The sequence below is a fragment of the Cannabis sativa genome, chromosome 6 (assembly GCF_029168945.1).
Source record: "Cannabis sativa cultivar Pink pepper isolate KNU-18-1 chromosome 6, ASM2916894v1, whole genome shotgun sequence".
Lineage (NCBI taxonomy): Eukaryota > Viridiplantae > Streptophyta > Magnoliopsida > Rosales > Cannabaceae > Cannabis > Cannabis sativa.
Genome location: NC_083606.1, coordinates 43,441,037 through 43,513,125, shown reverse-complemented (window position 1 = coordinate 43,513,125; position 72,089 = coordinate 43,441,037). Strand labels below are relative to the sequence as shown.

Here is a 72,089-nt window from a genome sequence, read left to right as displayed (position 1 = left end):
GGAGAAATAGTTAGTAGATATGCAGTTCAAAGATCATTAATTTGATTTTTGAATTATATCCAAACTTACCTCCCCAGAAATTTCGATTTGCATATTGATGATTAGTTACTAGTCGTTGCCTAATTCCTTCTATGGTAATACAATTTCATAATGATGTAATGGTTGTATACTTAATGTAAATCATTACTAGATTCATGGATGACCTAATCAAAATCTTAAGAAAAGCTAGAACTGTTAACCATGGTTTGTTAGCTGTTCTAAGTGATTAGGGGTGGACCATCCCATAGTCAATAGATAAGAAAGTGTTTGTTCAAACAAATACTACTTTTCTAAGATAATGACTAAGTCTGAAAACAAGTAGCAAATAATGGAGATATTTTTCTTGATTCCAAAAGTGTTCTATCATCTTATATAACATATGATGATCCCACTGCCTCTGTTGTCTTGTCACAACCGAAGAGATCAATACCATTTAGTTTTCTTCGACATAATTCACGGTACCTTATCGTAGTGGGAGAGTTTCTAGGAACTCACCTTCTTATGACTTGGGAGACACTAGTGATTAAAATCCATTCTGAGTTTAAACAAGTAAAGGATTGTCAAGATAAGAAACTAAGAAGAAAGCCAATAGATCTATGGTTTAATCCATTCACATGGAATAACCTAAATCTTTCTATTACAAGGACATAAAAGGAAATTTCGTGTATGTCTATTCAATGGACTTAACAAAACTTCCTGTACCTAGTATTATAGGTTTGAGTTTATCTAAACCTATGGCTTGTGGTATACCTGGTAATTACTTACTCTAATGCAAGCAACTTACTTTAGTAGGATGCTGAAGCATTTTTCTTTCTAACGGCAATCTATAGAAGCTTCACAACTTCTTAGACATAGATTTTATTTATCTAAGGAAAAGTCTCAACTATTCCAGAAAAGATAAAGCCATGAAAGAATTTCTTAAATCAGCAGTGAGAGGTCTTAGATATGCTTTTGTATGCCTTAGACCAGACACCTGCTGTTGAGTGGGAGTAATGAGTAGGTATCAGATTAATCCAGGAGAAGAACATTGGAAGACAATCAAGTAAATCCTAAGATTAAGAAGAGGAACTATATGTTAGTCTATAAGGGTGTGTTTAAAACTCTTAGACTACACCATATCAGATTTCGAAATTTGCCTTTGTGCTAGTAAATCTTTCTGATAAGATGGTGGTTACTCTGGGGGTGGAATAGTGATTTTGGAGAAGTGTAAAAACCTATCTGAAGTCTCTAGGTCTACCAGAAAGGGACTGAATGTTAAAGCTGCAGGAAAGGTACTTATTCAGTCTAAGGAAAGTTCTATACATCTTTGGCACCATTCCAAATTGCATTAAACTACTAGTGTTAATTTCCTGATTAACCAAAAGTAGTTGCCAAAGGTATAGAATCCAGTATCCCAAGAGAGTAGACATATAGAGAGGAATTTTACATTATCAATAATTTTGTGATTAAGGAAGAGTAATGGTGGAGAGAAGGTTGTGGTTAATTCAACCTTTCAGATCCTATTACGAGGAGTTTACTACTACTACACTTGATTTGTATATCCAGGTGTTGAGATTATTTGAAACGCACTTTTTGTTTTATATTAGTGCAAGTGGGAGTTTGTTGGGTTTTATGCCCTAAATAAAACTCATTTCAATATAATCAGATTTACTTATTAATATAGATCAGAAATAACATTTAATGTTGCATGGTTCACATGATTTATTTCATGATTATATGTACATAATGTATAAATTCATCTGAAACCCTTTTCACATACTTGATCCTATTTATTGTGCCGTCAACACATTGGAAAGTAAACATGACTATGTGAATAAAGTTTCCTAGATTTATCAGGCATAGGGTTTTACTGATATGATAATCTACAACAGAGTTTACTTGCATTTGGAGAAGTGCTATGTTCTTTCCAGAGCATTGGTTAAAGTAAAGCTCAGGTTGGATGCATGGAGTATGCATCGGAAGGGACCGATATTGAACTTTGACTTAGATTTATTAAACTTACCGTAATATCTACTCAAGTCAATATCGCCTAGTTGATCCTAGATCAAATGTTCTTAATCCTTTTATGATTAGGCTCAATCTTGAAAGGCTATTCGTGTTCTTTGATTTGTTAGTTAAGCCTACTTTTAGGTCAAGGTGATACGTACATTTTGGGAACACGGTAGTGCAATTGAGTGGGAGCGCTATCATAAACATGGAATCTATAGCTGCTATCTGGCAAATAGTAAGCAAAGGATGATCTCCTTCGAGCTTGACCAAACGAACATAAATGGTGGAGTACTCATTTCACATAAGCTGAAATATCATTTATACGGGGTCAAGTGTTTTAAGGAATAAATACATTGTAGGGTGTAACGGTATTTTAATCCCTTTACAGTGTAGATCATTCATACAGAGGATCATTGATCACATTAGGATTATAACAATGGATAACTAATGATGTGTCTATATGGTGGAACATATAGAGCATTCTATATACTGAGAGTGCAATTCTAAGTTCTATGTGTGGATTCAACGAAGAATTAATAAGTCAGTGAATTTTAGTGCTAAATTCTTGATCTACTTATTGGATGCTCGGTTATATAGACCCATGGTCCCCCCACTAGTTGAGATAATATTGCTTGTAAGACTCATGTAATTGGTTTTGGTTAATCAATTATAATTCTCAAATTAGACTATGTCTATTTGTGAATTTTTCACTAAGTAAGGGCGAAATTGTAAAGAAAGAGTTTATAGGGGCATATTTGTTAATTATGATACTTTGTATGGTTCAATTAATAAATATGATAAATGACAATATTATTTAATAATTATTTATAGTTATTAAATAGTTAGAATTGGCATTTAAATGGTTGAATTAGAAAATTGGCGTTTTGGAGAAAATCAGATGCAGAAAAGATAAAACTGCAAAATTGCAAAAAGTGAGGCCCAAATCCACCTTCCATGGCCGGCCACTTTTGTAGGGTTTTTCCCTCTGATATTTTCATTATTTTAATGCCAAATAATTCAAACCATACCCTAGTGGAATGCTATAAATAGATAGTGAAGGCTTCAGAAAAATTACACTTAAATTTTCTATTTTTCCTTCAGAGAAAAACTTGAGCCTTTCTCTCTCCCTATCTTTAGCTGCCACTTCTTCTTTCTCTTCCCTCTTGAATTTCAAAATTCTTAGTGTAAGAGTAGTGCCCACACACAGCAAGTGATACCTCAATCATAGTGAGGAAGATCGTGAAGAAATACTTTCAGCAAGAAGGAGGTTTCAACATCAAAGATTCAGAGAAAGAGATCCAGGTTCAGATATTGATAATGCTCTGCTACAGAAAAGAATCAAGGGCTAGATATCTGAACGGAAGGAGTCATTTAATTCCGCTGCACCCAATGTAAGGTTTCTTAAACTTTATATGTGTTTAATTTATCGTTTTAGAAAGTTCTTATTTAGGATGTTAATAAACATACTTGTGAGTAGATATAAGATCCTGGTAAAATAAATTCCAACAGAGACTATGACCACTTAAGTCTAATGACGGCTACTCTATGAAGAATCACATCAGTCAAAAGACAATAAGGACAATCCACATAAAATCCCTACGGCACCTAGGGATTTGACCATGCCTTACCCAAGGCATATTCATTGGAAATACACCACTTTACTGGTAGTTACAGAAATACATGTACTATAATTCTGGGAATCACCCCACAAAAGCACTATAAATACCCCCTCAAAGCTCATTAATGGGGGTCGAGAATTTTGGGTTGCATAAGTGCAAGAAGAGTAAATACTCACCAAGAACATTCTCTGTGTTAAATACACTCACAAATATACAGACTCGTGGACTAAGGCTCATTAACGCCCCAACCACGTAAAAATCCCTCTCTTAATTTCTTACAACTCTTTAAACTCTTATTATTTTATTGGTTGCCGAAAACCTCGGTCAACAATACCAAACTAGTGTAGAATGTAGAGTTGTTGGTTTAATCAGAGTAGTTAGTAATGACCAAAATACCCCAAAATTTAATTAGCCTAAGTGATTAATGGAGCGTAAAATTGTCTTTTTTAGCTTATAAGATTTATTTTTTTAATTTATTTGAAGACCTAGATTCACTAGACTGAATATTGGATTTAATATAAGTTTTATTTAATTTTTTTAGTTAGATAATTAAGAATCAAAACTTAAGTAAATCAAGAAGCCACATAACTCTCATCTATCTCTTCAAAACATTAGGAACCAGCTAAAAACCAGAGTAATTTCTACTCAATTCAACATTTTCCTAACAGAATAAATTAATTCTAGGGGGTGTGCAACTTGGAGGTAAGTTCTTCATCTTCTCTCTTTGATTTTTAGCATTTTTAGGTTGAGTTTACTTAGGTTTTTATATGAATTTGAGGCTGTGGTTTTATTGGAATTCACAGCATGAGATTTTAAGTTTAATTCAAGATTGTTTGAGTTTGAAATTTATGTTTCAGGGCTGTTAAGTTTGATTAGAGTGAATTCAGTTCAAGAACTCAAAAATTCACTCAACTATGGTGAATTTGTAATTTTGAGATAATTCTGAGTTTTGAATATTGAGATAAGTTGTATTTGTGGTATTGAACTATTCTGAAAAGTTTTATTAGGTTTGGAGAAGTTTTGAAGTGCTTTTGAAGTGAAAAACCCGAGTTTGGGTTGTTCTGCAGGAAAAATGGCCTACCGTGTAACACCCTAACTACCTTAGGCGTATTACGTGATTTTTAAACGTACTGTGCAGCTCGTTGCTAATCAATGAGGTTTATGGAAAAACGTGATTAATTAAAATTTTGCTTTTTAATTAAACTTATAAAACAGTATTACAAAAGACTCGGGATCCCGATTATAAAAATATTTACAAAAAAGTTTAACTGATTAACTGTTACATAAAATAAAGGTCGACTAATGACCGGTTACAAAAATTCAGCCTTGCTGTCCCGAGGATCGTACGCTCCAGGCCTAACCGCCCCGACATGTACAATCTCATAAGCTCGCTCACGGTCCATCAGCTATAGCCTTGCCTTTACCTACACATAAACGTAAACTGTGAGTCGACAGACTCAGTAAGAAAAGCATAATAATATCATACATAATTCTAACTGCCGTGTCCAACACGATACTGAGTCCCGCTACTGCCATGTCCAACATGGTACTGAGCCACTACTGCCATGTCCAACATGTAACTGAGTTATGAACGTTCACAGGGACGGTACTATTGACAAGTATCCTCCTGATCGGTCGAACCGGTCATACTCCGCCGCCGGGTCATACTCCGGCTGTCGTGCCGACGGGATAGGTCAATAGCACGGAACCACCAACCAAATGTCGGCTGATCGGTCGAACCTGGTCATACTCCGCCGCTGGTCATACTCCACTGTACGTACCGACGTGACAGGGTTGGATGGTTCGAAGCCTATATACATAACTAATGTAATCTAGCAGGCTTCCTACATGCACGCTAAACATGTAATCTACATATGCATACTGTTATACTAATCTTACCTGGATTCTGATTTCAGGTGTGCCGGTCAACCTGACTGGAACTGAAGCTGAGCGGCGGACATCGGCTCCTAAACCATAAAAATCACAACGCTATAAGTGACACGCTAAATCACTTCCCGGGGACTAAAACTTGGAACTAAAAGTTTCCCTATCGATAAAAAGCATGGCAATACCCCCTAAAACATAAAAACGAGAAAAACACGGGTTCTGAAAAATTCCCCAACCGGAAGACCGGTTGCCCAACCGGAATTCCGGTTCAGGAAAATTCAGGACCCTCATCCGGAATTCCGGATGCACAACCGGAATTCCGGTTCCTCGCAGGCAGCAACATCAAATTTTCATAACTTGCACAATTCAACCCCAAATCATCTCAAACTTTCCAGACCTGTTCTATACCTTCCCTAGAACATTTCTAAGGCCTCAAAGTAACCCAGAAATCACAGAAGCAAAAATCACCATTGGAGCTCAAGCTTTGAGTTCTAAACTCAAACTTGAGCAAATCCACCTAAACAAGCATTCCACTAGCTTAATTCTACTTAAACTAGCCTAAAATCACCTCTGGAAACTAATAGAAACTACAACAACAACACAGAAACAGATTCACTATATTTTCCTCCAAAAATCACATTTTTGTAAAGAAAACTCAAACTTTAAACAATCTATCCAACATGCTTTCAGCACAGCTCAATTAACATCAATTAACATGCTTTAAACCACATAAATTAACAACAAAATCACAGCAGCAACAGCAACTAAAAATCATGCAAGAATCATCATATTTTCATCAAAATTCAAGAGAAAACTAAAGAAGCTAACCTAGCTTGAAGATTGCTTAGCTTTGGATGAGAATCCACTAGAAAATCAAAGCAAAAATCCACCCTTTTTCACCCACATGCACAGCCGAGAGAGAGAGGAAAAGAGAGAGAGCTTTGAGTGAAATTTTGGAAATTTTCTTTCTTTTTTCTAAACTTAGTGATTTTTTGATAAGAAGAGAAATGAAATAAACTACATGCAATATTCATTTCAGCCAAGATAATTATTTAAAATAAACATTTAATCCATTTAATAAATCACAGAAGACAAAACACTAATGGGGCAAAAAGACTATTTTGCCCCTCCACCATAAAATCACATAAAAATCACTAAAGGGGTATTTTTGGGAAATTCTAAATTCCCGGCCATTCCCGACATTCCCAATGTCTAAAACCCGTCCCCAAACTACTAACATACTAAGTTGTGATTTCTATTGAGCCAAACGCCGAGTTCCAAAATACCGGACACCGGAAATGCAAAATGTGCAAGCTACTGAATAACATAAATAACAGTATAATAAATTATTTAAATAGCTATAAATAATTTCATAATTAGCCATAAACAACTGCTAATTTCCAAATTAACTAAGCGGGCTTTACAACTATCCCCCCCTTAAAAGGATTTCGTCCCCGAAATCTAACCTGAATAACTCTGGATATTGAGCTCTCATATCTGACTCTAGCTCCCAGGTGGCTTCCTCCACCTTGCTGTTTCTCCAGAGAACTTTGACCAATGCTATGGTCTTATTCCGAAGGACTTTATCCTTTCTATCCAGGATCTGCACTGGCTGTTCCTCATAAGTCATGTCTGGCTGAAGCTGAAGACTCTCATAACTGAGTATATGAGAGGGGTCTGAAACGTATTTTCTCAACATTGAGACATGGAATACGTTGTGCACTGCTGACAAGGTTGGAGGCAATGCTAACCGATATGCCACTTGACCTATCTTCTCGAGAATCTCGAAAGGTCCTGTAAATCTAGGGCATAACTTGCCTCTTTTCCCGAAACGTTTAATCCCCTTCATCGGAGATACCCGTAAAAACACATGTTCCCCTACTTGGAACTCAACATCTCTGCGTTTCGGATCTGCGTAACTCTTCCGTCCGCTTCCGTGAGGCAAGCATTCTAGCTTTTATCTTCTCTATCGCCTCATTGGTCCGCTGAACTGACTCTGGACCTAGGTATTTCCTCTCCCCTATCTCATCCCAGTGGATAGGGGATCTACATTTCCTACCGTACAACAGTTCATAGGGAGCCATAGCTATCGTACTCTGATAACTGTTGTTGTAAGAGAATTCTATCAACGGTAGATACTTACTCCATGAGCCTTCAAAGTCCATAACACAGGCTCTCAACATGTCCTCCAATATCTGAATTGTCCTTTCGGACTGACCATCTGTCTGAGGATGGAATGCTGTACTGAATTTTAGCTTTGTTCCCATTGCCCGTTGCAAACTTTGCCAAAATTTGGAGGTGAATTTCGGATCCCTGTCCGAAACTATAGACTTCGGTACCCCGTGAAGTCTCACTATCTCTCTGACGTACAGTTCTGCCAACTGATCCACTGAAAATGTTGTTCTGACCGGCAGAAAATGAGCAGATTTCGTAAATCGATCCACCACTACCCAGATGGAATCAAATAAACCCGTGGTCCTAGGTAACCCGACCACAAAATCCATCGTAATATCCTCCCATTTCCATTCTGGTAGGGTTAGAGGCTGCAACAACCCTGCTGGTCTCTGATGTTCGGCCTTAATCTGCTAACACGTGAGGCATCTCGATACGAATTCTACTAAATTCTTCTTCATACCGCTCCACCAGAAGTACGGTTTCAAATCTTGGTACATCTTGGTGGTGCCGGGATGTAGAGAATATGGGGTAGAATGAGCCTCTTCAAAGATCTCATTTCTAAGTTCCACACTGTTCGGAACACAAACTCTGGCTTTATACAAAAGCATTCCACTATCTGACACTGAAAAGTCCTTGGCTTGACCAGCCAATACCTCATCTCGGATTTTCACTAACTCCAGACCTGTCATCTGAGCGACTTTTATTCTTTCCAACAGATCAGATTGCAGCGTCAAGTTGTGAAGCTGACCTACCACAAACTCAATGCTGGGGCAAAAAGACCATTTTGCCCCTCCACCATAAAATCACATAAAAATCACTAAAGGGGTATTTTTGGGAAATTCTAAATTCCCGGCCATTCCCGACATTCCCAATGTCTAAAACCCGTCCCCAAACTACTAACATACTAAGTTGTGATTTCTATTGAGCCAAACGCCGAGTTCCAAAATACCGGACACCGGAAATGCAAAATGTGCAAGCTACTGAATAACATAAATAACAGTATAATAAATTATTTAAATAGCTATAAATAATTTCATAATTAGCCATAAACAACTGCTAATTTCCAAATTAACTAAGCGGGCTTTACATACCGTTTTAATAGGGCAGAACCCAGAGAAACGGTAGGGCGTTTTTGAAAAATGGCTGGTCGTTTTAGGGTGTTCCAACAACTAGGTTTTGTGTTCAATCGATAGGGGTTCTGTTAAATGCAAAAATATTACATATTTTATAGTATAAAAATACAAAATAAAATTAATTTTTTATAATGTTTTCATGAAATTAATGCAATATATTTTTATATTGAAAATAATTTATTAAAGATTAATTTTATCTTTGTTTATAAATAATAATTAATATTTATGGCATAATAGAGAAAAAGAAATAAAAGGTTAAGAAAATGCATTGTTTTGATTTAAAGAAATACAAATTAATTGGATTTTAAATAAATATTTTCATTAAAATTATTATGATATATTTCATGTTGAAAATATTTTGTTTGGATTTAATTTTGTTTGTGTTTGATTGAGAAAATAACATTTGTGAAAAGAGTGGAACAGAAATAAAAAAAAATAATAGAAATGAGGTCCAAAGTATTGAAAAATAGTATTTTTGAAGCTGAAACAACCCAAGAAAAAGGCCCAATTTCGGCCCAAATTCCCTATCCAGCAAACAGCCCCACCACGTGGTGGGCTGTCATTTGCTCCGCAGGCCCACGACAGGCACACCAGGGGGACTGTCCCCCTATTCTTCCTCACGTGCGCGTGGAGCGCACGACCCCTCCTGGGCCTTTCGTTTGCTCCACTCGCCAGCCACGCGGCTGGCTCTCCTTCGGTCCGACACCCCAACAACACACCAAAAGTCAAACTTGCTCCACTTTCAGCCAATAAAAGCGAGACACGTGTCCAATGACACAACAAATTAAGCCAACACCACCTTTCTCCACTTGCCACGTGTCCACATGCAACCAATCTGACAATGACACGTGGTAGCTCCGAATTAGTTCATTTTATTTGCAAAAATACCCACATGCAATTTGTAATAAGTTTGATTGCGCATTAGTCCTTTTACCCTTCTATAAATTGAAGCTTAGGTTTTTATAATTCAGTTATAGTTTCAGTTTCAGACAGAAAAATCCAGAGAAAACGCTCATAGCACAGTGTTAGTTTATCGCTTTCAGTTCATTTTCTTATGGGTTTCTAAGTTCCCTTATTATTAAGCAGACGATGAAACCTAGTATATTTAATTAAGTATTTATTTTTATTTTGATTCTCAATACAATATATGCTTATGATTTTTTCTTCTTAAAATAATTTCTTTCATCTTTAATATCATGCATTTTTATAGTTAAAAATTATTTATGCTTAGTTCCACATTTTATAAAAAATAATATTCTTTGATTTTTTGTATTTACATTAAATTGATCCACATTTAATGCTTAGAAGTTATAATTTTAAAGCGAAGGAAAATCTATTTTTTGTTAAAAAATAATTAGTTTGTTACTGATTAAATTATGAGAATCAATATAAACATAAATATTTTTATATACACTTAAGTGGATTCTGAACCCTTAATAATATCCCCAAATATCACTGAAAATATTTGTTACTGTCATTTTTATCGTTTAAGCACTTCATTTTATTTTGTTACCAAAAACCTTATCATTTTCGGGATTAGGTTAGAGTTTTATTAGCTTAGATTAAATAAGTATTTTCTTTGATTTCACGCAATTCCCATGGGTTCGACCTCGTTCTTCACAATCTCCATACTATAATAAAGATCCGTGCGCTTGCGAGTTGATAAATGTAAAACGTACTATTTTGGTACACAACAGGTTCATTCAGTTTTGAGTGTAGGGCCTTTATAAGTTTGATTAAGTTATTTATCAAGTGTCGTTGTCGTGACATAGGGCTGAGATCGTCGAGCATCATTCCACTCAGGTCGGTCTGCACACTTGACTTTAGACTTGAGGTAAAAAAAAAAGTCAATTCTACTACTTAGCATGTCAACATAAGATACGGTAATTACCGTTGTTACGAAAGAGTTCTTACTCTCTTTTGAAACCACTGTTAGGTTTTTTACTTATCGGTTGCTTAATTGAGCAACGATAGTTACATAAGATTCTCATTGGTAACAAGGGTTAAGGATGCTTTATTACGTATCGATTTTGGTTTGTCTTATCAACAAAATAATTGATTATTATCGCTTAATTATGCTTTGAATAATTGCTTATTCTGTATGTTGTAATCTATGTTGTGAATTGTTAAAATGTTATGCTTTATGTTATATTTGTGTTTTACCTGTTTTTCTTGCTGAGTCTTTGTGATTCATGGGTGCTCTGTGATGCAGGTAAGGGAAAGAAGAAACTGGATCAGCTATGAGTCAGAGGTCTCCTGGAAATGTACATACTAACCCGCCATGCTTTAGTTTTCAGTGGACAAGGTCTTCTTTTTGTTAGGGGTGTTCATATAATCCGTAATTCGTGGTTCCAAACTCCAACTAATTCGGACCAAATCATTTAAGATCGGACCAAACGAATCTTGTGTGAATGATTTGACTATCTAGACTGTTTTTAAATTCTCTAGTTTTGTCACAGTTTTAGAAATCTCGGTAGCGGTTCAAACCAAACCAATACGTATAATTATTATATATATACTTAATATATTTTTTTTGAATAAAATGTTAATATTTGGGAACAACTTTAAGTTGAATATTGATATTGAGCTTAATTATATTATTACCATAATAATTTTTTTATTATTACTTATATATTATAAACTTATTAAAAATAACAAAAATACTGAAAAAATAAACAATTATTGTAAAAAAAAAAAATATTAGAACAACTACGAAATACAAACCACGGTTCGAACCAAACTAATCCGTTTTTGAGTGGTTTGGTTTGATCATTTCATTGGTCTGGTTTGGTTTTAAATTTTTAAAAAAACCATAATAGTGGTTTGGTTTGAAAAAATTGAAAATTCAGACCAAACTAATATGTGAACACTCCTACTTTTTGTTATGTTTTGAACATGTATCAACAATTTGTAACCAATTGATTTTGTAGTACATAGTAAAAGGTTGTAACTGAGGGGATCCCCGAACCTACTGGTATTTTGAATGAAAAGTTTAAGTTATAATTTATATAATTTTACTAAAAGTTTTAATTAAACCATGTTTTTCTTAAACTGTTAGTTTATTATTATAAACTAATTAATAAAAAGCACACATATGGCGGCTCGTTAGGGCATTACAATGTCAATTTGTATTTTTCATGTAAAAATTTTATATTTATATATATAACATAATGTCATTGTAGACATTAATAATCTTAGTTATGAGAGTCCTTAAACAAAAAGCATGTATCTTTATAGTTAAAAATGGTTATTTAATACCAATTTTTAGTTTAATGATGCTCTTTTTATTCTGCTTCTGTTGATATTAACAGAGAAACTAACAGATATCTTAATCTATTCAATTAATATTATTTTATTAAATATTTTAATTAATCGGATAATTTAAACATTATAATAATATTAAATAATACTAGTAATAGTAGATATTTTGCTATAACCATATGCACCAATTTTTTTTTTTTTTTTGAAAGACATGCACCAATTTAAGTTGACTATTTTCAACTTTTTTTTAGGAGACTTCACCTCTCGCCACAAATTGATTTCTTAAACATAACTATAACATTTGACTGATAACATAATTCAAAAAATGGCGAGAAATGCATTTAATAATAAGAGAATTTCTGTGAACGAATTGATTGAATTTACTGATAAGAATTTGAATGAAGGAAGTTCCATTCACTACTGCCAGAACTTCATTAATGAGGTTATGGATGCAGTAAGTGAAGGGGTTCCTTCGGTTAGCCATTCAGTGGAGAATTCCTCACACAAATTACAAAATGGCAATGGTTATGTATTTGAAGCAGATGTAAAAGAAGGTGAATCTGGAGAGATCGAATTAAATGAGGAAACTGAATCATGTGAAAGTAAGATTAGGGATGATGGTTTTCTCCTATACAAGAATTTATGCAAGTTGTCAATGAGATTCTCATCGCCTGAACATCTAGATGATTGAATTTTCTTAAGGGAGAAGATATTATATTTGGAGCTGCTAAAGGTAGTCATGGGCAATTGGGTATTGATTTGGTGCACCAACAAGAGGCAAAGTGATCTATCTTGTTTCTTATGCTTATGCATAATTCAAATTGATTTGATGTGCATATTTTTTTGTTTTAGATTTTTTATATTAAAAATTTAAAATAAATTATTTATTAATATTTTTCAGGCACCACCACCATCGTCACCAACTACAGATCACTTTTCCGTCCTCTTTCATTCGACTAGCTAAGAAAGAATTTTCATTATTTTTGAGAAATTGAGTGCTCTCAAAATCACTAAAGAAAGGGCGAGATATCCATTGTATTATTTAGAATGTCAACTGATGGAGTTTGAGTTCTCTCTCGTAATATATTTTTTTTCCAATCATTCTTTTAACAAAATAAAAAAATTATCTTTATTGTTGGGATGTTAGTTAATTTAGATAATTCTTTTTATTCCGTTCTTATATTTTTGTATAAATTTCAATCAATCGTTAAAGGTTGAGAGTATAAAAAAAAAAAAAAAAAAAAAAAACTTATTTTCATGGAAAGAGAAACATTTACATAATTTCTAATCTTAATTTATACAGGATATACGTGAAATCCTATCTCGTTGATAAAATGTCAGAACCCTTAGAAGTGTCAAAGACACCAAATTTATTCACAGCAAGGTAATTATTCAATTTTTTTTTTTTTTTTGAAAAGGAACCATTTATAAAAAGCTATTGAATACATCTCAAACTCAACAAGCCAAAATCGATTATAGTGCTAAGATTTTGGTTAATTCTTTCTAGATACAGTTTTATTGAACAAAACTATCATTTTTAGTAAATTAATGGTATAAATATCTACAGGTCACATTGATGACAATAGTGACATTTCAATAAAAAAAATCATGATAACATTTGAACTTGTTCCTTTGGGCTCTTGTTTCTTTGGCCCCATTAATTTATTTATCTAATGAGGAGAAATAAATTGGTGTATAAGTTTACTAATTTTAATTTTGACTTATCATGTTGACTTATCCAAGGACATTAAAGAAGTATTTTATTTTTGTGTGTGCACAACTTGCCAAACTGACCTTGACGATGTCAACACACATGGGACTAACTTTGATGGTTTTGTTGCTGAGCTTGAAGAATTTGTATGGAAACTAAGACTTATTACAAGAAAAGTGTTGTGTGCTCTTTTTTTTTATTAACTAAAAGGGAATCACGTGGTGCAGATCCTTTCCCCACTTCTTCAGTTATTTTGATAATTTTGGGAACCACATGTCAACTATATGATTGTGCATTTGTGCTCTCTTTCTCTTTGTCTTTTGTCTTTTATCTTTTACAAACACAGTCTGTTTAATATTCAAAATAGTCATAACCCATGTCTTTTACAAACATGTTTTCATTTAATTTTCTTGTTATATGTTTCCTTATTATATTTTACAATAAGCATTTTTTTTTAAATAACATTATTCATTGATTAAATTATATATAAATGTTATATATAATTAAAATCAAAATATATTGTCTAACAAAAATAATTGAACAACTAAATATACGTGAAACTTCAACATATTATAATGAATAAATGAATAAAATAATAATAATAAAAAAAAAATTGGCATAGTATTAAAAAAAATTGTAAGAGTGCAAAGAGAGTTATTTTTTTCGAAGGCGGTTATTTTCTTTTTCCTCAATTTTTTCTTGTTTACATCTCTGACCACCTTCTTTTCAAGTTCTCCATTGATGTGTCCTTCCTCTTCTCTAATATGATAAAAATATCAATTTGGATTCAAGTTGAGGTAAATATTTTACAATATTGTTGCCTCTTGCATTTATGACAATAAACTCAAAGGTGTTGTTTCCTTCCTCAAGATTGTTGTATCCAATTTGCTTTCAACATTTTAGTTAACTTATTCAATCATGCCAAGTATTGGTTTGAGTAACTGCTCTTGAGGTTTCCCGTTATGATCTTACAAGGTAAATCTCAATGGTAATAATATGAAACGCCTAATATGATAAAGATCTCACATTTCTCCTTAAATTCTTTCTCCATTATCCAAGTTTGGACTTAAAATTTTTATAATTTTATGATTCAGTTTACACAATTTTGGATTTTTTGGCAGTGCGAGAATTTTTATTTTCCAAAACATATACTATATATGTAGGTTTATTTTTTATAATAACGATAGATGTGAAAACTCTTGCTTTTCTCGTTCTCTTTTTTCTTTCTAACGTATTATTTTCAAGAGTTTTTTCAATTTTAGAATATTTGTTGTTTCCTTAAATTCTATTCAACTATTCATGCACTAGAGTTTTGTATTTTTCACACGTTATACTGATTACCGAGATTATTTTTTAATTTTTGTTTTATATTCAATAGGTTAATTGATATGATAGGTTATTTCCTTTCTTTTTTTCTTTATTTTTGGATTTCTATTTTTCCATATTTAAGGCTACTGCATATAATGATTCCTAACTGCTAGATGGTTCCAAAACACTTAAATTTGAATTATTTCTAAACTGTACAATTTCCATTATTTATTAAATTAGAATTTTTGTATGTGCTTTTCTAGTTGTTGAGCTTAAATTTGATCAACTAATAGCAGAACCTTATTTATCACTGACAATCTGTAAAGACCGCTTAGCTTTAATTTGGAAATTATCAGATAATTAGGGCTTAATTATGAAAATTATTTATTAGTATTGAATTATTTATTTATGATGATTTATTTGAATTTAGAATGCATTTTTATGTCATGTATAGAATTTTCATAATTTTGCATGTTTTGTGTCCAGAAACATTAGAACGCGGTATTTGGCTATTAGAAACACATCCTAGTAGTTTTAGTATAGCAGGACAATAAAGTAGACATTAGAAATGTCGGGAGTAGTCGGAATTTTAGAATTTTCCAAAATACTCCTAAGTGCCATTATATGAATTTTAGTGTGGGAAGGGCAAAATGGTCTTTTTGCCATTTGTATTTTGTCCTTTAGTGGACTTGGTTTTATTTAGTAATCTAATTATTTATATGGATATTAGACTGATATTATCTTTTGATAAAAAAAAATTCATCTACTCATTATTCAAAATAAGAAAAGCATTTCTCTTTTCTCTCAAGCCTCTCTCTCCTTCGCACCCTATACAACCGGCTAGGGTTCATTGTTTTTCTTCAAATTGCTGTGTTTTCCAGCAGCTTTAGGTATTTTCCAAGCCAAGGTAAGCCTCTTGTAACTTTCTTTTTAGTTTCTTGAATTGTAAGAAAGTGAAATTTTGCATGATTTGAGATTTCAATTGTTGTTCCTGCTGTGGTTGTTTGTTATTGATTTCAGAAGTTAAAATATGTTTATATGTGTTGATTTGAAGTGGTTTTAGGGGCTATAGTGTTGATTGAGCAAGCTTTGAGTTTTAGAACTCAAGCTTGGCTCATTAATGGTGATTTTGGATAATAAGCTTGGGTTATTGTTTTATTGCTTGGAAATGGTTTATTGGGCTGTAATATGCAGGTCTGAAGAGTTTGGTTAAGTTTGGAATCGATTTGGTTAGGGTTTCGATTATTTTAGGTTTTCTGGGTAAAATCGGTTACCCAAATTTTGCAGCAGGGTATTCCAAAAATTTAACTTGTCGATTCTTGCTAGTTTCAGGTTGCTGGTTGGTTAACTCCCTACTAGTTTAGGGTATTGCCATATTAAGTTGTTGTAGATAGGGTTTTGGTTTAAAACCTAAGTCCCAGCTGTGATTTAGCGAGTCACTTATTCATGTTGTTATCGATGTGATTTAAGAGCCTATAATTCGTCGAGCAGTTGTTCCACTCAGGTTGACCGGCACACCTGAATTTGGAATCGAGGTAAGATTAGTATAATGGCATCCATATGTTATTACATGTTTAGCGTACATGTTGTTTATTCCTGTTAGATTACATTGATAGTAGTAATAGTATACATGGAGTTGTACTGATTATTGATAAATGTATGTTGGCTGAAATACTGATCGATGTTGTCACATCAATATGGCTAGAGTATGACTAGCATATTGAGTATAGGCTGACATTATGGTCGATAGTATTGGTTTATGAACATTCTAGACTCAATACTGTGTGGGACACGGGGATTAGGGTTATGATCGGGTGTATGGGGGCTAGGTTATAACCGAGGATATTAATATGCTATATGTTATGCTTTTCTTACTGAGTCTGTCGACTCACAATGTTATTTCCATGTGTAGGTAAGGGCAAGGCTAAAGCTGAGGAGCCGTGAGAACGAGCAGGTAAAGATTGTACATGTCGGGGCGGTTAGGCCTGGAGTGTACGATCTTAGGGGACATCAAGGCTTTTGTTGACAGTCGCTAGGCGACAAAAATTTTGTATTGAGCTAGAAAACGTTTATAAATATATTTTGTAACGGGATCCCAAAATTTTATGGATGTATTACTTTATATTTTTTAATTTAATAAGAAAATTTTAATTATTCACGATTTCCAATAACCTCGTTGATTAGCAACGAGCTACACAGTACGTTAAAAATTACGCTAACACGCCTATAATAGTTAGGGTGTTACAATTTGGTATCAGAGCCGCCAAGTTGTCTTCTGAAGATCGTCACGACATGTACAATCATCATCAGCAGTCAGCTCGTTCCACGGTTCAGTAAGCTTTTATTGCTTTAGTAGTTTATTCTTTTTTTTTGTAGTAGTAGTAGTATTTAAGAAAAGCCTGTTAGGAAGCATGTTAGGAAGCATGTTAGTATCCTAATAGTAGAATAGGTGCATGTTTTAATTTCCAAATAAGCGGCATTAGTAAGTTGTTCTTTGATCACGATCTAACCAAACTAGCTCTTGGTTACGCAGGCTGTTCTAATTAGTATGGACGCCAGCCGAAGTACCAGGAGCCAGGGAAATTCGGTTGGATCCAGTTGTGGTCAGGGAGCTCTAATTCCCCTAAATATCTTTGGCTGAGGTAGAGGTCCTAGAGGCAGGGCACGTGACCGGGGTGATGCTAACCCGCCACAGGCTGCCCAAGCTGCCCATGATTGGGAAAACAGGTTTGCAGAAATGCAAGACAGAATTAATGATCAAGATGAGGAGATTCGGCGGTTGAGACAGCAGGGTGCTCCTGCAGTTCCTGCTCCAGTGATACCAGTGGCACCTGCCCCTGTTGTGCAGGCTGAACCTGTGGTTACAGTGAACCGAATGGAATACCTGTATGAAAGGTTCCGTAAGCAGGCACCTCCAGTTTTCCTGGGAGGTCCTGATGTCATGAAAGTCGAGCAATGACTAACATTGATTACCAGAATCTTGAATTTTATGGGCATCACCGGCAATGATAGGGTTGCCTGTGCCACTTTCCAAATTCAAGAAGACGCACTGGTTTGGTGGGACATGGTGTCCATGATTCACGATTTTACAGCAATAACCTGGGAAAAGTTCCAAGAACTGTTCAATGCCAAATATTACAATGAGGCAGTCAGAAATGCTAAAAGAAAAGAATTCACCTAGCTAAATCAGAAGGAGAACATGAGTGTTACTGAGTACACAACTCAATTTGATTGTTTGGCGAGGTTGGCCTCGGGAATTGTGCCAACTAACTTCAGTAAGAAAGAGAAATACCTGGATAGGTTAAATGCATAGATCAGACACGACTTAATGATCACTACTGATGACAGTACCACCTATGCTGATATGGTGGATAAGGCACTACGAGCTAAGGGCGCAGTGGAGTGCACCTTAGAGTCTCGTGGGACTCCGGGTGTTGGCGGGGCTCTTACCCCTCCTGCATCAGGCTTTAGCAGGGGAGGTAGTGGCTCGGCCACTGATCAGAAAAGAAAGGCATCTACTGCAACCAGTGGCTCGGGTCAAAATAAGAGGTTCTGAGGGAACTAGGGTCGAGGCAATCGCCAGAGTGGCACTGTAACGCCCTAATCTATAGGGACGCCACGTGTGTAATTTTATAAACTAGTTTAATACAAATAGAATAATTAATTATTAAAAAATGTGGTAATATTAAAAACTTGACTAAAATAAAACACTAAAAACGGACATTATAACGGCATAAAAAGCATGTTTCGGGGATCCCTGTTATAAAAAGTTTTGCTAAAGAAAGATATATGACAACCATTTAAACACAAAATCAAAATACACAATAGATACAACCAGCCTAAAACAACTCCTGGCAACTCGACACGCAGGCCGGCGAGGTCAATATGTACATTGCTGGAGAAGACTTCCACCTCATGGGATATCTAGCTTTTCATTGCCTTTACCTGCACCACATAGCACCCGTGAGTCACAAGGACTCAGCAAGAAAAGTAATAATAACAATCATATAGTTTATTATTTAAATATTGTCATTCATACACAATAAGAATCAAACTATCACACATTGTTCATAAAGATGAAATCCAAATCACTACTGTCATCTGCCACGAATAAACATCAGTATACATGTATTTGGTATTACAAAACCATTATACCAATAATAGAATTTATATTCATTTAATCATATAAATAATATATATGTTACCTCGTAAAGAAACTATCTTCATAACATCATGTTGCCTAATCGGGCAAGTCGATGCTTTAATCTGATAATCTTATATTGCATCGCCTAATCAGGCAAGCCCGTGCCATAGCCTGACACCCTTATGTCGCATAACTGCATCAACTAATCAGGTGAGTCTGTGCCAAAAACCTGCACCCATATATTATATAATTGCATCACCTAATCAGGTGAGCCAGTGCCATAATCTGACACCAATATATCGTATCGTCTAATTAGACGAGCTCGTACCTACGCCCGGTACTTATTATATGTCACTGACGCCCGTACTTACGCCCAGTACATCGCCAGGAAAATTGCATCACCTAATCAGGTGAGCCTGTACCTACACTCGGTACTCATCATATATCACTGACGCCCGTACTTACGCCCAATACGTCGCCAGGAAAATCGCATCACCTAATCAGGTGAGCCCATATATAACATGCATAATATTATCACATTATCATTACTCAACCAATTATTCTTTTCATTATATAACAATATTAACTATATCTCAATATTAATCAATCCATAACAATACTAATTGTATTACATACAACGTACTATACAATACAATATACTTTTCTTACCTTTAATCCAGGTTCATATATTTTGGCCAACCCAAGTGGAGAACTATCCCCGATGATCTCGGCCCTATATCACAACAACGATAAATCATTAAATGTTTATCCCAAAATACTGTTTAATATTCACATAAGACAATCTTGGGTTTTCTACCAAACTCCACGGTATAAATACACTAAAATAAAACTTATATTTTAGCTCTAAAACATACACCATATTGTAGAGCTCGTCGCAAGGTTCGAAACGGTATAGAGAATATCAAAAACAAACACCCGAGTCAAAAGTTATGACAAAAATATAATTTCTGATCTTTTAAGAATTTCTAAAAACTATAAAACTCGAAAATCCTAATTTTCGCACTCACCGAAACACTACCAAAACTTATCCAAATCACTCCAAACTTCACAGGGCGCATATATACCATAAATATTACCATCCTTATGTAACAGATATAAAAATTGACACCTTAAATGAAAAATCTCATTAACGTTCGGACTAAGCTTTAACAAGTTCCAAACTCGATTTCAAACTCAAAATCACCTCAAATTCAATAAGAAAATATCGGAACTAGTCTCATTACTACCTGAGAATAATTTTGTAAGGTTAGAACCTTCATAACTATTCTAATTCACAAAACCCCTATACGAAACCAATTGTTTTTAAACTTAAAACGAAATTAAACTATACCTTAAGCTTTCCCTCTTTAAGGATTTGCTATCCTGTTACTACCGGAGCTTAGATCGCTAAGTTTCGGATTGAAAATTAAAGAAAATGGACATAAAAGGAAAAAGTTTTATCAAAGAAAGAAGAACGAGGATTCGTTCGTTCTTTACTCTGTTATATATGTTAAAACTTATATATAATATATATAGAATCGTACGAAATTTATATAAAGTTTCAGTTAATATATAATAATAATAATAATAATAATAATAATAATATATTAATAATAATAAAATAATAATACAATATAATAATAATATTATTAATAAAAAATTTATTATTAATAGTTATCTTATTATTTCTTAGCCATTAAGAAATTTTTATTTTTAAGGTATTTGGCCAACTTTGGGTACCCTAAAATACTCTGATATTTTTTAAAATCAACTTATTCTAATAATTCCATCAATATTTCTAACTAAAATTGTTGTGATATTTTTGGCCTCCAATCAGGTCTCCAGGGTCGCCAAACTTGAAAATATTTTTATTTCACAAATAACTCATATTACATGCACACATGATATATAAATCTCCGTAATTTACAAATTACGCTTATTTACTCACTTAAAACAAAATTTACATTTTATGCTGAAATAAATTAGTAGGATCATAATCCCCACTTATTACCTGATTAACACAGAATATAAATATAAACCAAAATTACTTACTATTAGACTTATCGAGATATTACAGGCACTGAAATCTGATACACTTACCCAGAGTGCCCCAGCTGTAAAAAGCGCCATCTTGGGGAGTGTAAAGGGCAGGGGTGCTTTCAGTGTGGTATGCCAGGGCATTACAAGAGGGATTGTCCCCAACTAAGAACTGAAGCACCAAAGACTATAGCGAAACCCAGTCCAGCAAGGGTGTTAGTGATAACTCAGGCTGATGCAGAAGCCAACCCCTCAGTGGTAACAGGTCAGGTCTCGGTCAACAACTTTTATTTCTCTATGTTGTTTGACTCTAGGGCCACTCATTCCTATGTGGTGGCCATAATTTTTAGTAAATTCGATAGATCGCTTGATAGCTATGAAACAAGGTTTGGAACCCTACTGTCTGGCGGAGAGTTAGTTATCTCGAAAAGGTGGATTAGGTCTATGCCGATCGGAATAGAGGATAGAGAGTTAAGTGCTGACTTAATAGAAATGAATTTAGAAGATTTTGATATTATACTGGGAATGGATTTCTTGTCCAAGTATTCAGCCAATATTGATTGTAAAAGGAAGATGGTAATCTTCCAACCAGAAGGCGAAGAACCGTTTGTCTTTGTTGGATCGGTTCAGGGATCTCGAATCCCGATAATTTCAGTACTAACAGCCAAGGAATTGTTACGAGAGGGTTGTCTACGGTTTTTGGTCGTGGTATTGGATACCACTCGGCCTGACTCTGTTCGGCCAGAACACATCAAGGTGGTTCAGGAATTTCTAGATGTTTTTCCTGATGAACTTCTGGGTTTACCACCGCAGAGAGAAATTAATTTCGTCATTGATTTGGCACCTGGAGCATATTCGGTTTCTAAGGCCCCTTACAGAATGGCTCAAGCAGAACTTAAAGAATTGAAAATTCAACTCTAGGGGTTGCTTGACATAGGGTTTTCGCGACCTAGTGTGTCACCCTGGGGAGCTCCGGTATTATTTGTTAAGAAGAAATATGGGTCTTTATGGATGTGCATTGACTACCGGGAATTGAATAAGCTAACAATCAAGAATAAACATCCTTTACCTAGGATCGACGATCTTTTTTATCAACTTCGAGGGAAGACGGTCTTTTCAAAGATTGATCTCCGATCGGACTATCATCAATTGAGAATCCGAGAGGAGGACATTCCAAAGACAGCTTTCCGTACTAAGTATGAACATTATGAATTTCTGGTTATGTCTTTTGGACTAACTAATGCTCCCGTAGCTTTCATGGATCTGATGAATAGGGTATTCAAGGAATTCCTCGATATTTGGGTTATTTTATTTATCGACGACATCCTTGTGTACTCTCAATCAGAAGAGGAGCATGAGCAACATCTTCGGATGGTTCTACAATGACTTCGAGAACATAAGTTATATGCAAAGTTCAAGAAGTGCGAATTTTGCCTATCTCAGGTGTCCTTCCTTGGGCACATTGTTAGCAAAGATGGGATCAAGGTGGATCCAAGAAAGATAGAATTCGTCAGGGATTGGCCAAGACCAAAAACAGTGAAAAAAATTTGAAGCTTCTTGGGTCTAGCTGGTTATTATCGTCAGTTCGTTGAAGGATTCTCTAAAATTTCAACACCCTTAACCGAGCTCACTAAAAAGAATCAACATTTTGTATGGAAAGATAAGTGTGAAGCAAGTTTTCAGGAGCTGAAACAGAGGTTAATCACAGCTCCAGTGTTACCCCAACCTTCTGACAAGGAGAAGTTCGTGGTTTATTGTGATGCTTCCAGACAGGGTCTGGGGTGTGTACTGATGCAGGTCGATCGGGTTATTGCCTATGCCTCTCGTCAGTTGAAAGATTATGAACAGCGGTACCCAACTCATGACCTAAAAATTCTCGCGGTAGTGTTTGCTTTGAAGATATGGCGGCATTATCTCTAAGGAGAGAGATGTGAAATTTATACTGACCATAAAAGTCTCAATTATTTCTTTACTCAGAAAGATTTGAATATGAGACAGAGGCGTTGGTTAGAGTTGGTTAAGGATTACGATTGTGAGATCCTTTACCATCTTGGAAAGCCAATGTAGTGGCTGATGCCCTGAGCAGGAAAGGTCCCCGGCAGGTAACAAGTATTGTTCAGATTTCACCTCAATTAGCTGAGGACGTGGTCAGATCAAGTATCGAGTTTGTTGTAGGCAAACTTCATAACTTGACGCTACAATCTGATCTGTTAGAAAGTATTAAAGCTGCTCAGTTAACTGATTCAGAGTTAGTAAAGATCAGAGAAGAGGTTTCAGCTGGTCAAGCCAAGGACTTTATAGTGTTAGATAGTGGGATGCTGTTGTTTAAGACTAGGGTTTGTGTTCCTTGTAGCGTGGAACTTAGAAATGAAATTCTCGAAGAGGCTCATACCACTCCATATTCCCTGCATCCCGGTACCACCAAGATGTATCAAGATCTTAAACCCTACTCTGGTGGAACGGGATGAAGAATGTGTAGAATTCGTATCGAGATGCCTAACCTGTCAGCAGACTAAGGCTGAACATCAGAGACCAGCAGGGTTGTTGCAGCCTTTAACACTACTTGAGTGGAAGTGGGAGGATATCACGATGGACTTTGTGGTTGGATTGCCTAGAACCACGAGTTTGTTTGATTCTATTTGGGTTGTGGTAAATCGATTCACAAAATCTGCTCATTTTTTACCTATTAAAACAACCTTTTCAGTGGATCAGTATGCAGATTTGTATGTTAAAGAGATAGTAAGGCTGCATGGTGTGCCAAAGTCCATAGTTTCAGATAGAGATGCGAAGTTTACCTCTAAATTCTGGCAAAGTTTGCAACGGGCTATGGGTACCAACCTAAAATTCAATACAACTTACCATCCTCAGACTGATGGACAGTCCAAAAGGACAATTCAGATACTGGAGGATATGTTGCGAGCCTGTGTTATGGATTTCGTAGGCTCCTAGAGTAAGTACCTACCGTTGATAGAATTCTTGTACAATAACAGTTATCAAAGTACGATAGGAATGGCTCCCTATGAACTGTTGTATGGCAGAAAATGTAGATCGCCCGGTCATTGGGATGAAAGAGGGGAGAAGAAATACCAAGGTCCGGAATCAGTACAACGGACTAATGAAGCTATTGAAAAGATTAAAACCAGAATGCTGGCCTCTCAGAGTAGGGAAAAGAGTTATGCAGATCCAAAACGCAGAAATGTAGAGTTTCAAGTAAAGGATCATGTGTTTCTACAGGTGTCTCCAATGAAGGGGATCAGACGTTTCAGGAAAAGAGGCAAGTTATGCCCTATATTTACAGGACCTTTCGAGATTCTCGAGAAGGTTGGACAAGTGCCATATCGATTAGCTTTGCCTCCAGCTCTTTCAGCAATTCACAACGTATTCCATGTCTCTATGTTGAGAAAATACATTTCAGACCCTGCTCATGTTCTTAGTTATGAAAATCTCGAGCTGCAACCAGACATGTCATATGAAGACAGCCAGTTCAGATCCTTGACAAAAAGCATAAGGTCCTTCAGAACAAGACCATAGCTTTGGTCAAAGTACTCTGGACAAACAGCAAGGTGAAGGAAGCCACCTGTGAGTTAGAATCATACATGAGAGCTCAATATCCAGAGTGGTTCAGGTTAGATTTTGAGGACGAAATCCTTTTAAAAGGGATAATTGTAAAGACCTCTTAGCTTTATTTTGAAAATTAGCAGATAATTAGGGCTTAATTATGAAAATTATTTATTACTATTGAATTATTTATTTATGATGATTTATTTGAATTCAGAATGCATTTTTATGTCATATATAGAAATTTTATAATTTTGCATATTTTGTGCCCGACAACATTGGAACGCGGTGTTTGGCTATTAGAATCACATCCTAGTATTTTTAGTATAGCGGGACAATATAGTAGACAATAGGAATTTCAGGAGTAGTCGGGATTTTAGAATTTCCCAAAATACCCCTAAGTGCCATTTTATGACTTTTAGTGTGGGAAGGGCAAAATGGTCTTTTTGCCATTTGTACTTTGTCTTTTAGTGGACTTTGTTTTATTTAGTAATCTGATTTTTTATATGGATATTAGGCTGATATTATCTTTTGATAAAAAAATTCATTTACTCATTATTCAAAATAAGAAAAATCAAGGAAAAGCATTTCTCTTTTCTCTCAAGCCTCTCTCTCCTTCGAACCCTACAGAACCAGCTAGGGTTCTTTGTTTTTTTTCAAATTGCTGTGTTTTCCAGTAGCTCTAGGTGTTTTTCCAAGCCAAGGTAAGCCTCTTGTAACTTTCTTTTTAGTTTCTTGAATTGTAAGAAAGTGAAATTTTGCATGATTTGAGATTTCAGTTGTTGTTCTTGCTGTGGTTGTTTGATATTGATTTCACAAGTTAAAATATGTTTATATGTGTTGATTTGAAGTGGTTTTAGGGGATGTAGTGTTGATTGAGCAGGCTTTGAGTTTTAGAACTCAAGCTTGGCTCATTAATGGTGATTTTGGATTCTGAGCTTGGGTTATTGTTTTATTGCTTCGAAATGGTTTATTGGGGTATAATATGCAGGTCTGGAGAGTTTGGTTAAGTTTGGAATCGATTTGGTTAGGGTTTGGATTGTTTTGGGTTTTCTGGGTAAAATTGGCTAACCGGTTTTACAATGCTTGTATAACCGGTTACCCAGATTTTGCAGCAGGGTATCGCAAAAATTCAGCTCGTCGATGTGATTTAGGAGCCTATAATTCGCGGAGCAGTTGTTCCACTTAGTTTGACCGGCACACCTGAATTCAGAATTAAGGTAAGATTAGTATAATGTCATGCATATGTTATTACATGTTTAGCGTACATGTTGTTTATGCCTGTTAGATTACATTGATAGCAGTAATAGTATACATGGAGTTGTACTGATTATTGATAAATGAGTTGGAAATTATTTTACCAGGATCTTAGATCTACTCACAAGTATGTTGATTAATACCCTAAATATGAACTTTCTAAAACGATGAAATAAACACATATAAAGTTTAAGAAACCTTACATTGGGTGCAGCGGAATAATATGACTCCTTCCGTTCAGATATCTAACCCTTGATTCCTTTCTGTAGTAGAGCATTATCAATATCTGAACCTGGATCTCTTTCTCTGAATGTTTGATGCTGAAACTCCTTCTTGCTGAAAGTCTTTCATTACGATCTTCCTCACTATGATTGAGGTATCACTTGCTGTGTGTGGGCACTATTCTCACACTAAGAATTTCGAAATTTGAGAGGGAAGAAAGAGAGAGGGAGTGGTCGGCCAGATAGGGAGAGAGAAGGCTCAGGTTTTTCTGAATCAGAAGTGTCAGAAGAAAAGTGTAATTTTCCTGAAGCCTTCACTATCTATTTATAGCATTCCACTAGGGTTAGGTTTGAATTATTTGGCATTAAAATAATAAAAATATCAGTTTAAATTGCCTACAAAAGTGGTCGGCCATGCTAAGTGGATTTGGGCCTCACTTTTTGCAATTTTGCAGTTTTATCTTTTATGCATCTGATTTTCTCAAAAACGCCAATATTCTAATTCAACCATTTAAATGCCAATTCTAACTATTTAATAACTATAAATAATTATTAAATAATATTGTCATTTATCATATTTATTAATTGAACCATACAAAGTATCATAATTAACAAATATGCCCCTAAAACTCTTTCTTTACAATTTCGCCCTTACTTAGTGAAAAATTCACAAATAGACATAGTCCAATTTGAGAATTATAATTGATTAATCAAAACCAATTACATGAGTCTTACAAGCAATATTATCTCAACTAGTGCAGGGACCATGGGTCTATATAACCGAGCTTCCAGTAAGTAGATCAAGAATTTATTACTAAAATTCACTAACTTATTAATTCTTCGTTGAATCCACGCATAGAACTTAGAATTGCACTCTCAATATATAGAATGCTCTATATGTTCCACCATATAGACACATCATTAGTTATCCATTGTTATAATCCTAATTTGATCAATGATCCTCTATATGAATGATCTACACTGTAAAGGGATTAGATTACCGTTACACCCTACAATGTATTCTATCCTTAAAACACTTGACCCCGTATAAATGATATTTCAGCTTATGTGAAATGAGTACTCCACCATTTATGTTCGTTTGGTCAAGCTCGAAGGAGATCATCCTTTGCTTACTACTCGCCAGATAAAAGCTATAGATTCCATGTTTATGCTAGCGCTCCCACTCAATTGCACTACCGTGTTCCCAAAATGTACGTATCACCTAAAAGTAGGCTTAACTAACAAATCAAAGAACACGAATAGCCTTTCAAGATAGAGCCTAATCATAACAGGATTAAGAACATTTGATCTAGGATCAACTTGGCGATATTGACTTGAATAGATTTTACGGTAAGTTTAATTAAATCTAAGTCAAAGTTCAATATCGGTCCCTTCCGATGCATACTCCATGCATCCAACCTGAGCTTTACTTTAACCAATGTTCTGGAAAGAACATAGCACTTCTCCAAATGCAAGTATACTCTGTTGTAGATTATCATATCAGTAAAACCCTGTGTCTGATAAATCTAGGAAACTTTATTCACATAGTCATGTTTACTTTCCAATGTGTTGACAGCACAATAAACAGGATCAAGTATGTGAAAAGGGTTTCAGATGAATTCATACATTAGGTACATATAATCATGAAATAAATCATGTGAATCATGCAACATTAAATGTTATTTCTGATCTATATTAATAAGTAAATCTGATTATATTGAAATGAGTTTTATTTAGGGCATAAAACCCAACAAACTCCCACTTGCACTAATATAAAACAAAAAGTGCATTTCAAATAATCTCAACACCTCGATATACAAATCAAGTGTAGTAGTAGTAAACTCCTCGTAATAGGATCTGAAAGGTTGAATTAACCACAACCTTTTCTCCACCATTACTCTTCCTTAATCACAAAATTATTGATAATGTGAAATTCCTCTCTATATGTCTACTCTCTTGGATACTGGATTCTATACCTTTGGCAACTACTTTTGGCCAATCAGGAAATTAACACTAGTAGTTAAGGCAATTTGGAATGGTGCCAAAGATGTATAGAACTTTCCTTAGACTGAATAAGTACCTTTCCTGCAACTTTAACATTCAGTCCCTTCCTGGTAGACCTAGAGACTTAGATAGGTTTTTACACTTCTCCAAAATCACTATTCCACCCCCAGAGTAACCACCATCTTATCAGAAAGATTTTCTAGCACAAAGGCAAATTTCGAAATCTGATATGGTGTAGTCTAAGAGTTTTAAACACACCCTTATAGACTAACATATAGTTCCTCTTCTTAATCTTAAGATTTACTTGATTGTCTTCCAATGCTCTTCTCCTGGATTAATCTGATACCTACTCATTACTCCCACTCAACAGCAGGTGTCTGGTCTAAGGCATACAAAAGCATATCTAAGACCTCTCACTGTTGATATAAGAAATTCTTTCATGGCTTTATCTTTTCTCGAATAGTTGAGACTTTTCCTTAGATAAATAAAATCTATGTTTAAGAAGTTGTGAAGCTTCTATAGATTGCCATTAGAAAGAAAATGCTTCAGCATCTCACTAAAGTAAGTTGCTTGCATTAGAGTAAGTAATTACCAGGTATACCACAAGCCATAGGTTTAGATAAACTCAAACCTATAATACTAGGAACAGGAAGTTTTGTTAAGTCCATTGAATGGACTTATAAACAAAAATTTCCTTTTATGTCCTTGTAATAGAAAACTTTAGGTTATTCCATGTGAATGGATTAAACCATAGTTCTTTTGGCTTTCTTCTTAGTTTCTTATCTTGACAATCCATTACTTGTTTAAACTCACAATGGATTTTAATCACTAGTGTCTCCCAAGTCATAAGAAGGTGAGTTCCTAGAAACTCTCCCACTACGACAAGGTACCGTGAATTATGCCTAAGAAAATGGTATTAACCTCTTTAGTTGTGACAAGACAACAGAGGCAGTGGGATCATCATATGTCAAATAAGATGATTGAACACTTTTGGAATCAAGAATTAAATATCTCCTTTATTTGCTACTTTATTTTCAGACTTAGTCATTATCTTAGAAAAGTAGTATTTGTTTGAACAAATACTTTCTTATCTATTGACTATGGGATGGTCCACCCCTAATCACTTAGAATAGCTAACAAACCATGGTTAATAGTTCTAGCTTTTCTTAAGATTTTGATTAGGTCATCCACGAATCTAGTAATGATTTACATTAAGTATACAACCATTACATCATTCTAAAATTGTATTACCATAGAAGGAATTAGGCAACGACTAGTAACTAATCATCAACATGCAACTCGAAATTTCTGGGGAGGTAAGTTTGGATATAATTCAAAAATCAAATTAATGATCTTTGAACTGCATATCTACTATTTCTCCACCCCTATCAGTTCGCAAGATCTTTAACCACTTACCTTAATGGTTTTAACAATTGCTAGAAATTTATGAAATTTTTCAAACATTTCAAATTTCTTTGCATAAGGTATAATCTAGAGTTACGTTTTAGGAATACAACGAAAAATTCATATCCACCCCTGAATGTACATCCATCTGCGAATGAGATGAACTACTTTCAGTGGATATATGCATATTAACTCTTTGTAGAGATTGATATTGTCAAATCCACTATGAACAAGATACAAATGCCATAGATTAAAAAAAATGTGGTAGTGTCTTTTGATGATTTAGGTATAGTTACATCAAAGAGTTCTTAGAATAGTGCAAGTGGATCCTGGTCACAGAATACCAAACTCATATTCCATACAGTTTGAATCCATTAATAGAAGATGGATATTGAACACTTGGAAAGTGTAACTGTATTGCTTCCTGGAAATAGAAATATAAGAAAATTTATGTTTGGATTCTAAAATTAAAGTCAGAGATTTAAATTCAACCAAATATAATGAGTAATTCTTTCTTGGACCACCACTTTAATTTAACTCTAAGTCAAATTTGCCCATAAAGTAGGAGATTTCTAAGATTGAGGATTTATATCAATTGGGAATAGAATTTCGGGATTATAATCATATGTGTCATTTAATTTCTTAAGAGAAAATATAGAATGACATGAAATGATTTATAGACCATTCATCCAATGATATGTTTTGAAGCTAATTCGAAATGAATAAGCTAAGAGGAATTAGGATAATTTCGTTTATAAATAAGAATCCAACGATGCTTCGATTAGCGAATGTCAAAGTAATCTTATTTATACAATCTTCTTGTTTCATATCGTAAAAATACTAGTCTAAGGTGTCATCAATTGATGAACAGCTAGATGTCGCATATGCAATATTTATCTTTCGAGATCTAACACTATTATGTATGTCTAATGGTGAAAATCCACTAGGGATTTATCTCATTAGATAAACAAGTCAAGTTAGACCAACAATTAAGATTCAAAATTAAACTACAACTTAATAACAGAAAATAACATGGTTCAATATAAATTCATACATAATTCAGAAATTATAAGCATATAGCAAGTAGGAATGACAAGTGAAAATACTAAAACATACACTCCTAAATAATTTCCAAGATTTTCAACAAACTGATATCAGTGTCCCGTTTAGGCGAGAATCAAAGCTACCATGCATTGAATAGAGTTGTCAGCTCATCTAAAATGTTAAACATTCTAGCAACTTTTTATTCAATCAAGATTGGAATTCAGCGTTGTCCCGTTTAGGCGAGAGTCAAGGCAATTCTATCTTATGAGCTTCCACCATTGTTTCGCAATTTGCAAGTCAAATATGGTCGCCACCATTAGTGTGATCCATACCATATAAAACACTTACAAACTACTTATCTTTCGAGATTAAACGGTGCGAAATTGCTAATGAACGTTCCTCCATTAGGGAGGATTACTCACTAAAACAAACGCGATGTAAAACCAACAATGGAGATCGAATATCTTAATAATAAAGCTCATTATTTAAAGAGATTTGTATTTTCTTTGATTCTCTTTATTTAATTTATTTATTTTAAATATATATTTATTAAAATTTCCAATTTAGAATGAAAAATTCTAAATATAAATTTTAATTTAATATTTATAAATTTTACTTAGATGGATATGAAAATAACATGAATTATTTCCATCTTAGTAATAATTTCCAATAAATATTTAGAAAAATATTCAATTTAAGTTGTTACAAAATTAATTTAAATTAATTTACAACTCAAATTTAATTTTCTATAAATATATATTGCATTTCGAAAAATTAAAGTATTCAAGGACACAATTTTCAAAAATGCATGTTAAAATAAAAAAATTAATCCTGGAAAAATTATTCTAATTTAATGTTGGCCCAAAATTAATTAATAAAATTAATTTACAACAGAAAATATAATTTTCCTATTGAATTAAATATATAAGAAAAATTTCAAATATTTAAGTATGATGATGAAAATCAACTTAAATATTAATTCTCTATTTAATTAAATACACTAGAAAAATACTTCAAGCAAACATAGATAATATCTATCTAGATTTTCCTTTGACTAATTAATTCAATTTCTAATTAAATATATTTTACTTCATTTATTTTAATTAATCATTAAATGAAAAAATCATTGATTTAAGCTGGTCCGAAATTAAAATAAATAATTTACAACATTAATCTATTTTTCAAATAAAATTCGAAATTCCAGTATTTAAGAAATGCAATTTCGAAATTTGATTAATAAAATAAAGAAAATATATTTTTAAATTTAGTTGAAAAAATAAATTTCAACCAAAAAATAATTTTCTATTTAATTAAGTGTCATGAAAAAAAAAATATTTAAGTATCATGATGAAAATCAACTTAGATATTTAATTTTCAAATTAATTAAATGTATTAAATTCAAGAAATAAATAATTAAGTGTAGAGAAGGCTTAATTATTTATCTCTAGTTTAATACTAGGAAAAATATACTTAAAATAAATTGTACCAAAATTAATTATTTAAATAATTAATTTCACAATGTATAATATTTTCCTATTTAATTTAGAAATAATAATTAGTCTAGAAATAACTATCTAGAAAATATCTTATTTGACTAAGTATCTTTTCCACAAAATTTGAAAAAAATATCCAATTTAAGTTGTGTTAGAAAAAATCTAGAACTTAAATATTTTCAAATTTAAATTTAATTAAATATCAAAAATTAAGTTGTAACCACTTAATTTGAAAATATTCCATTTTAAGTTAATATTCGAAAAGATATTAACTTAAAAAATATCTAAAATATTTCATTTTAAGTTAATATTCGAAAAGATGTTAACTTAAAAAAAAATATCTAAAGAATCTTAATAACTAATGCCTAAAATTCTTCAACTTAATTTTGAAATTTTAAATCCAAAAGATATTCAAATTTAAGTTGGTTAGTTGTAGATAACTAAATGTCAACTTAAATAGGAATATTTAATGAAAAATTTAAATTAAGTTTCAGAAAGAATCTAGATGGTTATAATTCTATATTTAATTAAATACAAGAAAATACATATAGTTTAGCTTAGAATATAAAATTCTTTAAACTATAATTTTTCTTAAATTAATTTCAAAATAAATGAAATTAATTATGTTGCTAATCAATTTTTATTAGGTTAAACTAGTTTAATTAATCTAGTACAGTTATTCAAATCAGGCAAATGGGCCTTCACAATTGGGGTGGTTCATGTGAGGGGGTGCTGGGTTCAGTATGTCGTACCCACTACTATGGCTCCCAACTCTCACACAAGGCCCAAAAGAGAGGAATTTAACCTTAAAATGAACAGCTGTTATTAATTGAATAGGCCCAAAAACTAAATGGGCCTAAATAAAATCTATCAAGAACTATGATAATTTATTTAGCAACAACAACCTATATGCATCTATAATGAAATTAAACACATAGGCTCACACAGGCACACTTTGGATGGGTCCTATTATGTTACTAGGTCATACACAGATGAAAGAAGATTGTAAATATACCTGTTACAAATTATTTACTTGACCAAGGGAGCCATCAGATCATTAGATCTGGCAAAAAGTAACCATGGCTATTTGCAATCAAGTAATAATAGGTTTTGAAAACTTACAAATAAGCTAAAACACATACTCCTGCAACAAGGTTAGTTGGATAGTTGGATGTAAGATTTATTTAATTTTAAATAAATAAATAATTTCGAAATAATTAATTAAATAAATAAATAATATTTTTCGAAAAAATTAAAAAATTAAAAAAAATTTCGAAATATTTAAAAAAAAATTAAAATTAAACCTACAATTTTGAAAAATTAGGTTTCAACCAACCTAAATATCATTTCAAAATTTGCTAACTACTTTTAAAAATTAAATGTTATGTTATAAATAAAAATTAAATAAAAAATTAAAAAAAAATAAATGAATATCTTTTTCAGATTTTAAATGTAATTTAAATAAATAAAATAACAAAATTTAAAAGTTAGCAAAATATCTTACATCTATTTAAAATTACATGATTATAGTTATCTTATTTTAAATTTAAATAAGGTCAAATTATTTTAAAAAAAAATTAATTTAAAATATTTAAAATCTGACCTTAAATTTAAAAATAAGATAAGATATAATCAAATTTAAAAATAAGATAGATTATTAAGCAAAAAAGATAGATACTAACTATTTTTAAATTCAAATTACAGTAATATCATGAATTAAATTTAAAAAATATTAAATTAATTCATTATGATAATTAGAGTTGAATTAGGAATAGTAATAGTATAAATACAGAACTACACAAAAAATCGGAAGTTAATTCCATGAAAAAGCATGAAAAAACGAAGAAAAATGAAAAAATTGTGAGCTGTACGGACAGTACGCACTCGGGGCTGCGTGGGCGTGGTTTCTCGGCGCAGGGGGCTGCTAGCAGCCTCTCCGCGCCCGCACGTGGTGCATCGACACAACCCGATTTTTTCGAAACTTCAAAAAATCATAACTAATTCAAATTAAATCGAAATTGAGTTCTGTAAAATAGTAACTTGCTTAATTTTTTCCATACTATCCAATAAAAATAATTCCAGAAACAGATATTCAATTATTTTTCACGAAAATTCACAAACATCAATCAATCATCAAATAACACTCAATACAACATGATACCATCCAAAAACATCAAACAATCGTTTTAAAGTCCAAATTTCTTGCAAGTAAATCAATTACCATGGCTTTGAGGCCAGTTGTTGGAAATTATTTTACCAGGATCTTAGATCTACTCACAAGTATGTTGATTAACACCCTAAATATGAACTTTCTAAAACGATGAAATAAACACATATAAAGTTTAGGAAACCTTACATTGGGTGCAGCGGAATAATATGACTCCTTCCGTTCAGATATCTAGCCTTTGATTCCTTTCTGTAGCAGAGCATTATAAATATCTGAACCTCGATATCTTTCTCTGAATCTTTGATGCTGAAACTCCTTCTTGCTGAAAGTATTTCTTCACGATCTTCCTCACTATGATTGAGGTATCACTTGCTGTGTGTGGGCACTATTCTCACACTAAGAATTTCGAAATTTGAGAGGGAAGAAAGAGAGAGGGAGTGGTCGGCCAGATAGGGAGAGAGAAGGCTCAGGTTTTTTCTGAATCAGAAGTGTCAGAAGAAAAGTGTAATTTTCCTGAAGCCTTCACTATCTATTTATAGCATTCCACTAGGGTTAGGTTTGAATTATTTGGTATTAAAATAATAAAAATATCAGTTTAAATTGCCTACAAAAGTGGCCGGCCATGCTTAGTGGATTTGGGCCTCACTTTTTGCAATTTGCAGTTTTATCTTTTATGCATCTGATTTTCTCAAAAACGCCAATTTTCTAATTCAACCATTTAAATGCCAATTCTAACTATTTAATAACTATAAATAATTATTAAATAATATTGTCATTTATCATATTTATTAATTGAACCATACAAAGTATCATAATTAACAAATATGCCCCTAAAACTCTTTCTTTACAATTTCGCCCTTACTTAGTGAAAAATTCACAAATAGACATAGTCTAATTTGGGAATTATAATTGATTAATCAAAACCAATTACATGAGTCTTAGAAGCAATACTATCTCAACTAGTGCGGGGACCATGGGTCTATATAACCGAGCTTCCAATAAGTAGATCAAGAATTTATTACTAAAATTCACTAACTTATTAATTCTTCGTTGAATCCACGCATAGAACTTAGAATTGCACTCTCAGTATATAGAATGCTCTATATGTTCCACCATATAGACACATCATTAGTTATCCATTGTTATAATCCTAATTTGATCAATGATCCTCTATATGAATGATCTACACTGTAAAGGGATTAGATTACCGTTACACCCTACAATGTATTTTATCCTTAAAACACTTGACCCCGTATAAATGATATTTCAGCTTATGTGAAATGAGTACTCCACCATTTATGTTCGTTTAGTCAAGCTCGAAGAAGATCATCCTTTGCTTACTATTCGCCAGATAAAAGCTATAGATTCCATGTTTATGCTAGCGCTCCCACTCAATTGCACTACCGTGTTCCCAAAATGTACGTATCACCCTGACCTAAAAGTAGGCTTAACTAACAAATCAAAGAACACGAATAGCCTTTCAAGATTGAGCCTAATCATAACAGGATTAAGAACATTTGATCTAGGATCAACTTGGAGATATTGACTTGAATAGATTTTACGGTAAGTTTAATTAAATCTATGTCAAAGTTCAATATCGGTCCCTTCCGATGCATACTCCATGCATCCAACCTGAGCTTTACTTTAACCAATGTTCTGGAAAGAACATAGCACTTCTCCAAATGCAAGTAAACTCTGTTGTAGATTATCATATCAGTAAAACCCTGTGTCTGATAAATCTAAGAAACTTTATTCACATAGTCATGTTTACTTTCCAATGTGTTGACAGCACAATAAACAGGATCAAGTATGTGAAAAGGGTTTCAGATGAATTCATACATTATGTATATATAATCATGAAATAAATCATGTGAACCATGCAACATTAAATATTATTTCTGATCTATATTAATAAGTAAATCTGATTATATTGAAATGAGTCTTATTTAGGGCATAAAACCCAACAAAATGTATGTTGGCTGAAATACTGATCGATGTTGTCTCATCAATATGGCTAGAGTATGACTAGCATATTGAGTATAGGCTGACATTATGGTCGATAGTATTTTCGTATGAACGTTCTAGACTTAGTATCGTGTGGGACACGGGGATTAGGGTTATGATCGGGTGTATGGGCGCCAGGTTATAACCCGGGATATTAATATGTTATATGTTATGCTTTTCTTACTGAATCTGTCGACTCACATTGCTATTTCCATGTGTAGGTAAGGGCAAGGCTAAAGCTGAGGAGCCGTGAGAACGAGCAGGTGAAGATTGTATATGTCAGGGCGGTTAGGTCTGGAGCGTACGATCTTAGGGGACATCAAGGCTTTTGCTGACTGTCGCTAGGCGACAAAACTTTTGTATTAAACTAGCAAACTTTTGTAAATGTATTTTGTAACGGGATCTCGAAATTTTATGGATGTATTACTTTATATTTTTAATTCAATAAGCAAATTTTAATTATTCACGATTTCCAATAACCTCGTTGATTAGCAACGAGCTGCACAATATGTTAAAAATCATGCTAACACGCCTATAATAGTTAGGGTGTTACACAATCACTACGTATAAATTGTAAAAGCAAGTAAAGAAATTGACACAACAATTTATAAAGGTTCGCCCCCTTGTTTAGCGAGTAATGACCTACTCCCCTTTTAATTGTATTGATTTGAGAGATAATACCACACAGATTACAGGCTTTTATCTTGTAATTTCTAGTATGACTCTCTGTGAATGTTACAATGATGAGAATGATGTATGAAAGATTCTGAATAAGTGAGATGAGAAATAGACTAAATGTCTGATGCTCTTTATACAGTTTAGAGCTTACAAAAGATCTCTATTCAAATAGGCTAATATCGTTCAAAAGTAGGAGATATTACTCTTTTATCATATATTTAAGTTATAAAAATAACTAACTAATATCTCTAAAGGATAGGTAGATATTTTGGGGTTGAATCCATACTTTTGTGGGTTATTGGAGCCATCTCATAGCTGAAACTATTGTATGACCCGTCTAGGAGGATGGTTGCAGACCCCACCATTCGATTGGGCTTCTTTTGATACTCTTTATTGGTGCTGGCTGACCTACCTTCTGTCTGGGGTTGGCCGACACATACTCATCCTTGGTCGGCCAGGCCCTCTAGCTGGCTATTTTCTTATAACTTGACCTTGCCTGAATGTTTAGATCCTTTTCCAATTGATGCGTTGTGCATGGTGACTGTAACGCCCTAATAATAAGGCACGCTACAGTGATTTTTCAATTGAAGTGCTATCTTTGCTAATCAAAGAATTTTCTTGAAAATTGTGTCAAATTAAAACTTTTAGAATTAAATATGAAACTTTATAAACTTTATATGAATATTTACAAGTGTCGGGATCCCCTTGTTAAACTTTTTACAAAATATTCCAAATACAAAAGTCAGGTCGCACAACGACTACAAAATGAAAACCCCCAGATGTCCCGAGATTGAACACTCCAGGTCGCGCCGCAATGACATGTACAACCTCATCCTAGCTCAAACTCACTCCTGTTCAATCTTTGCCTTTCTTTTACCTACACATGAAAGTAGAACTGTGAGTCCACAGACTCAGTAAGAAAAGCATATAACATATCATATAATATCGACTTGTATCTAGGCACCCATACACCTATTTACAAGGCTTAACAAATGAGTGAGAACGTTCTATACTAGGGTATAGCCACTGTACCACATACACTACGTACCACATTGCACGAGTGTTAGTAGGGTTTGTTTCATACCCTGAGTATCACTAAGTGATATACCACGCACACCCTATACTTTCTTGTACTTGTGCTGGTAACACCGTAATGTACTCTTTAAACAGTATACACTATACCAATGCACTCTGTACCATTTCCGTACAAGTGTTGGTAGTGTACTAATCATAATAAGCATGCACATATATTTCACACATACATACATTCGCATATATATCACATGTTCTACACTATTCTTACCTTGTTTCCGAATTCAAGTGAGTTGGCTGACCTGAACGGAAAGTCTCGTGCTGGATGGATGCCCTAATCACATAATAAAACCAGGTAAATAACACGCTAAAACCCTAATCCGAGAAACCCAAACCTCCAACTTAAATTTCTGTTATTACTAAATGGAACTTCAATACCCTAAGAAACAAGGAATCACCCAACTAATGCTCCGAAATGGACACGAATCGAGAAAATGAATTGTTCAGGGAATCTGCCAAAATAGGTTAACCGGTTTGCAGCAGGTTTCCCCAAACAATTCCAAACCTACTCAAAACATGTCCAATCCCACTAAACTCTCCAAAACACCTATAATGACCTTCCACAATATATTTCAATCAATAGAAACTAGAAAAACACCTTGAATCAAAACATGCCATTGATGACTCAAGTTTGAGTTTTGGTCATCCACCACAACATACAACTAAACCAGCAACAAGAACCTATTTCCAACTTAAATTGAACATGAAAAATGAATTCCAATTCATACAAACCCTAATAACCCCTAAACTTCAAAATTGCAAAAAAAAGCTAAATTCAAGTTAAGAACTAAAGAGCTATGATACTAGGCGTTAATATTTAGCTGTAAAAAAACAAGTCATACGTCATCAAACTTCTCAATTACATAGTCTAATATCAGGTTGACCAATTTAACATTGTAAATAATAATAATAATAATAATAATAATAATAATAATAAATAAAGATATAAATACTTAAAGTTTTAAGTTTGTAAGCAGTATAAAAAAAAAAAATTAGTAATATAAATACCCAATGTTTATAAAATTGTAATTTTATTCTATTTTCATCATTATATGCTGTATTATTGTCTTAAACAAAACACATATAATATCTTAAGTCTAACTCATTGTGTCTAAAAAATATATACAATATTAGTTACTTTCAAATTTTCTTTTAATAAATTTAATACAAAATTTATACTGACCATAATAATAATAATAATAATCCACAAAACATGGATAATGGATAATGATGCAAGAGTAAAGACTACCTTAAGCTCAAAAAGTATTTTCTAAAAGTAAAACATTAACGAATGTCTCTAAACAATTATCGAGTTAACCCGATTTACTTATGGGGCAAAATAAAGAGAATGATTACATTGATGAACACATAAGTTTAACAGGTGTTATCCAAAAAAAAAAATCTAAACACTAAATCCATATAATTACAATTAAGCTTGTAGACACATCACCCCCCCAAAACAAAAAACCAAATCATAAGGTCGACTCTTCATCTACCTGAAAAAGAAAAAGAAATGCAATAACCAAGAGGTAATTTAAACTTCAAAGCAATACAAGGAAACAATTTTAATACAGGAAAAAAAAAAAAAAAAAAAAGCAAATAAAATAACTTCTCAGAAATAGTAGGCTGCTTATACTGATTTTCATAGAACAGTGTTTTAAATTTTCAAAACTTGAAATTTTCACAATACTTGGTAATTTTCCTCATAGTACAATATATACACATCACTCCCGGTGATTTTTACTCGTGTAGCATTTAGTATCAGAATTGAAAAATAATGGATCAGTGGCAAATGTACTCAATTTCATGCAGTCATATTCATTAAGCAAGAAACTTATCCCATATTAAACAGAAAAGCAGTTGATCGATCATAATCTCACCTTAGGGGAGAAATTAAAGAACAGGAATCAAGAAATAGAGATTGATCCCCAAATTACCCATACCCCAATGTTAAACACCCAACAGAACGAAAATCTACTTGAAACAAGGAGAGTTAATCATTGGGCCAACCTGGGGGACGGTGTGAATAGGGTAGGTGAGAACCCAAATGGAAATCCGGGAGTCCATAAGAGTGAGCTGCTCTAGGATCAAAAATGGTCAGTGGTGGCTCAGACCCCATTATGTGCATTCTTGAGTGAAGCAATGGGTCTGATTGTGGTACGTACCACTGCGCTCCTGATGAGTTTGATCTGTAAAGAGGATCAGATATTGGACCAGGATTTCCATAAGTAGGTGGGTATGGTGTGTGCAGTCCAATCTGACCATATCTGGAATCCTGACCTCCAGGATAATAACCTCCTTGGACCTCCGGATCTTGCTGGCCGTAATGCTGAAGCTGTGATCGAACAGTATGTTCCCTCCTGTACATAGTGTCCATATCTAATGGTCTACTGATAGAGTTAGCCCCATAATCAGTAGCTGATCTCGTGGGAAAATTAGAATGCTCATCACTAACATTACCGTACCGTCTATCTAACTGATCAACATGCGCTATTCCAAACTGGGAGTGCATGCCAGGAACGCTGGAGTCAAAACGTTGATTAATGGCTGTATAAGGAGATACTCTACTGGGCATCTCTGTACCATGTCTGCTCTTAGTATCAGCCTGGGCCCTTGCTCTTTTTCTCTTATTTTTTCTGGTCTGTAACCGCCTCTTTGTGTTCTCATTGGGTGCTTTCTTCCCAGCAGGATTCTCACGATCCTCTCTATCGCTGCTGATTGAAGGGGAGTAATCCTTCTGTCCTCCTGTTCCAACCACCCCAGTTACATCATCTTTCAGATTCTCAGTTTCCACAGGATCATCAGTTGGCATGAAATTCTGATGGTCATCCATTTCATGATCAAGTATATCTCTAAAATCACCAGGGTCACCCAGTGCATGCCTAGGAATATTACCATAATCACCAGAGTCAGCCATGGCATGCTCATGGAATTCACCTGAATCATCATGGTTACCCAATGAATGAACATCTACCACAGCCTCTTCTTGTTTAAAAAGATTAACATGACTTTCAGTTATTTTCCTATGTCTGTTGGACCAATCAGGATGGCTCCATAGATAAAGTAGAGGAGGCTTCACATTCCATTGTTCCATTTGTTTGTCCTTAACGTCAGCTGATCCAGGCAGATAAAATGACTGAAAGGGAAAATGAACAGCCACCATAGTTAATTATTGTATCTCAAATTCTACATTAAAATAGGTTACAATACAGCTGATTGGGGAAAAAAGAACAATAATAATAAATGGAAGAAATTATCCACCTTTCCTGATAGCAGATGATCATCCTCCCAAACCAAATCATAAGGTTGAGCCTTTTCATCCAACCTGATACAAATGTGACAAAGCAGAACTAATACCCTTCTCTCTGGTTGATGTAATTATGCTTTAAGTCAGAAAATGGATTGATTAGCAACAAGAAGAAATACCTTTCAGTTTCTTGTGGAACAATAAGTATAAGAAGTTTTGGGTTAAACTCAAGAGCCTTATCAATAAATTTGTTTGCCAGGCATGCTCTAACTCCAAAGGGAGGATTTAATCCCATGATCTGCTCAGAAAGCAAAGTGAAAATTCTACCTGAAGACCTCAGGAATCAAATATCTTTGATCTGATGAAACTAAAATCTCACTCTTACCAATTTTGATCCAGTTGGCAATTCCTTTGGCTTGACAGACATCCAGTCCCTCTTCTCAAAACAAAAATCATTCTGGCAAAACAAAACCATTAAAAAAAAACATGTCTATCCCTTTAACAGACCACTAAAAACATCAAACACCTTCAAGAGGCGTTCTTAACCAAACAGTTAAATTACTAGACCTAAACACGACTAATTCAGCAAACATGCAGATTGAGTTTCTCGAGGTAATACAATTATTTCACAATTTTGTCAGGTATATATTGGCAACTATCATTACAAGCCAACATAGAGATTGTCAAAATGAAATACCAAAGTTTGGTTTAGATTTTAAATGGCACCCACCCATAATATTCAAATTCTCAAACAAACATAAGCTCCAATAACCTTAGTTTGCACTCGATTCCTTTTCGTGCCTAAAATGAAGCCAACTATACATGTTGGGTATTTTAATGTGTACACTGCTTCCAGAAAAAAAGGCAATGAAAGAATGTTCGATCTGGAAACTATTACCTTTGGTTCTATGAAATCATAGTTTTTGTATGAGCACTTTTTTCCTGTCTCATCAAGCTTTTTCTTCATCAAGACACTGAAATCATTAGCACCACAGCAGAAATCCACAATCTGTTTAAGGAAACAAATGGTGTAATCAGATTGTTACCATTGATAATACAAATTTAAAACTGGATTAGTGGAAATAGCAAACCAAATGACAGACTAAGTCATCTGGTTGTAAGATAACAACAAGATAATCCTAATAATACAAATATAAAAGTGAAGAACACTAGAAACAATAAATGACCGATAGTCATCCGATCATGAATATCATAAAACATTTATCAAGAATTATTATTAGATGTCAAATGTCAATACAAGAATTTTTAAAATACCTCTGCTACAGCCTACGTCATAACTTTATACAAGCATTAAAATGTATATATAAGCCAAAAAGATGTGTTTCCATTTAAATCACATCTTCAAGTAATACAACAGTCTGTTCTAATGGAGCGGGGCAGCAATTCTATACAACAAATTCTATCTATACACATGAAAATAAATTGAAAAAAAAATATAATTATTGCAGGGGAATTACAAAATTCTCATCTAATATTACTAAATTAAGGACATGTTTGGAAGTTATTATGTAATTACTATGTTAGTAATTACATTGTTTTTAAAATATATGGTGTGTTTGGATATAAAGTAGTAACTACATTTGAATTCTCATTGTCATGGTTGGCAATAAGTTAATAATTACTCTAATTTAGATAGAATAAACTTTAGCAAGTCTCAAGATAATTACACAATATAATTACACCTTTTCTCATGTCAATCTGGAATTGGATAGTGTAAATGAGACTCCTCAATAATCTCTAATTAGATTATTACAATATAATTACTTGGTTAAACAAACATGTCTAACCTAGCAATTTTTACTAACATATCAAATTATAATTAACGTGTACCTCTCCAAAAGAATTTATTTGTTCAAAATATATTGGAACAATGATTTATAGCATCACATACAAAATAAATACCAATATAATAATGAGTAAAACCTCACCATATCATCATCTTGTACATACCAGTGGAGTTTATTGACAATCTGCAAAAAGTGGTGTCTTATCATTTAGAATGTACCTTTGAAGAAATTAGAAAATAAGTAAAACGAAAGAAAAATCCAGTCTGCAAACATTGAGGAGAGAAATAATCTGACAAATAATAAACTGTGATTAATTTGTACAATAGACAGTGCAAAATATATACACCACACTTTTTGTTTCATTAAATAATCTTAATATGTTTTCTTCAAAAGAAAAAAAAAACTTTACTTTCCTTTTCAGGATGATAATATTTCTTCTCTCACATGTAAAAAGAAAAAAAAAAGAATATTACAATTCCAGGACAATCCTTGTACCAGAAAAAATGATTCCTCAATTCTTTATTGAAAAATAACAACGGTAAACCAAATTAATAATTTTTGGGAAAGAATTTGAAGCAATGATAATAATTTTAGAGCTACTTTTTCTAGTTTGGCTCAAAGAAGAGGGATACTTGCATGCATTGCTGTTAGAATTTGGGGATAAGATGAATAAGGTTCCATCTCAAAATCAATTGAAAATAGGAGGAGTAGCCCATTCATCTTATATATGACAATTTATCTCCACACATTAGCAATGTAGGACTAATTCTAATACACCCTCCTCACGTTTGGACCTGGAAAGTATGGGTATAACGAACGACCTTTAAGAGACCACAGGGTCGAACATGACATTTAAAAGAATCCCACAAGGCCAAATATCGGGAAATTTGTGGGTGTACACGTCGGGAAATTTGTAGATTTTTGAAACAAGTTAAAGACCCAACACTGGAAACTAGCACACATTGGCCGAAAGGTCCCAAATGGAGGTTAAAGGGGAGATAGCGGAAGTATCTGTTTGGACCGGCGGCACTTTAGCTCACAACGGATCACAAACGACTTTTTGGACCGGTAGCACTTTGGGCTCCAACGGATCACAAGTGGCTCTGATACCATGTTAGAATTTGGGGAGATGAATGAGGTTCCATCTCAAAACCAATTGGCAATGGAAGGAGTAGCCCATTCATCTTATATATGACAATTTATCTCCACATATTAGCAATGTGGGACTAACTCTAATAATTGCTGAATTTTGTGTGTTAGAGGAATGGAATTTTCATTTCAAGCAAAATTTGAGGGATAGAGAAGTCCCTCTTTGTTTTAACTCGATTCATAGGCTGAGAAATTAAAAAAATTGCACAAGAATGGAAGATAGAATGATTTGGTTGGGTAAGTGAGATTTTTCATGCAAGATAATCTTTAAATACTGACAGGAGACATCCCTAATAAACAGTTGTATGGTCTACAGTGATTTGGAAATGCCATGTGCCCTCAAAGATCCGTGATTTCTGTGGCTGTTGTGGTTAGACCGTTTAAGTAATTAAGGTGGCGTTTGGTTGGAAGGAATGAAAACATAGGAATGTGAATGAGAATAGGAATAGCAATGGAATAAAATTTTAAATGCTTAAAAAAATTGATAAAAAAATTTTTAAATTTTTTCTCATCATGCATTGGAATGGCCTTTCCTTCCATTTCAAAATGGAATAATCATTCCACTAAAATGGTGGAAAGACCATTCCATTGGAATGACATTTCAACACTTTAACATGCAACCAAACAAAAGAATGGAATGAAGATTGTTTTCTTTCCTTTCCTTTCCATTCCATTTCATTACCTCCAACCAAACGCCACCTAAGTGTTCATGCTCTTCAACGAAGGAAGCCTTATGTTACACTTTCCCCAGAATGGTGTGGTTTATGCAAAAATAGTGGGGAACTTCTTGCCACGTATTCCTACAAATGTGTTAGCTATGGAGATATGCTTAGTAGTGCATCTTGAATAGATGTGAGGAGTTCACTATCCAATTTATGTCAGGGTACAGAGCTAAAAAAAGAGCTTTAGATGAGAGGGACTGTGGCTGCCTCGTAAGCAATTTTGGTAAAAAAAAAAAAAACAGATTGTTTGAACTTGAAGGGGTAGAAGATAGTGCAGATACTGGTTTAGCTTATGTAATAAAGTGAGAAAATGGTTTAGATATTTGGTTTTTGAATGTGAAAGAGTTTAGAGAAGTGATTTGTGGAGGTACAGATCTTTTTTTTTTTTTTTTTTGAAAAAGGAGAAGAGAATTGTAACATTAGGTATTTTTGCCACCAAAAATAAACATTAGGTATTTAAGTGTATAAAATCCGAAACATTAGGTATTTATGCCGCAATTTAACCCTAAAGAAAATAACAGCCAATTTTCTCAATTCAGTGGTTAAGTAAATGTAGGACACACATAATTATGTACAGCCATGTAAACAGCAAGCCATATTGATAAGATGGCAAGATAGTCACGTGGAAAAAATAGAAATTGGCTAGGAACTCAATTTTGGCATGGAGAAAAATGAAACTACATTACCTCTTCAAGTTTCTCCACTTTAGTAAAATGCCGACCAAAAGAAGTGTAGCGCATACCATGTAAAAATGGTGAAAGAGATGCTCCCAGCCTATCCTGAAGTACCAAAAAATAACACTAGTAATGTAATTACATAATTATGAATGCATGATTTTCCACTAAAAGAATGTGACAAATCTTAGACGCAGCATATTTAAGAAGCAGGCAGGAAGCAGGAAGCAGAAATTTTAGCATTCAAAATAATAGCCACAAGATCAAAAACTATAATAAAAACTACAAAGACAAAAAAATAAGATGATTAAATGAATGAAACACTTGCAGGAAAACAGACCTTCCATTTAAACATCCGCTCAAGAACCTCCGATGAACAAACAGCTTTTGCATCTTCGATACTGGACCCTTCCTCAAGTTTCCGTAAAGCTGCTCGAATTGCCTGCATGATAATGAACGAACAAAACTTGTAATAAGATAGAGAAAAATGACAGAACAATCAACAAAATTTCAGCAACCAATTGAACTTTAATTTTGACAGCACAAGTACCTCGACTGAGACCTCCACCTTTCCCAGCGTAATAGCTGCTTTTTCCGAAGCCAAATTTTTATAGGCTACATGAGTAGAGGGAGCTTTAAATTTTTGTTTGATACCTTCAATATTTATTTTTGATTCTGCATCCTTCATCAATTCTAATAACCTAGATCAAGTCATTGCTGGATTAGTAAATTTACATCAAATACTAAAATGATTATTTGCAATAGACAAAATTCCATGTAAAAAACTAAAAAGTGCAAGATGACAACACAAACAATATTAGAACCAGAAATTGTAAGACTTTAGGGGACATATAGAAACCTCTTTTCTCTATCAGCATCTAAGGGAGGTAAGTCACTGCTCGATCTTTTTGTAGCAGGATTAACTATCGCTGCCTTGTCGACATCAGATGTATCCCGCTTCCTTGACTTCACTGATCCAGACCTCTTATTATATAACGTGTATAGCTTATCACCCAGTGAGTTGTTTTCCTCAGCCATGGGAGAATTCATTTCCTCTCTTGATGCATCATTTACTTTTACTTTCTTATGGATACTTGATCCAACGGGTAATTTTCCAGTATTCTTACCACCTACTTTTACAGCAGAAAATGACTTCTTACTCTGTTTGGATTCAGCATGAGTTGTTCTTCCTTCATGGGATTTTTCCAAGGGAGCAACTCTAGTCTTAGTTTTCTTCCGATCTGTTAGCAACTCTGCTGTCTGCTTTTGCCTCTTTTCTCCAATACTAGTGCTCTTTTTTCTGAAAGTGCTCTTTTGTTCTTCAACACCAGGAAACTTGACATGGTTCCTCACTGGAGTACCAAGATCCTCATCGATCTCATGCTTTCTGTGCAGAAAATAGAAGAAATCAGTTTGCAAGTCACTTCCAAGAATATCATAAAGAAGAAAAGAATCCCAATGGAAAAAACACTTACAAGCAATATATAAGAATACGATTGGGCAGTAAATCTGTCCAGGCCCTTGTTACTATGCCTTCCTCTTCAATGTCTTCAGAAGATATTTTCCTAATACAAGCAAGTCAATCATCAACAATCTACAATATGGATAGAGGACCATGATAATACAATTGTGAGTTAAAAAGGGAAAACAGAAGCATACATAACTAACTACAAATACAGCACACCTTGGCAAGCATTTCTTATGGTAAGACTTAGGACAACGCCGGCACACAGCAAATTGCAGATCTGGATCTTTGTTATTCTCTCCTTCTTTGCAAACACAGCACTTATGAATAGGACATGTGAAAGATTCCCCATTGATAATCTTTTTCTCTTGGTCTTCAGCAGAAACTCCATTGAATGGATTGAGCAATTTTGCAACACAGCGTGGATGGTAAAATCGGCCACAAGTTGCAGAAACACAACGAAACACCTAAAGCAATTCATATCACCAGGCTCATTTCAAACAATTATCTATGGTTATACTGTTTCCGGGAAAGAAATTACCAAGACAGAAACCAAATTTCACGAGCGTTACAATTTTAATATCTTCTTGTTTGTTCTGGAACCAAAAGAGTACCCCTATTATGTAAGTAATACAATGCCTTGTATAGATAAATCAGTTTAAATTTATACTTTTCAACCAATTGGTGAAAATATTTTCGATTATGACTCTGTGAGGGTCCCTAATGAATTTTGGGGAGGTCAATCAGAGATTGACCTGTCTCTTTTTCAAAATAAATAAATAAAATAAAATACACCAAATGCAATTTTAATAAACCTCTTTTGAGATTTAAAATATTTTTATATAAATTTTTGTTTTGAAAACTATTTTTTTTACTTGATCATGTAAAGCATATCAGAGAGAGTGGCTAAAGAAATAAGAGTAAAAAAAGGGGACAATAAAAAAAGAAGAAAAGACTCTTTGACTCCCCCATGCTCTCTTCTCTCTCCTCTTTCTGAGAAACGTGGTCATGCATACTGGGGGTGGCCATGGCCCTTCTGGCCATGGAAAACACCAAAACCCCACTGGTTTTGGGAAGAAAAAAGGCCTTCACCCCACTGTGTCGGCTGGGAAAATTTCTCTGATCCAAATCGTGATCAGAAACTCCATAAATATTGGAGTTTCGCACAAAACACAAGGCGTTTATGATCACCTTGTCAAAAGATGGAGGATCTGTTAGAATTTGTGAGAAAACAAGACTTTTTGGGTACGAGATAGGGGTAACAATTGATGCAGCGGACTGAATGATTGGAATTCTGGAGGAACTGAAAAGAAAGTTGGACAGCAAAGGGATGCCTTCAAAAGATTCTTCAGAAACAGTAATGGAAGCTATTTTATGGAATGCTTCGTGTCACGGGCTCACCTTTTCAGGCAGCGGAACACCCGTGCGGCACCTTGACTTCTCTAAGCCAAGGTCAGCCTTCCAACCATCCGAGTAACAATGGGCTCATTTTTCGCGCGACCGTGTGCCTCGGGCACACTCCCGTCTCTCGAACAACTCCCGCCGAGTCATGCTCGCAAGCATCCATGAGTGCATTCATGTACCGAGACTCTCTAGCCAAGATACTCGCACTGTCCATAGGTTCCCACCATGGTCAGACAAATCCCAACACCGACGCTCACCTTGTCACTCGTGACCAAGGTAGCATGTGTGGCGAGATGCCAACACCAAGCCAACGTGCCAACGCCTCTATCATGCCCCATTCGATACTGTCCGAATAGTCTCCCTCGTCGCCCAAGGACTCCCATACGTCCATGGACCAATCCTCAAGGCGCCATGCCTCCACGCATGTTGGCAGGCCCTCAAGACAAGCCACCAAACCAGTTGCATACATTAGACCTTTGCCCCTTTCCAACATGGTGCATCCGTCCCATGCGCGTATGCAAACTAGTCCACGAATGACTACCCGTGTCATCTCGTGTTGAGACTCGTGGCCTAGGCGCACCACGACGTCTCTTGGAGGATCTAGGCCACGTCTCGTGCAAGCGGCATACCGGCAAGCCAAGGGAAACGTACCATTGAACCTCTGGCGGCACTCTTCGACGCACTACCGGGTCGGCCCGATAATGTCCATGAGTACTCTAACTCATGGAGACATATGAGTCCCCTCGTGGTCCTCATATGCCCGCCCTACTAGTCCCCACTGGCTAGTAGTAGCTCACTTAGCACCAAGGTGCAAGGGGTGGTGGAGAGCTGACACCAGAGTACCCCCTTAAAGAGCATTCTGAGCTTTTAGCCTTCTACCAGGAACATAGATGATTTTTGCTCTGTAGACATATGGGAAGCACCATATACCAAATCACCTAGTTTCGCCAAACCGATTGCACCATTCTATTTGTAGACCCAAATAAATGGTGAATACCAAGTCCCGTCCCGATCCGGACAATATTGAAGATATTTACGAAAATGCCACTGCATACAAACTAAGCATCAGCATGCCACCTGCATGCACTACAACATGCGCCACCACTTGGCCAACTTGTGGGCATCACTTAACTTGTAACGTGCCATCATAGACTGCACGTAACATTCTCCCCCACTTCAACATGTCGATGCCCTCATCGACGGACCGCAGGCAAATCTCCCTGATCTCGACTCCTAAGCTTACCCCACGCTTCTCCCAACATGAACTCCTCTGAGTCCATCACAACGTCCCTCCAGTCAACCAAGTAGCCCTTGCAACACTGACCCTGAAGCTACCACATCCTCTGATTGCAGCTCACTCGCCAATCGTCCAATGCATACTCCTTTCGACAAGGACAAAGTATGGTGCACCCCTCGGGGTGAGGTTCGCAAACCAACCGTTCCCAACGGCACCTACAAAACACGCTTCCACTGAAGCTAAGTCCCTCTGGACAAGTCTCTTCGGAAACTACACACGCCAACTCTATGGCGCACCATCCTCCTGATGGCAATCGAGCAAGACACTCTCATCGCAGGATAAAGTTTGGTGCGTCCCACCTGGACGAGGCTCGCAAGCCAACTGCACCCAATGCAGCACCAAGTGCACTCTTGCACCCAATTTCTTCGCGAAGTTCACAACATTGGCCCTCCGGCCCAACCGCATACCCACGGCTTCATGCAAAAGGCCCCACTGACCCATTGCACACTCGCTCCTCTGAGCTCCTGCTTGTGTCGGCTCCCAAAATACTGTCACAAGTTTATCTCCCAAAATCAACCCTGCATCCTCTGATGACTCGTTAACTTTCGATAAACTTGATGGCACCCAGTCTTACTCTTAAGACTTGAAGTCATCCCAATCCGCTATCTCCCATCGGCATATGTTCTCTGAATCATTCGGCTTACAGTGTCCCATACAACACCAGTGTTCCCATAAACACAAAACATGCCCATAACATGCCGCAAACTAGCTCAGTCTTGATCTCAGTCTACGCCCTTGCATATTGTCTATCTGCAGCTTGCAGCAATCATGCAAGTCTTCACCCTGAACAACCAATCTGTTGTAGTGTTTCCCTCTGGATTCACACACCAAAACTGAACAAGTACCCTGATTCTTCAAACACATGAATTAGTGGGCTCCCCCACTTCAACTTGGGAAAAACTTCTCTCTAAGAGGAATATCCCTCAAGATATTAGCTCGCAAGCTAACCGCATACTCGCGTACGGTTCCTCCATTCCACATTTCACTTTGATGAAGATGTTGCACTAATGCCTCGATCATTCTGACTCTTCGCCCCTCGACATTTCATTGTTGCCTTAGTACCCTAGTCTTGCTGACTTTTGCCTTAGGCCAACATTGCCATGGTGTTATCTTAGTACCTGAGTCCTGCAGACTTTCACCCTAGATAACTGGCTCTGCCTGTGTCCTGAGTCTTCTTGACTTTACATCCTGAACAACAATCAATCTCCATGATACTCATCTCGATGCTTGCAATGAATAAGTAGTCTTGTTGAGTGAACCGTGAAGGTCTCTCCCCCACTTCATCTGTTGGCGTCCTCGACAACATGCCCACACGCAAATGCCTGACTGCCCCAACTCTTCATGCACACCATGTCATCTAAAAGTGCATCCCGCAGGATGTGACTCTCGAGTCAACTATCTCATTAGCACCCATGTCGATTTCCACATGCATGCACTAACTTCCCACTCAACCATCTAACTGATTCACACTTGCATCACGTCCTTCTGGCTCCCACGGTGTACTAAGTTCCAATGACGCAGCCCTCTGGCCTTCATGCAAACTCTAACACCCTTCTCGACCTTCGCAGGCCAACATGACTACTAAGTCTCACTGGCACGGCCCTCTGGCCTCCACACAAACTCTAGCGCCATCTCAATGCTTGCGCTCGGTCTTCTCAGCCTTGCTGGCTTCCTTGATGCCTTTATTCCACAACTCCGCGTCTCTATCGATGTCTTTGTGTGACTTACGCCCTCTGGTGATTTAACAAGCCAACACATTCCACTCAACTGCCTCGGCGCTTCCATATGGATCAAATAAAACTCGCATGCGAACACCTCCAAGTACAACCATCCTCTGACGATTGCGGCCTCTGCCTGCCTTGGTCTCCATGTGCGTCCCATCTTGACACACACATGTAGCAACTGAAGCGTTCCATGTCTGTCCCCATCTGAACCATCTCGGTTATCAACTCTCGACCTCTGTCGTGACTAACAAGAATCTGACGGTCCCTGCACTACTTCCACACTCCTGCCAGAAAGCTTCCTTTTCAACAAAAGCGCCTCCTGCGGCTTACAATGTCACTCAGGCAAACTTGGCCTAGTGTACCAAACATACAGCATGGACTATCCCCTCAACCTTGTCCTATGCCAACGAGTTTCAAACATTCTGTTGCGCCTCTCTACAGTCTCATGTGGTAGTTGTCTTTCTAGCATCTCTGAACTTGACTCGAAGCAACCATCAACGTCTCCTCTCTAGGATGTCCAGTATTCCCATGAAGAAAAGCAACCCCGTCTTAACTCCATCTCAGCCTACTGATCCTCTTTAAAAGACTAACTGGCTCAACGACGTCTTGTTCCAACATTCGGACCATCTCGATCCGTCCACACGCCTATATCCTCTCTAGGATAGGCGAACCAGGTTCACCTCCCACTGAGATGAACTTGGCTCTGATACCAACTGTCACGGGCTCACCTTTTCAGGCAGCGGAACACCCGTGCGGCACCTTGACTTCTCTAAGCCAAGGTCAGCCTTCCAACCATCCGAGTAACAATGGGCTCATTTTTCGCGCGACCGTGTGCCTCGGGCACACTCCCGTCTCTCGAACAACTCCCGCCGAGTCATGCTCGCAAGCATCCATGAGTGCATTCATGTACCGAGACTCTCTAGCCAAGATACTCGCACTGTCCATAGGTTCCCACCATGGTCAGACAAATCCCAACACCGACGCTCACCTTGTCACTCGTGACCAAGGTAGCATGTGTGGCGAGATGCCAACACCAAGCCAACGTGCCAACGCCTCTATCATGCCCCATTCGATACTGTCCGAATAGTCTCCCTCGTCGCCCAAGGACTCCCATACGTCCATGGACCAATCCTCAAGGCGCCATGCCTCCACGCATGTTGACAGGCCCTCAAGACAAGCCACCAAACCAGTTGCATACATTAGACCTTTGCCCCTTTCCAACATGGTGCATCCGTCCCATGCGCGTATGCAAACTAGTCCACGAATGACTACCCGTGTCATCTCGTGTTGAGACTCGTGGCCTAGGCGCACCACGACGTCTCTTGGAGGATCTAGGCCACGTCTCGTGCAAGCGGCATACCGGCAAGCCAAGGGAAACGTACCATTGAACCTCTGGCGGCACTCTTCGACGCACTACCGGGTCGGCCCGATAATGTCCATGAGTACTCTAACTCATGGAGACATATGAGTCCCCTCGTGGTCCTCATATGCCCGCCCTACTAGTCCCCACTGGCTAGTAGTAGCTCACTTAGCACCAAGGTGCAAGGGGTGGTGGAGAGCTGACACCAGAGTACCCCCTTAAAGAGCATTCTGAGCTTTTAGCCTTCTACCAGGAACATAGATGATTTTTGCTCTGTAGACATATGGGAAGCACCATATACCAAATCACCTAGTTTCGCCAAACCGATTGCACCATTCTATTTGTAGACCCAAATAAATGGTGAATACCAAGTCCCGTCCCGATCCGGACAATATTGAAGATATTTACGAAAATGCCACTGCATACAAACTAAGCATCAGCATGCCACCTGCATGCACTACAACATGCGCCACCACTTGGCCAACTTGTGGGCATCACTTAACTTGTAACGTGCCATCATAGACTGCACGTAACACTTCGCAAACTCTAATGGAGCTTTCCTGAAGATTTCAACCTTGAAGAACAATAAAGTCAAAATGGTGATTATTCCAGAAGAAGCAGTAGCTAACAGATGGTCTGACCTATATGAATGTCTCTTTGGTTTACTTAAAAGGAAGCCAGAAAATGTTCAAGACGGATTAAAACAGCAAAAAGAAGTGAAGATAGAAGAAGGTAGGAAGAACAAACAATCATGGGCTAATATCGTCGAAAGATCGAGGCAGCATGTCACTAAAGCAATGGGTGGGAATGAAAATATTTCAAAAGAAAGCTTTCCTCTAGTAATGAGGAAAACCAACAAACTGGGATATTGGGACTTTCTACCAAAAGGGAACGAGAGCTTCAGACCAAGAAACAAGTTTCCAAAAAAGAGATTAGAGCAGAAAAATTTCCATGAGTATTCACAAGCAGAAAAGAGTGACAAGGAATGGAATAGGGCGGTGATGATGTTCAAAGACAATAGCGAGATGTCATGGAGTGCCATACTCTACAATCTCTCAAGGGAAATAGATAGAAAGCTGGTGGTTAGCCAAATGTATGATGATCGCACTATAATTTGGTGTAAGAACGAGGAAGAGATGGACTTTCTATTGAAGTTAAACAAGATGGTAATACCGGGAACAGGGGGGCACCATTGCCTCTTTCATTAAATGGTCTGTGAAAAAACAAAACAAAGATGTGAAAATTGAATGTAGAAGCTCATGGATAGGCATCGAAGGGCTGCCATTACATTTGTGGAACATGAAAATCATGAGGAAAATTGGAGCGATGTGTGGGGGGCTGCTAGATATTGAGTAAATATTAGATGTATATTAGCTGTAAAAGAATTAGATATTTAGTAGATATTTAGTCTCCTAGCTTTGTATATAAATATGTATTATTCTATGAAATCGATACACAATTCGAATCACTATTTTCTACATGGTATCAGAGCATTGTAATTCAAAATTAGGGTTCTTATAAAAAAAAAAAAAAAAGAAAAAGCAAAAATTGGGGTTTGAGTTTAGGGTTGTTTTTCGGAAACCCGATTTGGAGTGAGAATTTATTCTCGCCGCCCACTCAGCCGTGTTGCCCAGCCGCCGATCCACGAAACCCCGAAGTCCGGTCGCCGGATTCCTCGCGCGTGGGGCTCACGCGCCGCCTGAAGTTTCTGCGCGTGGGGCTCACGCGCCGGCACGTGGAGGCGCGTGTGACGGCGACTTCGACAGCGTTCTTTTGCCGATTCTTTACTGGGTTCTTCTAAGCCCACTCGCATCTGTTCTAGGTTGTAATTCGGTATTTGTTTGTCTTCTTCGTGTTTGGGTGTTCATTCTTTGGTGTTCTTTTGTTCTTTTTCTCTGTCCTTTGTGTTTTTCTCTGTCCTTTGTGTTTGCTTTTGAGATTATGGCAGAGATAAGATCAGATTCAAAATCAGTTGTTGTTTCTGATGTTGTTCCCGTGATGTCTAAAATCACGGACCATAAGTTGATTGGTTCGAATTATTTGAAATGGAGTAAGACGATTCGACTGTATTTGAGGAGTATTGACAAAGATGATCACTTGACTGACGATCTTCCTGAAGAAACAAACGATTCAAAGAAAACATGGCTCCGTGAGGATGCTCGCTTGTTCCTTCAAATTCGAAATTCTGTCGATAATGAGGTAATTAGTTTGATTAATCATTGTGAATTGGTTAAAGAACTAATGGGTTACTTGGAGTTTTTGTATTCTGGCAAAGACAACATATCTCGCATATATGATGTTTGCAAAGCTTTTTATCGCGCGGAGAAACAAGATAAGTCTCTTATGGATTATTTTATGGCTTTCAAGAAAACGTATGAAGAACTTAATGTGCTATTACCCTTTAGTCCTGATGTAAAAGTTCAACAGCGCCAACGAGAACAGATGGCTATTATGAGTTTTCTTGCAGGACTCTCATCTGAATTTGACTCTGCAAAGTCACAAGTTCTCTCTGGTTCTGATGTCTCCTCTTTACAAGATGTGTTTACTCGTGTTCTTCGCACAGAGACTACCTCTTCAACTCCTCTTAATAGCGCCTTGGTGAGTCGTAATAATTCTACACCGGAAAGAAACTATACTCCAAGTGGATTTAAAGGAGGTAATTCACAAGGACCTGATAACCGCACACCAAATTCTGGGAGCAATTATTGTAAGAAACCAGGCCACACCAAGTTTGAGTGTAGGAAGTTACAGTTTAAGAATCGACAACAACACTCTGCCAATATTGCCAGCACTAGTGATGCATCTGACAAATCGGTCCTTATTTCTGCTGATGAATTTGCCAAGTTCTCAAGGTATCAGGAAACACTTAAGTCTTCATCTTCTTTTGTCACTGCGATTGCTGATTCAGGTAACTCTAATGCATGCCTTCTTTCCAAATCCTCAAAATGGGTCATTGATTCTGGTGCCACAGATCATATGACAGGTAATTCCCGTCTCTTTTCCACTTTTCAGTCTCACAGTCCCACTTCTGTTGTCACCTTAGCTGATGGGTCAACAGCTTCTGTTATTGGATCTGGCACTATTGTTCCTACACCTATGCTATCTTTGTTATCAGTCTTACATTTACCTGATTTGTCCTTTAATTTGCTTTCTGTTAGTCAACTCACTCGTAATTTACATTGTTGCATCTCATTCTTTCCTGATCATTGTTTGTTTCAGGATCTTATGACGAAGAAGATTATTGGTAAAGGACATGAATCTAGTGGCTTGTATGTTCTTGACCCACTTCCGCCAACTTCTATTGCTTGTTCGAGTGTTGCTTCTGCTTTTGAGGCTCATTGTCGTTTAGGTCATCCATCCCTTCCTTTGCTCAAGAAACTGTGTCCCCAATATAGTAGTTTATCTTCGTTAGATTGTGAGTCATGTCAGTTTGCCAAACATCATCGTGTTAGTTTGAGTCCTCGTGTCCATAAACGTGCTAGTGTTCCGTTTGAGTTAGTTCATTCTGATGTTGAGGTCCTTCTCCTATTTTGTCTCAACCTGGATTCAGGTATTTTGTTACTTTTGTGGATGATTATTCTCGTGTAACTTGGTTATATTAATGAAAAATCGTTCTGAGTTGTTTTCTATATTTTGTGCTTTTTGTGCTGAGATTCAAACTCAATTTAATGTATCTATTCGTACTTTGAAAAGTGATAATGCCAAAGAGTACACGTCTGCTCAATTTCAATCTTATATGACCTCTAATGGCATGCTTCATGAAACTTCTTGTGTTGATACGGCACCTCAAAATGGTGTTGCAGAACGTAAAAACAGACATCTTCTTGAAACTGCACGTGCTCTCTTGTTTCAAATGAAAGTTCCTAAACCTTTTTGGGCCGATGCAGTTTCCACGACATGCTTTCTTATTAATCGCATGCCATCCTCTGTTCTTAATGGTGAAATTCCATTTAAAATTCTTTTTCCTAATAAGTCATTGTTTCCAGTTGCTCCGCGAGTATTTGGCAGTGTTTGTTTTGCTCGCGATGTCCGTCCATCTGTCACCAAATTAGACCCTAAAGCACTAAAGTGTGTCTTTCTTGGTTATTCTCGTCTTCAGAAAGGGTATAGGTGTTATTGTCCTGATCTCAACAAATATCTTGATTCCATTGATATTACCTTTGTAGAAAATACACCTTATTTTTCATCTTCCACTACTTCTACTAGTCAGGGGGAGGATGATGATTTGTTGGTTTATTCTGTCACATCCTATGCGCCTGATACATGTTCTGGCGAGTCTCTTGTTCCTTCACCTGCCTCGGTCGTCACCCCCACAATGTCTACACCTCCACCACCTCCACCACCTCTACCACCTCCACCACCTCCACCACTCCCTCGGCCTCCTATAGTGTACACCAGGCGCCCCCCTCCACCTCCTGTTTCATGTCCTGCACCTGCATCTTCGTCATCAGATCCGGAAATCTCAGATGATCTTCCCATTGCACTATGTAAAGGTAAACGCCAATGTACTTTTCCTATTACTTCTTTTGTGTCTTATAATCATCTCTCCTCTTCTTCTTGTTCTTTTATTGCTTCTCTTGATTCTATCACTATTCCTAAAACTGTTCGAGAAGCGATGTCTCATCCTGGTTGGCTTGCTGCAATGATAGAAGAGATGAATGCTTTGGTTGCAAATGGTACTTGGGTCTTGGTTGATTTACCTTCCGGAAAACAGGCCATCGGGTGTAAATGGGTGTTCACGGTTAAATTCAATCCAGACGGCACAGTTGCTCGCTTAAAGGCCCATCTTGTTGCCAAGGGTTATGCTCAAACCTATGGAGTGGACTATTGTGTTACTTTTTCTCCTGTTGCTAAACTCACATCTGTTCGACTGTTCATTGCCATGGCAGCTACTTATCATTGGCCTTTGCATTAGCTTGATATTAAAAATGCTTTTCTTCATGGAGATCTTGAGGAAGAAGTATATATGGAGCAACCTCCTGGGTTTGTTGCTCAGGGGGAGTTAGGGCGAGTTTGTCATCTTCGCAAATCTTTATATGGATTGAAACAAAGCCCTCGTGCTTGGTTTGGTAAATTTAGTCACGCTGTTGAGAAGTTTGGTTTGTTGAAAAGTAAGTGAGATCATTCTGTGTTTTATAAAAGATCAACTGTTGGTATCATTTTGTTAGTGGTGTATGTTGATGACATCGTTATTACTGGAAATGATACTGAAGGCATCTCATCCCTTAAGTCTTTCATTCACACCCAGTTTAACACGAAAGATTTAGGGGAGCTCAAGTATTTCTTGGGGATTGAAGTTACTCGAAGTAAACAAGGTATTTTTCTGTCTCAAAGAAAGTATTTACTTGATTTGCTAACTGAGACAGAAAAATTGGGAGCAAAACCTTGTAATGCTCCAATGAATCCAGCTGTGCATCTTACACGTGATGGGAAACCATTTGAAGATCCTGAGAAATATCGCAGGTTAGTTGGAAAGTTGAATTATTTAACTGTGACTCGTTCAGATATTGCATTCCCGGTTAGTGTTATCAGTCAGTTCATGTCTTCTCCAACAATTCATCATTGGGCAGCATTAGAGCAAATTTTATGTTACTTGAAAGGAGCACCAGGACGAGGTATAGTTTACAAGGATCATGGACATACCCAGATTGAGTGTTTTTCTGATGCAGATTGGGCAGGCTCCAAGGTAGATAGACGATCCACTTCAGGATATTGTGTATTTGTTGGGGGCAATCTGGTCTCTTGGAAGAGTAAGAAACAAAATGTTGTATCTAGATCCGATCTTTGAATCAGAATATAGAGCTATGGCCCAGTCTGTGTGTGAGGTAATATGGATTTATCAGCTTTTGACTGAATTCGGGTTTAAGACTTCTATTCCAGCAAAATTATGGTGTGATAATCAAGCTGCTCTTCATATTGCCTCAAATCCCGTATTCCACGAGCGAACTAAGCACATTGAGATTGATTGTCATTTTGTTCGTGAGAAAATTCAACAAGGTCTGATCTCCACAGGATATGTGAAGACCGGAGAACTAGGAGATATTTTTGCAAAAGCTTTGAATGGGGTGCGAGTTGATTATCTTTGAAACAAGCTGGGCATGATTAACATCTATGCTCCAGCTTGAGGGGGAATGTTAGATATTAGATGTATATTAGCTGTAAAAGAATTAGATATTTAGTAGATATTTAGTCTCCTAGCTTTGTATATAAATATGTATTATTCTATGAAATCGATACACAATTTGAATCACTATATTCTACAAGAAGGATACTGCAGAAAAGAGCTTCTTGCATCATCTAAGACAAATTGGAAGGGGATGAGCATGGCTTCGTACCAACTCTCATCTCTTTTCAAAATGAAGGCTTGGAAATATCACTGAAATTATTCAAACTGAACGACTGGGGATATAGATTTAGTGATTTTTTCAATACTATTTAGCACCAAGATTCTGTGTTTTATAATAAAGATAAAGCACAAATGATGATGAAGACGGAAGAGGCGTCGTATATGGTAAAAGGAGGAGGAGTCGAGACGACTAAAGGGCTTCGGGCGACAATTGTGTTGTCTGAGAATGAGGCAGAGGTAATAGGCGGCGACGAGTGTCGTTGGGTTCCTTGCTGCAGTCGACACCGGAGATCCAGGTGGAAGAGGGACGGTCGGGAAGCGGCCAGGCGTCGGTACAGCAGAGAAAGAAGGAATTAATAAATAATTATGGGAGTGCAGTTTTCAAGATTGATAGCCAACCTAGGAATTTAGAGCTGGTGCCGATTGAGAGTCCCCATAAAAGAACAAGGAACGAGAGAGTCGATTCCTCTTCCACAGGTTTTTAATCGTTTATTGAGAAATTTAAATGAGCCACGTGTAAATAGAAATCCAGAATCCCATCTTTTGGAACACGTGTCTCTCTTATGACTCAATATATGGAAATAAATTGAGAATGGGTGTGATGGGCCGAGCCTTTGTTGAAAATAATAAGGAAATGGGTCGTAAGTCTTTTGGGCAGAGTAATAATATCTCTAAAAATAGTGAGATAATAGGTGTAAAAGCTATTCAGCTTAGTGGACTATGGTATTACCAAAATGGCCCATTTACTCTTATTTTGGGCCAAAAGGAGGCACCCCCTGCAATTCTAAAAGAAAAAATGGTGGACACTCTCGTCGATGGATTTAGATGGAATAAAAGCCTGGAGAATAAAGATAAATCTGAAAGGTGAAAAAATAAGTTGGCAGTATGCAATAAGAAAAAACCAGAACAAGTGATACATGATTTTTTCAACGGAACTCTGAGGAGGATTCGACCAAAGAAGAGGACAGAATTCAAAGCGGCTATAATTAGCTTCTGGGCAGATTTTGAAGATCAAAGACAAGAAACACGGAAGTCAGTTCTGCATAATAATGAAGAAGTGTAGTCAACAGAGGCTAATGAGAATGAAAAACAACTAAGAGTGTATACAAGGAAAAGAAAATCAACAACCTTGGTTGGGGAGGAAGCTACTATCAACATAATGGAAATATTGGAAGATGATGAAGACCCAAGAGAGGAAGCAATCGGAGAATACTTCTCAGAAAGTGAAGCTTCGGATACAGATTGTGAGGACAATCTAAAAGAGATCAATGAAAAGTATGAAGACATTTTGGGCAACATTAAAGAATTATGGAGTGAGAAGGATAATCTGGTGAGTGGAGGAATTGGGAAGACACCTGGTGAAGAGCAACTTAGCATGGAGAATACTTTCGTTTCATGGTCAAAGATGGTGGAGTCCATGGCTGATTTGGGGATGAAAATAATCCCAAATAGGAAATAGTGCCAGTAAAAGAGTCCAAAGAAGCTACAACAAGAGTGGTCCACGCCATAAGCGAGGGTTGTTATTTATCTCAAGGGTGGGGGCCAATCTTAGTGAGTGGTCCCTCCTCCCTTTTTTCAAAAAAAAAAACAAGAAGAAAATGCAGGGAATTGAGAAATTTGGACTTTAACATCAATTATGGAAAAGATAATAAAAAATCAGGGCTGGAAAAACATGTAAAATGAAGATACTTACATGGAACATAAGGGGCAGTGGAGATAAGGAGAAAAGGAGGGCTATTAAGGCAACTTTATGTAAACTCAATTCGGATATTGCAATAATACAAGAAGTCAAAAAGGAAGTGGTAGATAGAAGTTCTGTGGGAAGTATGTGGAGACCTAGATTTAAAACATGGATTCTACTCCCATCTATTGGGAGGTCGGGGGGTACATTGTTGATATGGCACACTAGAAGTATCACAGTGTTGGACCCAATGATAGGAGAATACTCTATATCAGTGCTAATTCAGGCAGAAGAAAAAGAACCTTGGTGGTTCTCGGGTGTTTACGGGCCTTGTTCATATAAAGCAAGATCTAAATTCTGGGATGAGTTGGCTGGCCTTAATTCGCTTTGTGGGGAGTCCTGGTGCATAGGGGGTGATTTCAACGTAGTTAGAAGAGTACAAGAAAAGTTGAACAGCAACTCATGTATGAGAAGTATGAAGATTTTTGATGAATTAGTGAATGAACTGAGATTGATTGACCCTAAACTTAACAATGGAAGATTTACGTGGTCAAACTTTCGAGAAAAACCGATATGTAGCAGATTAGACAAATTCTTGTTTACTAACAAGTGGAACATCGCCTTTCCATATGTTAGACAGGAAATGGCAGTCAGAGTAGTTTCAGATCACAGCCCGATATTACTTGACTCAGACCCACCAAAGTGGGGCCCCTGCCCCTTTAGATTTGACAACCAATGGATGGAACACAAGTCTTTTTCCAAGCTCTTCGAACAATGGTGGAAAGAGACATCGATGTCAGGTTGGCCGGGAACCAAAATCATGAGTACATTAAAGAAGATTCAAGAGAAGATAAAGGTGTGGAGCAAAGCTACGTTTGGAGATAACCGCATGAGGAAACTTGCTCTAGAAAGAAGGTTAGAAGACCTAGATAAAATAGAAGGAAGCAATGATTGGAATGAAACTCTGAACAAAGAGAGAAGGGAGATCAAGAAGGAATGGCAAAGGTTAGCATTTGAAGAAGAAAGGAATGTGTGGCTGAAGTCTAAATGCAAATGGGCTAAGGAGGGAGATGCAAATACCAGATTTTTCCACAATTTGTTGAATGCAAGGAAGGCCAGAAACACAATATCCAAAATTGAGAAAGAAGACGGATCCGTGATTGACAAAGAAGAGGAAATAGTCGAAGAATTGATTGGTTTTTATACCAAACTCTACACCTCCGAAAGAAGAGAGGAGCTAGATGTGGTAGGAATTGCTTGGGGACAAATACCTGATGAATCAGCTGGAGAATTAGAGCGACCATTTGACGAGGAAGAAATAAGAAGAGTTGTTTTTGACTGTGAAGGTAATAAAGCACCGGACCCGATGGTTATAGTCTAGCAGTCTTCCAAAATAACTGGGATCTAATGAAAGATGACCTACTGGAAGTCTTCAAAGAATTTGAAGATGAAGGAAGAATCCCAGACAGCATAAATGAACCCTTCTTATGCTTGATCCCCAAGAAGATTGACAGTTGTAAGGTTAAAGACTATAGACCAATCAGCCTGATCACAAGTGTCTATAGGATAATTGCCAAAGTCTTGGCATCTAGACTTCGAGGTGTGATGGAAGATACAATTTCAAAGACTCAAACGGCTTTTGTAGTGGGAAGACAAATACTGGACTCAGTTTTGATTGCCAATGAAGCGGTGGAAGAATATAGAAGTAGAAGCAAAGAGGGAATGGTATTCAAAATAGATTTCGAAAAGGCATACGATAGAGTTGAGTGGGACTTTCTCGATCTAGTACTGGAATGCAAAGGATTCGGAGAAGTGTGGAGGAAATGGATTAGGGGATGCATCTCGTCAACTTCTTTTTCCATATTCGTTAATGGAAAATAGAGAGGTAAGATACTGGGATCTAGGGGGCTTAGGCAAGGTGATCCCCTTTCGCCGTTCCTTTTTACTCTGGTGGCAGATGTATTAGGAAGAATGGTGAAAGCAATAGAGTCTGGGAAGTTATCTGGTTTCTTGGTCGGTAAGGAGAAGGTCCAAGTTAGCCACCTACAGTTCGCAGATGACACGGCACTCTTTGTAAACGATGAGACGTCATTGAAAAATATGGCCTTGGCGGTGAATGCTTTCTAAGCGATATCAGGCTTGAGAGTTAACATGAGAAAGAGCCAACTCTTAGGTATTTGCATGGATGAGACTGTGATTTCGAGGTGCGCTGCTTCTATTGGCTGTGAGATAGGAAAGTGGCCAATGAAATACCTCAGAATGCCATTGGGGGGATCCCCGAATAGAATTGAATTTTGGAGACCAATCTTGGAAAAATGTGCTAAGAGGATGGATGGATGGAAATGCTCTTTCTTCTCTAGGGGGGAGATTGACAATAATCCAATCAGTTCTTTCCTCGCTTCCCACATATTTCCTCTCCTTATTCAAAGCACCAAAGGCGGTAATCCAAACACTTGAGAAGATGATGATAAACTTTTTATGGTTGCTTGGGAGGAAGTGTGTAGACCAAGAAAAGAAGGGGGTCTGGGAATTGGGTGTCTAGACTTGCGAAATAAGAGTCTGTTGATGAAATGGCTATGGAGATTCCCTTTGGAAACAGACACGTGGTATAGAGTTATAAAAAGTCGATACGGAATGTCAGACAACTTTTGGGATACTAAAACAAGTGAAAGGATGTCCTCTCGAGGACCTTGGAAAGGAATTGCAAGCCTACATGGTGAATATTTGAGTTTGGTTTCATTTCAGGTAGGGAATGGGGAGAAAATTCGGTTTTGGGAAGATGTGTGGATTGGACAGAACTCTTTGTTGACGTCCTATCCGGAATTAGCAATTTTGGCTAAATCAAAGAATAAGTGCATTAAAGACATGGCAATTGTTGAAGAAGGTGGCTTCAAGGTGATTAATTGGGACTTTAACTTCAAAAGAAATCTGTTAGACAGGGAAGTCCCAAGTTTAATGGAGCTGGTGCAGCTTTTGGAACATGTGAACATAGCTCATTCCTCGATTGATAGTAGGGGTTGGAAGCCAGAATATGGAGGCTCTTTCTCTTGCAAATCTGCCTTTGGTTCACCTCAAGTCACGGATCGAGGGACTTAGATTGGACCAAAACTCTATGGAAATGTTGCGTTCTGGTAAAAGTAAAAGTTTTTGGATAGTTGGTGGCTCTAGGGAAAGCAAATGTTCATGAGGTAATACAAAAGAGAAGACCATAAATGGCCATATCTCCGAGATGATGTATTTGTTTCAAGTCCAGTAATGAAACGATCGAGCATTTGTTCCTTCATTGCACATACACTCAAAAAATTTGGTCATTACTTTATAAAGAATTAGTCTGGACTGGGTTTTGCCTTGTTTGGTGACACACGCCCTACTAAGTAAACCGGTGGGAAGCAAAAGAACAGTAAAGCTTTGGAGGACTACAATGTTAGCACTATTATGGGCTGTGTGGAATGAGAGAAATAGCAGAATTTTCAAAGGACAAGAGAAATCAGCAAACTTTGTTTGGGAGAGAATAAAATTTTGGACAGCCACATGGATCTTTAAAACAAAACACTTTGAGGCTTTCTCCTTCCTAGATTTAAGCAGGAATTGGAGTGGTTTGATGTAAAACTCCAGAATTCTCTCCTTTTGTTTGATTGGTCACTCAATGTGCTAACTCATTGTATTGTTATACATTTTATGTATGGTTTTCCTCCGCCACAAGTGAGACTTTAATAATATCAGGGGAGGCCTGCTAAGTGCTCTCCTTCTCTTTTTCAAAAAAAAAAAGGGACAATAACTACTAGTGAATTCAACCCAACATCCAAATATAAAAAATTGTACTCAAAATTCACCATATAACACTAAAATAAACAGCAACAATTTTAGGGTGAAAAGCATGAATGATAGCTTAAGATCTGGGCTACTCCTTCTCCTTCAAAATAGCCAACAGACTCTCCAGACACTTTCAAAACCTTGAACCTAACTCCAGGAATATCTCCCACAACGTGACCCTTTCTTCTGAATCCAGCAATCAAAACCTCATCATTCTCTTCAATGTTTTAAAAACTATTCATTAAATAATAGGATACTAAATATAAATATGTTCTCATATCTTTCCAATTAGAAATTCTAGTACATATTATGATTAGTATCCAATTAAAATGCAACAAATGCATTTAATTAAAAAACTTTTGAGATTTATAATTTTTTTTTACATGAATTTTTATTTTCAATGTTTTATCAGCAATCTAAAGGAAGGGGAGCCATAATCGTAAACGTGTACGTAGATGATATAATAATCATAGGGAGTGATCTTGACAAAATTAAGAAGTTAAAGGAAGTGTTGGAAGCTGAATTTGAAATGAAAGATCTTGATAAGCTGAGGCTTTTTCTTGGAATAGAGGTGGCCGAGTTTAACAAAGGAACATTAGTGACACATACTTGACCTGACATTATTTTTACAGTTTGAGTAGTAGGTCAAGTCAGTTCGTGCATGATCCAACAGAAGAGCATCTCGAGGCAGTTTACAGGATCTTAAAGTATTTAAAAGGGAGTCTAGAGCATGATTTTCTATTCAAAAGAGGAGGAGAGTTGGAAATCGAAACCTATACAGATGTTGATTGGGCAAGATATGTTGTTGATAGAAGGTAAACGTTAGGTTGGTTTAAAATTGAGGAAGAGAACCTGGTTACACGAGAAGGAAAAACAATCCAGAAGTAGTGTCACTCGAGTATAAGTCAGTGCACAAGGGAAGTGTGAATTCTTTCATGAAAGAAATTACAAGCTAAGAGTTACACCTGTGAGTCCTGTGAAACTTTACAGCGATAGCAAAGCTACAATCAACATGGCAAATAACACAATGCAACATGATGGGACAAAGCATGTTGAGATTGATAGGTGCTTTATCGAAGAGAAGCCGGAAAATGGAGTAATTTGCATGCCATATGTTCCAACAAAACGAACAAAAGACTGATATCTAAAGGATTCTCAAGAGTGCTATTTGAATCTCATATCGATAAGCTGGTTTATCTAACATTTACAAACCAGCTTGAGGGGGAGTCTTGTATTCTTGGCAGTTTAGTTATAGTCTTAGTTTAAATTTAAATAATAGTAATTAATGGTAAATGTATTTAAATCTAAATATTCCTAAATTTTAGAATTGTTATATTTAGTGTTTTATTTTTAGTAAATACCTAATTGTTAGTTACTGCCCTAGTTTATATAATTATCTATACCGTATGAATGAAAGTGAGCAGACATACAAAAATATAGCTATTACTTTGCTTTCTTGCATTAATAAACAACAGTGTATTCAGCTGGTTCCAATACAAACAAAATGATATATTTCCCAATTTTCAGTGCCCATATTAGCTAGTATTAACACTCTCAGACTTTCCATATTAACTTTAACCATAATCATGATTGATAGTACAGACAAACATATTAAATCATATCAGTTAGTTGCAGAATGGATGAAACTCATACCTCAGCACCTGAATATTTATCAGAGGAGCCTAATTTCCCACAAACAAAACACTGGTGCTGTTTATATTCGCAATTCTTGCACAAATATTGCTGGATCAACTGGAAGTTTTACATGATAAAGGACATAAACGAAGATTATTCCAATAATAAACAACAAAAATGGAATCAAGTTGCAAAATTCGTACAAATCAACAACATACATTTACTTCATCCTCTGTATAGCCAAGAGAAACACAATTAGAATCTTCACCGCTCTCCACAGTTGCATGGAACGACCTTAAACAGCTCCCTTCGCAACTACAGTGAATCACAAATAACATCAACATCTTAAAATTCAATACCCGGGTTTCAGAACAAATGCTGAGAGAACTACAAAACAATCATGAATGAGGAAAGTTGAAGTGGAATATTAAAATTCTATTGTATCTAAATAATAAAAATAATAATGTATATCTTCACAGTGGTACACAACCAAACTTCCACAAATTATAATAGACAAATTGAAATAGAAGCAGTAAACTGATCCCTGAGGCAATCAACAATGTCAACTCAACATATGATCTTAAAACCAATCTACTTTCTCCTCTTTATACAGAAACTAAGATTTCCTGCCGAAACTTGCAAAATAGAATTTCACATAGTGGTTCTAAAATTTCTTGTGATAATGTCCACACACAGAGGGTGATGATGAAGTATGCATCTGTTAGTTTCTTTTTTTGTTGAATTGCAGAATTGTAGCGTTGAGGTAGCTTTTGTGTATGGTAGGATGAGGAGCTTTCTAATATAGGGTCAACCACTTTTTCTGAGTTTTCTCTTCTTTATAGGTTTTCCATTTATTCTGAATTTCTTTGGAGGAGATTTGGTCTTTTATAACTTAATTCTTTTTTAAGGGGAAAAATGAAGAAGAAAAGGTTAAATACATTAGTACTAAATAGATTCAGACTAATGCCTATTTCACAGAAGAATCTATTTTACTATCCCTTCAATCCTTCATACAGCTACTCACTTATAAGTATTGAATTGACATAAATGTTCATACATCATAGACGTATCCACTGATTATGACACATAAATTTACAATAGCATAGAAAATTATAAGGCTTTTAATAGTGACGATAGATACAATAATCTAATCATTTCAATACTTGTTTAGACGTAAAAACGCATTATACAACAAAGCTCGGGAAAAAATAAGAGTGATAGAAGGGAGCCACACTAATAAATAAACCGCTATTTAACAACTATGGTATATAGAGTAGCATCAGAAATTAAATGTTCAGCAGCAATAGCATACCACAAAATATCACCACCATTATCACAAAAAGTACAGACAGAATCAAACAGTTCATCATCTTCATTGGAATCATCCTCTTCTGCATATTCTGTTTCCTCTGTTTCATCAACTATAAAACTTGAAGTTGTTGTTGCTTGCCTTTCCTGAAAAATACTTTAATTTTCCCTTTCAAAAAGTGGATAAAAAAAAAAATAAGATAGGAAAGGAAAAGAGAAAAAACATAAATCAAGGAGGTTATAAGTGGGACAATATGACCTCATCAGGTGCTTTCCTCTTTCTGGGCTTCTCATCAAGATATGCAAGTAAAAACTGTGCAACAGACAAATTAAATTGCAGTTAAGATGTATGTTAAAAACTGAGGCTCTAGTTGTAAGACATAGAAGTACAATAGAACTTAAAACCATTGCATACAAAGAACTAGTAAATGTAGCAAATTGACAGGTAGCCATGCAAATTAAATTAGATAACAAACTAAAGTGTAGGAGTAACAAGGAATAAAAGGGACTCGTGAGATGATTTTCAGTAATTCAAAGATGGTGTGGCCTTTACTACTTAGCATCTAACCAACGATTCATTGAAAACATAGCTAATATTATGTTATGTTATAATGCTTCTACTTTTCAGTAAAGTATTAATTTCAGGATTTATCGCATGCATGCTGAAAGTAAAACGAATAAGATTAAATCCTAACTTCTTTTAGGATTACCAAATGACCATGGGGGTGCTGAGTGGGAAGGAAACTATACAAACCTTGGACTTTGCTAAGATGTCATTCTTTTCCATAGCTTCAATGATCAAAGATTTTTGATCCACCAAATCATTCTTGGAAGGCCTAACCTCAAATGAACTGTAATAATGAATAAAAATGTCAGTGAACAATGGCACCGAGATAAAACAAAAGGATGATTGTCACTATGTGCGTAAGTGTAAGAAACACCTGAAAACTTTAGACATGTGATCCCACAAAGATTTCCCTGGTGTATCAGGATTTCTACTTATAAAATGAAGACAGTTCACTGTTATCAAGATTGATTTAATGACTTTCTCGAAACTCTTTCTGGGCTTTTGAAGAACGATCCAACTATTATCCTTTGTTAGTACAGATATCTCGGGCTTCACATAGGAAAGATCGAACTTCCATGCTATGACTTGCTTATATAGTTTCTGGAGTCCATTATCAGCAGTCCCATGTAGGAAAACTTGTAGATTATCACCACCAATTTCCTCATTCTCCCTCCATTGAATTGGCAAAACAGAAAATGAAACAGGTTCATCTTTGTCATCAACAAAATGGTAATTTGCAACAGATAGTGGCAGAGCCTCATCCTCGTCATCTGACGATGCCATCTACTTTCTCTTAACTCTAACCCAACCAACTCTTTCACTGTCAAGAGAAGTTCAAACACAAAAATAAGTAAAGCTCCATCTGTGTCATGCCATTTGTTCTTAATTGTGGTAATATAAGTGATTAAATTTCGAAAGCAAGAAAAATTTCAAAGTATCATAATCTTGGTTGGAAGCAAACAACAAATTTAAAAGGGATTGTGATTTTTAATAATAACAATAATTGAAAAAAGCAAATACTTCACAAGAATCATTATTCTTTCGTTTCCACCTTCAAGAAAATATTTCTAATACATACAAACAAATGAAACATAAAGTGAGACTAACATTAGCTTTTGACGCCGGAGAACCAGAGTGGCGCGCGCGAAAGGGAGGGATTTAGGGTCTTTGTGTGAATTTGAGAAAGAAACAATAGCTTGGACGGATGAAGATGAAGCGCTTCCTTGTTTAGCCCACGATGGAATTGGAGTCCATTTTTTTTTTACTAAATTACCGTGATTTGTTGATGGGTTAAAAAACAAATTAACTAGGATTAATTGCGTTAAAATCTTAATACTTTTATTTTATTTGAATTTAACTCCCAAAACTCAAATTTTGGCGATAAAACCTTAAAACTCCATTTTGTTAGTTATTAGCCATTTCCATCCATTTTCATCTCACATTTTACATGAGGTACATTTTATTGGTCCACCTAAGTAATTATTAAAAAAATTAAATAAATCATTTTAAAAAAAAAAATTAATAAAACCAACAATTAATAAAATAAAATAAAATAAAAAAAATAAAAAAAACCTAATTCTATCTTCAACCTTCTCACTCTCTCTTTCATTTTTCTCTCTATCTCGATAGAATCTACTGCCCATAACCAACCAAAAATCTAGCAATTGATGGTTGAAACGAGCCACAAAATTAAAATCCGTATCCCCCAAAACCTCTAGATTCGTCCCTCTCTCTCGTTTTCTAGTAGAGACGAGAAGTCGCACGTTTGGTGGAGATGCATGGTGTAACACCCTAACTACCTTAGGCGTATTACGTGAGTTTTAAACATACTGTGCAGCTCGTTGCTAATCAACGAGGTTTATGGAAAAACGTGATTAATTAAACTTTTTGCTTTTTAATTAAACTTATAAACCATATTACAAAAGACTCGGGATCCCGATTATAAAAATATTTACAAAAAGGTTAACTGTTTAACTGTTACATCAAAATAAAGTCGTCTAACGACCAGTTACAAAAACTCAGCCTTGCTGTCCCGAGGATCGTACGCTCCAGGCCTAACCGCCCCGACATGTACAATCTCATAAGCTCGCTCACGGTCCATCAGCTATAGCCTTGCCTTTACCTACACATGAACATAAACTGTGAGTCGACGTACTCGCAAGAAAAGCATAATAATATCATACATAATTCTAACTGCCGTGTCCAACACGATACTGAGTCCCGCTACTGCCATGTCCAACATGGTACTGAGCCACTACTGCCATGTCCAACATGGTACTGAGTTCTGAACGTTCATAGGGACGGTACTATTGTTGCGAAAATTATTAATTACTACGCAAGTGCACGCAATCAAGTAGTATACTCACGCAAGTGAGGTCGAACCACAGGGAATTGGATTAATTACTACTAAACTATACTTATAATTCTATTTGGCAAATCAAAAGTATTTATGATTAAAAAAGGACGAAAGAAATTCAAGAAACTTAAAGAAACAAGTGAATATTAATCAAGATGAGAGAATAGGGAGACGAATCCTGTTGTTAAGTTACCAATGTTAATGTCTAATTGCTATCCTTCTCTTGAAGTGAATGACAGATTATAAATTAACCTAGCTCTTTTCAGATCTTCTAGGTTCTAAATCTCATGCTCTCTAATTAATCTCTTAATTAAATTAACATGAAATCAGCATTAAGCAATAATCTAAATGTCACAAAGGCTATGTAAATACTTTCGTTTCACATCAAAACCTAGACTATCCAATTTTAGCATTCTCAATTCTCACTTTTCAGATTTTGAATTGAGATCATAAAACATGTAAAAGGTGATCAATCTTGCACATGGAAATTAAACACAAATATGAATAGTGTTCACAATCAAGATGGAGGAATGGCAATTATTCATTAACTAGGAAAAACTTAAACAACATTCATCATTCTCCCTAAATAGGAGTTTAGTTCAAAACATCCATAATCAAATCCATAATTAACATTGAAACAGAAAAGAACATAGAGAAATTAAAGAGAAGAGAAAGAACTAGTTGAAGCCATTGATCCGGGTCGCCACAAGCCGCTCTTCTAGCCTCCTCCTTTGTTTCTAGGGTTCTAATTCTGAATAATCCCTAATTTTCACGAACCCTCACTATTTAAACCAATTCTCATCTTTAAAATTCGTGAAATTACGAAACTGCCCAAAAATCCCGTCACTGGGGTCCCCGTCGCGATCGGTGCCCCCCCGTCGCGACGGGTTAAACTTTGAAACTTCGAGATCCTCTCTGCCAGTTCCCGTCGCGACTGGCATGTTCCCGGGGCCGCGATCGGCATGTTCCCGGGCCGCGATCGGCATGTTCCCGCCGCGACCGGAACAGTGCCGACACAAACTTTGGTTTTTTCTTCTCGATTCTTTCACCACTTTTCCTCAATTCTTGTACAAACTTTCTTTAAACACCCGAGGACCTGAAACAAAAGAATCAAGCGTAATATAGTCCTAAAACTAGAAACAAAGAGTGAAAACTAACCGAAAATAAGACCCAAAACTTAGACTAAAATTAGCCTAACAAATTCCCCCAAACTAGATTCTTACTCGCCCTCGAGTAAGATAAATGCTACTAACTACTAATCTACTAATTGCGCTATAAGATAATCACAATACTACTGCTCATGTGTT

The 72,089-nt window shown here is 36.1% G+C and overlaps 1 protein-coding gene across 2 annotated transcripts; it reads right to left on the bottom strand.

The window, feature by feature from the left end:
* Window positions 1-39,419: 39,419 nt before the first annotated feature.
* LOC115695832 (protein ENHANCED DOWNY MILDEW 2) lies at window positions 39,420-69,693 on the bottom strand. 2 transcript variants are annotated; one of them, XM_030622921.2, is made up of 20 exons: window positions 69,534-69,693; window positions 68,800-69,246; window positions 68,613-68,709; window positions 68,118-68,171; window positions 67,863-68,005; window positions 66,769-66,865; window positions 66,569-66,667; window positions 47,510-47,757; window positions 47,301-47,390; window positions 46,685-47,212; window positions 46,376-46,526; window positions 46,166-46,267; window positions 45,838-45,930; window positions 43,422-43,463; window positions 42,371-42,481; window positions 41,858-41,929; window positions 41,652-41,770; window positions 41,487-41,550; window positions 40,236-41,361; window positions 39,420-39,721 (listed from the first exon to the last, which is right to left on the bottom strand). In XM_030622921.2, exons 2-20 carry the CDS (start codon window positions 69,207-69,209, stop codon window positions 39,714-39,716), a joined length of 3,654 nt encoding a protein of 1,217 aa, XP_030478781.1. In that variant the 5' UTR covers window positions 69,210-69,246; window positions 69,534-69,693; the 3' UTR covers window positions 39,420-39,713. The 2 variants fall into 2 exon arrangements, with proteins under 2 accessions (XP_030478781.1, XP_030478780.1); XM_030622920.2 differs by lacking the exon at window positions 39,420-39,721 and having other exon boundaries at window positions 40,019-41,361.
* Between the last annotated feature and the right edge of the window lie 2,396 nt (window positions 69,694-72,089).

Bases quoted from the DNA above. Each gene is read 5' to 3' on its own strand.
- LOC115695832 (XM_030622920.2), bottom strand. From the start codon at position 69,209: ATGGCATCGTCAGATGACGAGGATGAGGCTCTGCCACTATCTGTTGCA. The intron at 68,006-68,117 runs GTCATATTGTCC...AGTATTTTTCAG, and splicing joins AGAGGAAAGCACCTGATGAG to GAAAGGCAAGCAACAACAAC. The intron at 47,213-47,300 runs GTAAGTGTTTTT...TTTTCTGCACAG, and splicing joins CGTATTCTTATATATTGCTT to AAAGCATGAGATCGATGAGG.